This window comes from Bombina bombina, chromosome 6, assembly GCF_027579735.1.
Source record: "Bombina bombina isolate aBomBom1 chromosome 6, aBomBom1.pri, whole genome shotgun sequence".
NCBI classification, from domain to species: Eukaryota; Metazoa; Chordata; class Amphibia; order Anura; family Bombinatoridae; genus Bombina; species Bombina bombina.
The window spans coordinates 463,566,344-463,638,432 of record NC_069504.1 but is presented as its reverse complement, the minus strand read 5'-3'; the positions used below and the strand labels follow the sequence as shown (position 1 = coordinate 463,638,432).

The 72,089-nt window shown below is 39.3% G+C and overlaps 1 protein-coding gene across 2 annotated transcripts; it reads right to left on the bottom strand.

The window, feature by feature from the left end:
* Positions 1-19,932: 19,932 nt before the first annotated feature.
* On the bottom strand, positions 19,933-58,118 carry LOC128663088 (dual specificity protein kinase CLK4). Of its 2 annotated transcripts, XM_053717241.1 has the most exons (13): positions 57,974-58,118; positions 40,573-40,736; positions 33,107-33,323; positions 32,320-32,410; positions 31,982-32,048; positions 29,576-29,692; positions 25,251-25,417; positions 25,067-25,161; positions 23,405-23,534; positions 22,888-22,970; positions 22,720-22,799; positions 22,090-22,180; positions 19,933-20,289 (listed from the first exon to the last, which is right to left on the bottom strand). In XM_053717241.1, the coding sequence occupies exons 2-13, from the start codon at positions 40,734-40,736 to the stop codon at positions 20,152-20,154; spliced, it is 1,440 nt and encodes a 479-aa protein (XP_053573216.1). In that variant the 5' UTR covers positions 57,974-58,118; the 3' UTR covers positions 19,933-20,151. The 2 variants fall into 2 exon arrangements, with proteins under 2 accessions (XP_053573216.1, XP_053573217.1); XM_053717242.1 differs by lacking the exons at positions 32,320-32,410; positions 40,573-40,736; positions 57,974-58,118 and having other exon boundaries at positions 33,107-33,244.
* Between the last annotated feature and the right edge of the window lie 13,971 nt (positions 58,119-72,089).

The window sequence follows — 72,089 nt, the reverse complement described above, 5'->3', positions numbered from 1 at the left end:
TCCCCGTTCCTCTGACTGAGCATGCATAGTTGCAGCGGTCTGAAATGTAGACGTGCAAACGGTACTATGTCCCTTGCCGCTACCTATTAAGCCGATTTCATCCATGTACTGAGCCACCGAAGGGCGCGGATGGGATGAAAAACACGGCAGAAATTTAGAAACTTTGACAACCTGGACTCCATCAGGTAAATTTTCATTTCTACAGAATCTATCAGTCCCTAGGAGGGAAACCCTTGAGATTGGGGATAGAGAACTCTTTCCTTGTTCACTTTCCACCCATGTGATCTCAGAAATGCCAGTACTACGTCCGTATGAGACTTGGCAAATTGGATGTTTGACGCCTGTATCAGGATGTCGTCTAACTAAGGGGCCACTTCTATGCCCCGCGGCCTAAGGACCGCCAAAGCGACCCTAGAACCTCCATAAAGATTCTTGGGCTGTAGATATCCCAAAGGAAAGAGCTACAAACTGGTAATACCTGTCTAGAAAGGCAAACCTGAAAAACGAAGGTGATCTTTATGCATCACAATGTGAGGATAAGCATCCTTCAAATCCATTGTAGTCCTCTATTGACTCTCCTGGATCATAGTTAAGATGGTACGAATAGTTTCCATCTTAAATTACGGAATTCTGAGGAATTTGTTTAAGATCTTTAGATCCAAAATAGGTCTGAAGGTTCCCTCACCTTGGGAACCACAAACAGATTTGAGTAAAAACTGTCCCTGTTCCTCTCTTGGAACTGGATGGATCTCGTACACAATGTAAGAATGCCTCCTTCTTTATCTGGTTTGCAGATAATTGTGAAAGGCGAAATCTCCCCTTTTTCTGGGGGGGAATCTTTGAAATCCAGAAGATATCTCTGGGATATAAATTCCAATGCCTAGGGATCCTGGGCATCTCTTGCCCACTCCCGGGCGAAGAATGAAAGTCTGCCCCCTATAGGATCCGTTACCGGATAGGGGTCCGTTCCTTCATGCTGCCTTAGAGGCAGCAGCAGGCTCCTTGGCCTGCTTATCTTTGTTCCAGGTCCAATTGTCTCCAGACCGCCTTGGACTGAGCAAAAATTCCCTCTTGTTTTGCCTTAGAGGAAATGGATGCCACACCTGCCCTGAAGTTTTAAAAGGCACGAAAATTAGACCTTTTTTGGCCCTTGATTCCTATCCTGAGGAAGGGCATGACCTTTTCCTCCAGTGATATAAGCAATAATCTCCTTCAAACCAGGCCCGAATAGGGTCTGCCCCTTGACGGGAAGTTAAGTAGCTTATTTATTAAAGTCACGACAGCTGACCATGATATAAGCCATAGCGCTCTGCGCGCCAGTATAGTAAAAAACAGAATTCTTAGCCGTTAGTCTAGTCAAATGAACAAAGGCATCAGAAAACAAAGGAATTGGCTAGCATAAGCTTGTCAAATATATTCATCCAATGGAGTCGCTAACTGTAAAGCCTCATCAAGAGACTCAACCCAGAACGCCGCAGCAGCAGTGACAGAAGCAATGTATGCAAGGGGCTGCAGGATAAAACCCTGTTGAATAAACATTTTTTATCCATTGGATCTAAAAAGCACAACTGTCCTCGCCAGAGGTACGCTTAGCTAGAGTAGAAACTCTTCTCTCCACCTTAGGAACTGTCTGCCAGACGTCCCGTGTGGTGGTAACTATTAGAAAACATTCTTCTAAAAAATAGGAGGGAAAGAGAACGGCACACCTGGTCTATCCCATTCCTTATTAACCCCTTAATGACCACAGCACTTTTCCATTTTCTGTCCGTTTGGGACCAAGGCTATTTTTACATTTTTGAGGTGTTTGTGTTTAGCTGTAATTTTTCTCTTACTCATTTACTGTACCCACACATATTATATACCGTTTTTCTCGCCATTAAATGGACTTTCTAAAGATACCATTATTTTAATCATATCTTATAATTTACTATAAAAAAAATTATAAAATATGAGGAAAAAATGGAAAAAAACACACTTTTTCTAACTTTGACCCCCAAAATCTGTTACACATCTACAACCACCAAAAAACACCCATGCTAAATAGTTTCTAAATTTTGTCCTGAGTTTAGAAATACCCAATGTTTACATGTTCTTTGCTTTTTTTGTAAACTATAGGGCCATAAATACAAGTAGCACTTTGCTATTTCCAAACCATTTCTTTTCAAAATTAGCGATAGTTACATTAGCGCACTGATATCTTTCAGGAATCTCTGAATATCCATTGATATGTATATATTTTTTTTTAGTAGACAACCCAAAGTATTGATCTAGGCCCATTTTGGTATATTTCATGCCACCATTTCACCGCCAAATGCAATCAAATAGAAAAAATCGTTCACTTTTCACAAATTTTTTCACAAACTTTTGGTTTCTAACTTAAATTATTTACAAACAGCTTGTGCAATTATGGCATAAATGGTTGTAAATTCTTCTCTGGGATCCCCTTTGTTCAGAAATAGCAGACATATATGACTTTGGTGTTGCTTTTTGGTAATTAGAAGGCCGCTAAATGCCACTGCGCACCACACGTGTATTATGCCCAGCAGTGAAGGGGTTAATTAGGGAGCATGTAGGGAGCTTTTTGGGGTAGTTTTAGCTTTAGTGTAGTGTAGTAGACAACCCCAAGTATTGATCTAGGCCAATTTTGGTATATTTCATGCCACCATTTCACCGCTAAATGCGATCAAATTAAAAAAAACTTTAATTTTTTCTCAATTTTAGGTTTCTCACTGAAATTATTTACAAACAGCTTCTGCAATTATGGCACAAATGGTTGTAAATGCTTCTCTGGGATCCCCTTTGTTCAGAAATAGCAGACATATATGGCTTTGGCATTGCTTTTTGGTAATTAGAAGGCCTCTAAATGCCGCTGCGCATCACACGTGTATTATGGCTAGCAGTGAAGGGGTTAATTATGTAGCTTGTAGGGAGCTTGCAGGGTTAATTTTAGCTTTAGTGTAGAGCTCAGCCTCCCACCTGAAACATCAGACCCCCTGATCCCTCCCAAACAGCTCTCTTCCCTCCCCCACCCCACAATTGTCCCCGCCATCTTAAGTACTGGCAGAAACTCTGCCAGTACTAAAATAAAAGGTATTTGGCCCTTTTTTTTTAATAAAAAAAAAAGCATATTTACATATGCTGATGTGTAGGATCCCCCCTTAGACCCCAACCTCACTGATCCCCCACCAAACTGCTCTCTAACCCTTCCCCTCTGCAATAATGGGCGCCATCTTGGGTACTGGCAGCTGTCTGCCAGTACCCAGTTTTGTAACAAAATGTGCCTTTTTTTAAAAAAATTCCCTTTTCTGTAGAGTAGCTTTCCCCCCCCACCGAGACCAACCCCCAACCCCTTCCAGGACCCTTAGATTGCATTTTAGTGTTTCTTTTTTCAACTTTTCAACTTTTTTTTTCTGTAGTGTAGCGGTTCCCACCCGCTCCCGCCCCGTGCACGCGCCCGCCCACCAGCCCCCGTGCACGCGCGCGCTCCCGTGCGCGCCCCCGTAGCTCCCGCCCCCCTCCACTCCACATAGAGCACCGATGGCCCCCCACCCGCCTCCCACGTAAGCTCCCACCCACCAACGATACCGCCCATCGATGTCCGGTGCAGAGAGGGCCACAGAGTGGCTCTCTCTGCATCGGATGGCCAAGGGGGGTTATTGCAGGATGCCTCCATATCGAGGCATCACTGCAATAACCGGAAAGCAGCTGGAAGCGAGCAGGATCGCTTCCAGCTGCTTTCCAGACCAAGGACGTACGCCACACGTCCTCGGTCATTAACTGCATTTTTTTTTGAGGACGTGTGGCGTACGTCCTTGGTCGTTAAGGGGTTAACAAAAAAAAAATTTAGTAAACCTCTTTAGGTATTGGAAAAACATCAGTACACACCGGCACTGCATATTATTTATCCAGTCTACACAATTTCTCTGGCCCTGCGATTGTACACATTCATTCAGAGCAGCCAAAGCCTCCCTGAGCAACAAGTGGAGGTTCTCAAGCATAAATTTTAAATGTAGAAATATCAGAATCAGGTTAAATCATCTTCCCTGAGTCAAAAAAAATCACCCACAGACTAAGCATATTGTGAGGTAGTATCATACATGGTTCTTAAAGCGTCTGTATGCTCTGTATCTACCCCCAGAGCTATCTGCTTTCCTTTAATTTCAGGTAGTCTAATACTGCTGCCAGAGTATTATTCACCACCTTTGCCATGTCTTGCAAAATAAACGCTATGGACGCCCTTGATGTACTTGGCGCCATTTGAGCGTGAGTCCCTGAAGCGGGAGTCGAAGGGTCTGACACGTGGGGAGAGTTAATCGGCATAACTTTCCCCTCGACAGAATCCCCTGGTAAAATAAACGCTATGGGTGCCCTTGATGTACTTGGCGCCATTCGAGCGTGAGTCCCTAAAGCGGGAGTCAAAAGGTCTGACACGTGGGGAGAGTTAGTCGGCATAACTACCCCCACGACAGAATCCTCTGGTGATAATGTTTTTAAAGACAAAAAATTATCTTTATTGTTTAACATGAAATCAGTGCATCTGGTACACATTCTAAGATGGGGTTCCACCATGGCTTTAAAACATAATGAACACAGAGCTTCCTCTATGTCAGACATGTTAGAACAGACTAATAATGAGACTAATAAGCTTGGAAAACACTTCAAATCAAGTTAACAAGCAAATATATAAAATGTTACTGTGCCTTTAAGAGAAACAAATTTTGTCAAAATTTGAAAAACAGTGAAAAAAGGCAGTATAACAAACGAAATTTTTACAGTACATGTAATAAGGTAACAGAGCATTGCACCCACTTGCAAATGGATGATTAACCCCTTAATGCAAAAAACAGATAAAAAAAAAAAAACGAGACGTTTTTAAAAACAGACACAACAAAACTGCCACAGCAGAGCTGTGGATTACCTTCCCTATAAACGATTTTGGAAGTCTTTTTAACCCTTTAGAAATGTCCTGTAGTATTCATGGGACTGCTGAGGGAATCTGGATAATTCATTTTGTAATTTTAACTGCGCAAAAAAAGCGCTAAATTAGGCCCCTCCCACTCATATTACAACAGTGGGAAGCTTCAGTTAACTGTTTCTATGCAAAAACATAATTTATGTAAGAACTTACCTGATAAATTAATTTCTTTCATATTAGCAAGAGTCCATGAGCTAGTGACGTATGGGATATACATTCCTACCAGGAGGGGCAAAGTTTCCCAAACCTCAAAATGCCTATAAATACACCCCTCACCACACCCACAATTCAGTTTAACGAATAGCCAAGAAGTGGGGTGATAAAAAAGTGCGAAAGCATATAAAATAAGGAATTGGAATAATTGTGCTTTATACAAAATCACAACCACCACAAAAAAAGGGCGGGCCTCATGGACTCTTGCTAATATGAAAGAAATGAATTTATCAGGTAAGTTCTTACATAAATTATGTTTTCTTTCATGTAATTAGCAAGAGTCCATGAGCTAGTGACGTATGGGATAATGACTACCCAAGATGTGGATCTTTCCACACAAGAGTCACTAGAGAGGGAGGGACAAAATAAAGACAGCCAATTCCTGCTGAAAATAATCCACACCCAAAATAAAGTTTAATGAAAAACATAAGCAGAAGATTCAAACTGAAACCGCTGCCTGAAGTACTTTTCTACCAAAAACTGCTTCAGAAGAAGAAAATACATAAAAATGGTAGAATTTAGTAAAAGTATGCAAAGAGGACCAAGTTGCTGCTTTGCAAATCTGATCAACCGAAGCTTCATTCCTAAACGCCCAGGAAGTAGAAACTGACCTAGTAGAATGAGCTGTAATTTTCTGAGGTGGAGTTTTACCCGACTCAACATAGGCAAGATGAATTAAAGATTTCAACCAAGATGCCAAAGAAATGGCAGAAGCTTTCTGGCCTTTTCTAGAACCGGAAAAGATAACAAATAGACTAGAAGTCTTTCGGAAAGATTTAGTAGCTTCAACATAATATTTCAAAGCTCTAACAACATCCAAAGAATGCAACGATTTCTCCTTAGAATTCTTAGGATTAGGACATAATGAAGGAACCACAATTTCTCTACTAATGTTGTTGGAATTCACAACTTTAGGTAAAAATTCAAAAGAAGTTCGCAACACCGCCTTATCCTGATGAAAAATCAGAAAAGGAGACTCACAAGAAAGAGCAGATAATTCAGAAACTCTTCTGGCAGAAGAGATGGCCAAAAGGAACAAAACTTTCCAAGAAAGTAATTTAATGTCCAATGAATGCATAGGTTCAAATGGAGGAGCTTGAAGCGCCCCCAGAACCAAATTCAAACTCCAAGGAGGAGAAATTGACTTAATGACAGGCTTTATACGAACCAAAGCTTGTACAAAACAATGAATATCAGGAAGAATAGCAATCTTTCTGTGAAAAAGAACAGAAAGAGCAGAGATTTGTCCTTTCAAGGAACTTGCAGACAAATCCTTATCTAAACCATCCTGAAGAAACTGTAATACTCTCGGTATTCTAAAAGAATGCCAAGAAAAATGATGAGAAAGACACCAAGAAATATAAGTCTTCCAGACTCTATAATATATCTCTCTAGATACAGATTTACGAGCCTGTAACATAGTATTAATCACAGAGTCAGAGAAACCTCTGTGACCAAGAATTAAGCGTTCAATCTCCATACCTTTAAATTTAAGGATTTCAGATCCTGATGGAAAAAAGGACCTTGAGACAGAAGGTCTGGTCTTAACGGAAGAGTCCACGGTTGGCAAGAGGCCATCCGGACAAGATCCGCATACCAAAACCTGTGAGGCCACACGTTTTAAAACACAACGTTTTAAAACACATTTTTATAAGAGTATGTATCTCTATTAATAAGCCTGATACCAGTCGCTATTGCTGCATTTAAGGCTTTACTTATATTACTTCGGTATCAGCAGTATTTTCTTAGTCAATTCCATTCCTAGAAAAATATTTTACTGCACATACCTTATCTGCAGGAAAACCTGCACGCCATTCCCCCTCTGAAGTACCTCACTCCTCAGAATGTGTGAGAACAGCAACTGGATCTCAGTTACGTCTGCTAAGATCATAGAAAAACGCAGGCAGATTCTTCTTCCAAATACTGCCTGAGATAAACAGCACACTCCAGTGCCATTTAAAAATAACAAACTTTTGATTGAAGAATAAACTAAGTATAAATCACCACAGACTCTCACGACCTATGTTGAGGCTTGCAAGAGAATGACTGAATATGGCAGTTAGGGGAGGAGCTATATAGCAGCTTTGCTGTGGGTGGACTCTTGCAACTTCCTGTTGGGAAGGAGAATATATTCCATAAGTAATGGATGATCCGTGGACTGGATACACTTAACAAGAGAAATAGGCCCTCCCACCTCACTCTATGTTATGGGGCCTAAAAGAAACACAACAGAGTGTTTCTCAAACTAGCCACAATGACCCCTTTATGTCCCTCAAAAAACATATTTGCAATAAAAACAAACTTTTTTCCTATCAGTGTCACCAGTAACTAATGAGCCCTTTATGCAAGCTGGGATTCCTACTAAGTATCTGAATACAGCTTACCCTTCCCTCATGGGGATATTGCCAGCCTTTTCTAGAATTATCAGTCTGTCTAGAAAAAAATAGATTGAACATACCTCAATGCAGTTTAGCCTGCAAACCGTTCCCCCAACTGAAGTTTTCCTGTACTCTTCAGCCCTTATGAGAACAGCAGTGGATCTTAGTTACAAAGTGCTAAGATCATCATCCTTCTTGCAGAAATCTTCATCCCTTTTCTGCCAGAGAGTAAATAGTACACACCGGTACCATTTAAAATAAACTTTTGCTTGAGAAAATAAAAACTAACATTGTCACCACACTCACTTTACCCTTCCTAGTAGTTAGATTAGGAAAAGAGAATGACTGGGGGTGGAGCTAATGGAGGAGCTATATAGACAGCTCTGCTGTGGGTGCTCTTTGCCACTTCCTGTAGGGAAGGAGAATATCCCACAAGTATGGATGAATCCGTGGACTCAATACATCTTACAAGAGAAAACAAAATTTATGCTTACCTGATAAATTCCTTTCTCCTGTAGTGTGGTCAGTCCACGGGTCATCATAACTTCTGGGATATTAACTCCTCCCCAACAGGAAGTGCAAGAGGATTCACCCAGCAGAGCTGCTATATAGCTCCTCCCCTCTACGTCACCCCCAGTCATTCGACCAAGGACCAACGAGAAAGGAGAAGCCAAAGGGTGTAGTGGTGACTGGAGTATAATTCAAAAAATTTTTTTTTTTTATTTTTTTTTTTTTTACCTGCCATAAAAAACAGGGCGGGCCGTGGACTGACCACACTACAGGAGAAAGGAATTTATCAGGTAAGCATAAATTTTGTTTTCTCCTGTTAAGTGTGGTCAGTCCACGGGTCATCATTACTTCTGGGATACCAATACCAAAGCTAAAGTACACGGATGACGGGAGGGACAGGCAGGCTCTTTATACGGAAGGAACCACTGCCTGAAGAACCTTTCTCCCAAAAACAGCCTCCGAAGAAGCAAAAGTGTCAAATTTGTAAAATTTGGAAAAAGTATGAAGAGAAGACCAAGTTGCAGCCTTGCAAATCTGTTCAACAGAAGCCTCATTCTTAAAGGCCCAAGTGGAAGCCACAGCTCTAGTAGAATGTGCTGTAATTCTTTCAGGAGGCTGCTGTCCAGCAGTCTCATAGGCTAACCGTATTGCGCTACGAAGCCAAAAAGAAGGTGAGGTAGCCAAAGCTTTTTGACCTCTCCTCTGACCAGAATAAACGACAAACAGGGAAGACGTTTGTCGAAAATCCTTAGTTGCCTGTAGATAAAATTTCAGGGCACGGACTACATCTAGATTGTGTAGCAGACGTTCCTTCTTCGAAGAAGGATTAGGACACAAAGATGGAACCACAATCTCTTGATTGATATTCCTGTTAGTGACCACCTTAGGTAGGAACCCAGGTTTAGTACGCAGAACTACCTTGTCTGAATGAAAAATCAGATAAGGAGAATCACAATGTAAGGCAGATAACTCAGAGACTCTTCGAGCCGAGGAAATCGCCATTAAAAACAGAACTTTCCAAGATAACAGCTTGATATCAATGGAATGAAGGGGTTCAAACGGAACACCCTGTAAAACATTAAGAACTAAGTTCAAACTCCATGGTGGAGCAACAGTTTTAAACACAGGCTTGATCCTAGCTAAAGCCTGACAAAAAGCTTGAACGTCCGGGACTTCTGACAGACGTTTGTGTAAAAGAATGGACAGAGCTGAAATCTGTCCCTTTAAGGAACTAGCGGATAAACCCTTTTCTAAACCTTCTTGTAGAAAAGACAATATCCTCGGAATCCTAACCTTACTCCATGAGTAACTCTTGGATTCGCACCAATATAAGTATTTGCGCCATATCTTATGGTAAATCTTTCTGGTAACAGGCTTCCTAGCCTGTATTAAGGTATCAATAACTGACTCAGAAAAACCACGTTTTGATAAAATCAAGCGTTCAATTTCCAAGCAGTCAGCTTCAGAGAAATTAGATTTTGATGTTTGAAGGGACCCTGGATCAGAAGGTCCTGTTTCAGAGGTAGAGACCAAGGTGGACAGGATGACATGTCCACTAGATCTGCATACCAAGTCCTGCGTGGCCATGCAGGCGCTATTAGAATCACTGATGCTCTCTCCTGTTTGATTCTGGCAATCAATCGAGGAAGCATCGGAAAGGGTGGAAACACATAAGCCATCCCGAAGGTCCAAGGTGCTGTCAAAGCATCTATCAGAACCGCTCCGGGATCCCTGGATCTGGACCCGTAACGAGGAAGCTTGGCGTTCTGTCGAGAGGCCATGAGATCTCTCTCTGGTTTGCCCCAACGTCGAAGTATTTGGGCAAAGACCTCCGGATGAAGTTCCCACTCCCCCGGATGAAAAGTCTGACGACTTAGGAAATCCGCCTCCCAGTTCTAGTTCTCCACTCCCGGGATGTGGATTGCTGACAGGTGGCAAGAGTGAGACTCTGCCCAGCGAATTATCTTTGATACTTCCATCATTGCTAGGGAGCTTCTTGTCCCTCCCTGTTGGTTGATGTAAGCTACAGTCGTGATGTTGTCCGACTGAAACCTGATGAACCCCCGAGTTGTTAACTGGGGCCAAGCCAGAAGGGCATTGAGAACTGCTCTCAATTCCAGAATGTTTATTGGTAGGAGACTCTCCTCCTGATTCCATTGTCCCTGAGCCTTCAGAGAATTCCAGACAGCGCCCCAACCTAGTAGGCTGGCGTCTGTTACAATTGTCCAGTCCGGCCTGCTGAATGGCATCCCCCTGGACAGATGTGGCCGAGAAAGCCACCATAGAAGAGAATTTCTGGTCTCTTGATCCAGATTCAGAGTAGGGGACAAGTCTGAGTAATCCCCATTCCACTGACTTAGCATGCACAATTGCAGCGGTCTGAGATATAGGCGTGCAAAGGGTACTATGTCCATTGCCGCTACCATTAAGCCGATCACCTCCATGCATTGAGCTACTGACGGGTGTTGAATGGAATGAAGGACACGGCATGCATTTTGAAGCTTTGTTAACCTGTCTTCTGTCAGATAAATCTTCATTTCTACAGAATCTATAAGAGTCCCCAAGAAGGGAACTCTTGTGAGTGGAAAGAGAGAACTCTTCTTTTCGTTCACCTTCCATCCATGCGACCTTAGAAATGCCAGTACTAACTCTGTATGAGACTTGGCAGTTTGAAAGCTTGAAGCTTGTATCAGAATGTCGTCTAGGTATGGAGCTACCGAAATTCCTTGCGGTCTTAGTACCGCCAGAAGAGCACCCAGAACCTTTGTGAAGATTCTTGGAGCCGTAGCCAATCCGAATGGAAGAGCTACAAACTGGTAATGCCTGTCTAGAAAGGCAAACCTTAGATACCGGTAATGATCTTTGTGAATCGGTATGTGAAGGTAAGCATCCTTTAAATCCACTGTGGTCATGTACTGACCCTTTTGGATCATGGGTAAAATTGTCCGAATAGTTTCCATTTTGAACGATGGAACTCTTAGGAATTTGTTTAGGATCTTTAAATCCAAGATTGGCCTGAAAGTTCCCTCTTTTTTGGGAACCACAGATTTGAGTAAAACCCTTGTCCTTGTTCCGACCGCGGAACCGGATGGATCACTCCCATTAATAAAAGATCTTGTACGCAGCGTAGAAACGCCTCTTTCTTTATTTGGTTTGTTGACAACCTTGACAGATGAAATCTCCCTCTTGGGGGAGAGGATTTGAAGTCCAGAAGGTATCCCTGAGATATGATCTCTAACGCCCAGGGATCCTGGACATCTCTTGCCCAAGCCTGGGCGAAGAGAGAAAGTCTGCCCCCCACTAGATCCGTTCCCGGATCGGGGGCCCTCAATTCATGCTGTCTTAGGGGCAGCAGCAGGTTTCCTGGCCTGCTTGCCCTTGTTCCAGGACTGGTTAGGTCTCCAGCCTTGTCTGTAGCGAGCAACAGCTCCTTCCTGTTTTGGTGCAGAGGAAGTTGATGCTGCTCCTGCTTTGAAATTACGAAAGGAACGAAAATTAGACTGTCTAGCCTTAGGTTTGGCTCTGTCTTGAGGCAGGGCATGGCCTTTACCTCCTGTAATGTCAGCGATAATTTCTTTCAACCCGGGCCCGAATAAGGTCTGCCCTTTGAAAGGTATATTAAGCAATTTAGATTTAGAAGTAACGTCAGCTGACCAGGATTTTCGCCACAGTGCTCTGCGCGCCTGAATGGCGAATCCGGAATTCTTAGCCGTAAGTTTAGTTAAATGTACTACGGCATTCGAAATAAATGAGTTAGCTAACTTAAGGGCTTTAAGCTTGTGTGTAATCTCATCTAATGGAGCTGATTCAAGTGTCTCTTCCAGAGACTCAAACCAAAATGCTGCTGCAGCCGTGACAGGCGCAATGCATGCAAGAGGTTGCAATATAAAACCTTGTTGAACAAACATTTTCTTAAGGTAACCCTCTAATTTTTTATCCATTGGATCTGAAAAGGCACAGCTATCCTCCACCGGGATAGTGGTACGCTTAGCTAAAGTAGAAACTGCTCCCTCCACCTTAGGGACCGTTTGCCATAAGTCCCGTGTGGTGGCGTCTATTGGAAACATCTTTCTAAATATCGGAGGGGGTGAGAACGGCACACCGGGTCTATCCCACTCCTTAGTAACAATTTCAGTAAGTCTCTTAGGTATAGGAAAAACGTCAGTACTCGACGGTACCGCAAAATATTTATCCAACCTACACATTTTCTCTGGTATTGCAACTGTGTTACAATCATTCAGAGCCGCTAACACCTCCCCTAGTAATACACAGAGGTTTTCCAGCTTAAATTTAAAATTTGAAATGTCTGAATCCAGTTTGTTTGGATCAGAACCGTCACCCGCAGAATGAAGCTCTCCGTCCTCATGTTCTGCAAATTGTGACGCAGTGTCTGACATGGCCCTAATATTATCAGCGCACTCTGTTCTCACCCCAGAGTGATCACGCTTACCTCTTAGTTCTGGTAATTTAGCCAAAACTTCAGTCATAACAGTAGCCATATCCTGTAATGTGATTTGTAATGGCCGCCCAGATGTACTCGGCGCTACAATATCACGCACCTCCCGAGCGGGAGATGCAGGTACTGACACGTGAGGCGAGTTAGTCGGCATAACTCTCCCCTCGTTGTTTGGTGAAATATGTTCAATTTGTACAGATTGACTTTTATTTAAAGTAGCATCAATGCAGTTAGTACATAAATTTCTATTGGGCTCCACTTTGGCTTTAGCACATATAGCAGATATCTTCCCCTGAATCAGACATGTTTAACACACTAGCAAATAAACTAGCAACTTGGAAATACTTTTCAAGTAATTTACTATAATATGAAAACGTACTGTGCCTATAAGAAGCACAGAAAAAGTTATGACAGTTGAAAATTAATAAACTGAAAAGTTATAGCATCAAATCTTTGTAAAAACACAATTTTAGCAAAGGATTGCTCCCATTAGCAAAGGATAACTAACCCTGATAGCAGAAAAAAAATACAGAAATAAACGTTTTTTATCACAGTCAACTACAATCTCACAGCTCTGCTGTGAGTGATTACCTCCCTCAAAACAAGTTTTGAAGACCCCTGAGTTCTGTAGAGATGAACCGGATCATGCAGGGAAGACAATGAACTTCTGACTGAATTTTTTGATGCGTAGCAAAAGCGCCAAAAAAAGGCCCCTCCCCCTCACACACAACAGTGAGAGAGATCAGTAAACTGTCATAAATTAAATAAAACGACTGCCAAGTGGAAAAAAAATAGTGCCCAAAACATTTTTTCACCCAGTACCTCAGAAAATTAAACGATTTTACATGCCAGCAAAAAACATTTAACATTAAATAAATTAAGTGTTATTAAAAAGCCTGTTGCTAGTCCCTGCAAATTAGGCTAAAGTCTTATGTACAGTATAATTCCAGTGAAGTGCCATTCCCCAGAATACTGAAGTGTAAAATATACATACATGACAGCCTGATACCAGTTGCTGCTACTGCATTTAAGGCTGAGTTTACATTATATCGGTATGGCAGAATTTTCTCATCAATTCCATTGTCAGAAAATAATAAGCTGCTACATACCTCTTTGCAGATTAATCTGCCCGCTGTCCCCTGATCTGAAGTTTACCTCTCCTCAGATGGCCGAGAAACAGCAATATGATCTTAACTACGCCGGCTAAAATCATAGAAAAAACTCAGGTAGATTCTTCTTCAAATTCTACCAGAGAAGGAATAACACACTCCGGTGCTATTATAAAATAACAAACTTTTGATTGAAGGTATGAAAACTAAGTATAATCACCACAGTCCTCTCACACATCCTATCTATTCGTTGGGTGCAAGAGAATGACTGGGGGTGACGTAGAGGGGAGGAGCTATATAGCAGCTCTGCTGGGTGAATCCTCTTGCACTTCCTGTTGGGGAGGAGTTAATATCCCAGAAGTAATGATGACCCGTGGACTGACCACACTTAACAGGAGAAAAGAAAAAACTACAACATAAGCATTTGACCAGAATGCATTCATTATAAAACACAATTTATGCTTACCTGATAAATTTATTTCTCTTGTGGTGTATCCAGTCCACGGATCATCCATTACTTGTGGGATATTCTCATTCCCAACAGGAAGTTGCAAGAGGACACCCACAGCAGAGCTGCAATATAGCTCCTCCCCTAACTGCCATATCCAGTCATTCGACCGAAAACACGCAGAGAAAGGAGAAACCATAGGGTGCAGTGGTGACTGTAGTTTAAATGAAAAAATTACCTGCCTTAAAATGACAGGGCGGGCCGTGGACTGAATACACCACAAGAGAAATAAATTTATCAGGTAAGCATAAATTGTGTTCTCTTTTAAGGTGTATCCAGTCCACGGATCATCCATTACTTGTGGGATACCAATACCAAAGCTTAAGTACACAGATGAAGGGAGGGACAAGGCAGGTACTTAAACGGAAGGTACCACTGCCTGTAAAACCTCTCTCCCAAAAATAGCCTCCGAAGAAGCAAAAGTATCAAATTGTAGAATTTTGAAAAAGTATGAAGCGAAGACCAAGTAGCCGCCTTGCAAATCTGTTCAACAGAAGCCTCATTTTTAAAGGCCCAAGTGGAAGCCACAGCTCTAGTAGAATGAGCTGTAATCCTTTCAGGAGGCTGCTGGCCAGCAGTCTCATAGGCTAAGCGGATTATGCTTCTTAGCCAAAAAGAAAGGTTGCCGAAGCCTTTTGACCTCTCCTCTGTCCAGAGAAGACAACAAACAAAGCAGATGTTTGACAAAAATCTTTAGTAGCTTGTAAGTAAAACTTTAAAGCACGAACCACGTCCAGATTGTGTAATAGACATTCCGTCTTTGAAGGATTAGGACACAAGGATGGAACAACAATCTCTTGATTGATATTCTTGTTAGATACCACCTTAGGTAAAAACCCAGGTTTGGTACGCAGGACTACCTTATCCGTATGGAAGATCAGATAAGGAGAATCGCATTGTAAAGCAGATAACTCGGAGACTCTACGAGCCGAGGAAATAGTTACCAAAAACAGAACTTTCCAAGATAAAAGTTTGATATCTATGGAATGAAGAGGTTCAAACGGAACTCCTTGAAGAACCTTAAGAACCAAATTTAAGCTCCATGGGGGAGCAACAGGTTTAAACACAGGCTTGATTCTAACCAAAGACTGACAAAATGCCTGAACGTCTGGAACATCTGCCAGACGCTTGTGCAAAAGAATAGACAGAGCAGAAATCTGTCCTTTTAAGGAACTAGCTGACAATCCTTTTTCCAAACCATCTTGGAGAAAAGATAATATCCTGGGAATCCTAACCCTTGGATTCACACCAATAAAGATATGTACGCCATATTTTATGGTAAATTTTCCTGGTGACAGGCTTTCGTGCCTGTATTAAGGTATCAATGACTGACTCGGAGAAGCCACGCTTTGATAAAATCAAGCGTTCAATCTCCAGGCAGTCAGTCTCAGAGAAATTAGATTTGGATGGTTGAAAAGACCCTAAAGTAGAAGGTCCTGTCTCAGAGGCAGAGTTCATGGTGGAAAGGATGACATGTCCAACAGATCTGCATACCAGGTCCTGCGTGGCCACGCAGGCGCGATCAAAAATCACTGATGCTCTCTCCTGCTTGACCTTGGCAATCAGTCGAGGGAGCAGAGGAAACGGTGGAAACACATAAGCCAGGTTGAAAGACCAGGGCGCTGCTAGAGCATCTATTAGCGTCGCCTTGGGATCCCTGGACCTGGATCCGTAACAAGGAAGCTTGGCGTTCTAGCGAGATGACATGAGATCCAGTTCTGGTTTGCCCCAACGATGAATCAATTGTGCAAACACCTCCGGATGGAGTTCCCACTCTCCCGGATTAAAAGTCTGACGACTTAAAAAATCCGCCTCCCAGTTCTCTACACCTGGGATATGGATAGCTGATAGGTGGCAAGAGTGAGTCTCTGCCCAGCGAATTATCTTTGAGACTTCTAACATCGCTAGGGAACTTCTTGTTCCCCCTTGATGGTTGATGTAAGCCACAGTCGTGATGTTGTCCGACTGAAATCTGATGTACCTCAGAGTTGCTGAGGCCAAGCCTGAAGAGCATTGAATATCACTCGTCCAGAATATTTATTGGAAGGAGTGTCTCCTCCTGAGTCCACCCCAACCTAGAAGGCTGGCATCTGTTACAATTGTCCAATCTGGCCTGCGAAAGGTCATACCTTTGGTCAGATGGACCCGAGATAGCCACCAGAGAAGAGAATCCCTGGTCTCTTGATCCAGATTTAGTAGAAGGGACAAATCTGTGTAATCCCCGTTCCACTGACTGAGCATGCATAGTTGCAGCGGTCTGAGATGTAGGCGTGCAAACGGCACTATGTCCATTGCCGCTACCATTAAGCCGATTACTTCCATGCACTGAGCCACCGAAGGGCGCGGAATAGAATGAAGAACACGGCAGGAATTTAGAAGCTTTGATAACCTGGACTCCGTCTGATAGATTCTGTAGAAATGAAAGTTTACCTGAGTGCCTAGGAAGGAAACTCTTGTGAGTGGGGATAGAGAACTCTTTTCCTCGTTCACTTTCCACCCATGCGATCTCAGAAATGCCAGTACTACGTCCGTATGAGACTTGGCAATTTGGAAGTTTGACGCCTGTATCAGGATGTCGTCTAAATAAGGGGCCACTGCTATGCCCCGCAAACAGATTTGAGTAAAAACCCTGTCCCTGCTTTGGAACTGGATCACTCCCATAACTAGGAGGTCTCGTACACAGTGTAAGAATGCCTCTCTCTTTATCTGGTTTGCAGATAATTGTGAAAGGTGAAATCTCCCTTTTGGGGGGGAAGCTTTGAAGTCCAGAAGATATCCCTGGGATATAATTTCCAACACCCAGGGATCCTGGACATATCTTGCCCACGCCTGGGCGAAGAGCGAAAGTCTGCCCCCTACTAGATCCGTTACCAGATAGGGGGCCGTTCCTTCATGCTGTCTTAGAGGCAGCAGCAGGCTTTTTGGCCTGCTTACCTTTGTCCCAGGTCTGGTTTGGTCTCCAGACCGTCTTGGACTGAGCAAAAGTTCCCTCTTGTTTGCATTAGAGGAAGTTGATGCCGCACTTGCCTTGAAGTTTCGAAAGGCATGAAAATTAGACTGTTTGGCCCTTGATTTGGACCTGTCCTGAGGAAGGGCATGACCTTTTCCTCCAGTGATATCAGCAATAATCTCCTTCAAACCAGGCCCGAATAGGGTCTGCCCCTTGAAGGGAATGTTAAGCAGCTTAGATTTTGAAGTCACGTCAGCTGACCATGATTTAAGCCATAGCGCCCTGCGTGCCTGTATAGCAAAACCAGAATTCTTAGCCGTTAGTTTAGTCAAATGATCAATGGCATCAGAAAACAAAGGAATTGGCTAGCTTAAGTGCTCTAAGCTTGCCAAGTATGTCATCCAATGGAGTCGCTACCTGTAAATCCTCTTCCAGAGACTCAAACCAGAACGCCGCAGCAGCAGTGACAGGAGCAATGCATGCAAGGGGCTGTAGGATAAAACCTTATTGAATAAAACATTTTCTTAAGGTAACCTAATTTTTTATCCATTGGATCTAAAAAAGCACAACTGTCCTCGACAGGGATAGTAGTACGCTTTGCTAAAGTAGAAACTGCTCCGTCCACCTTAGGAACTGTCTGTCCTAAGTCCCGTGTGGTGGCGTCTATTGGAAACATGTTTCTAAAAATAGGAGGGGAAGAGAACGTCAAACCTGGTCTATCCCATTCCTTATTAATAATTTCTGTAAACCTTTTAGGTATTGGAAAAACATCAGTACACACCGGCACTGCATAGTATTTATCCAGTCTACACAATTTCTCTGGCACTCCAATTGTATCAGTCATTCAGAGCAGCTAAAACCTCCCTGAGAAACACGCGGAGGTGTTCAAGCTTAAATTTAAATGTAGAAATATCAGAATCAGGTTGCATCATCCTTTCCTGAGTCAGAAACATCACCCACAGACTGAAGCTCTCCTTCCTCAGCTTCTGCATATTGTGAGGCAGTATCAGACATGGTTCTTAAAGCGTCAGTATGCTCTGCATTTCGTCTAACCCCAGAGCTATCTCGCTTACCTCTAAATTCAGGTAGTCTGGCTAATACCGCTGACAATGTATTATCCATGACTGCCGCTATGTCTTGTAAAGTAATCGCTATGGGCGCCCTAGATGTACTTGGCGCCATTTGAGCGTGAGTCAAAGGATCTGACACGTGGGGAGAGTTAGTTGGCATAACTTCCCCCTCGTCAGATTCCTCTGGTGATAAATTTTTTTCAAGACAGAATATGATCTTTATTGCTTAAAGTGAAATCAGTACATTTGGTACACATTCTAAGAGGGGTTCCACCATGGCTTTTAAACATAATGAACAAGGAGTTTCCTCTATGTCAGACATGTTTGTACAGACTAGCAATGAGACTAGCAAGCTTGGAAATCAAGTTAACAAGCAAATATAAAAAACGGTACTGTGCCTTTAAGAGAAACAAATGTTGTCAAAATTTGAAAAACAGTGAAAAAAGGCAGTAAATCAAACGAAATTTTTACAGTATGTAATAAGTTAACAGAGCATTGCACCCACTTGCAAATGGATGATTAACCCCTTATGGAAAGCCTCAGGAAACTGTTTCTAGGCAAAATCTAAGCCAGCCATGTGGAAAAAACTAGGCCCCAATAAAGTTTTATCACCAAAGCATATATAAAAATGATTAAACATGCCAGCAAACGTTTTATATTGCAATTTTATAAGGGTATTACCCCTGAGAGTAAGCATGATACCAGTCGCTATTAAATCACTGTATTCAGGCTTAACTTACATTAATCAGGTATCAGCAGCATTTTCTATTTCTAGAAAAAATTGTAACTGCACATACCTCATAGCAGAGTAACCTGCACGCCATTCTCCCGCTGAAGTTACCTCTCTCCTCAGACATATGTGAGAACATCAATGGATCTTAGAAAACTCAGGCAGATTCTTCTTCTATTTACTGCCTGGGATAAAATAGTACAACTCCGGTACCATTTAAAATAAACTTTTGATTGAAGATAAAAAAAACTAACTATATTTCACCACTCTCTCTTACTACCTCCATGCGTGTTGAGTTGCAAGAGAATGACTGGATATGGCAGTTAGGGGAGGAGCTATATAACAGCTCTGCTGTGGGTGTCCTCTTGCAACTTCCTGTTGGGAATGAGAATATCCCACAAGTAATGGATGATCCGTAGACTGGATACACCTTATAAGAGAAAGAATAATTTTCTAGCCACACCAACTCACAGTAAACAAAAATCTTGAGATGCCTGATCAACATATATACTTCGCAATTAAAACATTGGGTTGTCAATCATGTAACTGGTTTAAAGTGAAAGTAAATCCTAGAGTTTTAGAAACGCTAGGATTTCCTATTGAAACAAAGGGCACTTTCATTCATGAAGATACTCCATGTAGAAAGCTCCTTTATTTGATTAAATCGATCGCCGCTGTTAGCTCCTACAGCTAAAAAAATTTTTGGTTAAGAGTTGACGTTTTCACCTTTAACTCAATAGCCGTGCGGTAAATCCGGCTTGGCGCCCATAGGAGCCGGATTTACCGCACGAATATTGGCTAAGAGGCGAAAACGTCACCTCCTAGCCAATTTTTTTTTAGCTGTGCGCTCCTGTAGGAGCTAAGAGCGGCAATCTGTTAAATCAAATAAAGGAGCTTTCTACATGAAGTATCTTATACTTCATGAATGAAAGTGCCCTTTGTTTCAATAGTAAATCCTAGCGTTTTAAAGCGAAAGTAAATCCTAGCATTTTACAGAGGGATTATAAAAAGCAATACAAAAACAGGGACAGCATACTTTCAATTTTTGTTTTTTATTTTAAGAGCAACAAAATACAGTTCAATGTAAGTTTTATTCAAGGCAGTGATACAAAAAAGGGTTTGAAATAATTTACAAATATATATATATATATATATATATATATATATATGACTGTACATAAAGTGAACCAAAATGTACAAAATGGTTATTTCATTGACAGACACAGTCTGTATATAAAGTCCTCAAAATGAGTTATTTGATCAATTTGTCAAAAAACGGGTGTTTTAGGGCTTCATCAAGTGTTATTCTTTTGGATGGGTCATACGCTAACATTTTCCGGATTAGATCAAAGAGCTGCTGATGGTCCTCATTATCCGAAATCATAAGATCCTATTGGGGGAAAAAATAAAATTACTATTTATTTAGGGAAATAGATCCTAAACAGTCTCAAAACTAACAGAGCAACAAGAGACTGACACATAGGTAACTTAAAGGGTCATAGTCGAAAAATGACATGCTCTAATCCAGTGTTTATCAACCAGTGTGCCATAAGAGATCCTCAGGTGTGCCACGGCAGACTGACAACAGTGCGGGGGTGTCCCTCTTTCAAATTTTGAAATATTGGGAGGTATTGACAGGCATCATTTACAACCATGACATTGACATTCATTCACAGACAATCATGATTGTTTGTGAATGAATGTCAATATGTCATGTATAGTTTGTAGGAGGCATGTGTGTGTGTGTGTGTGTGTATGTGTATATATATATATATATATATGTATATATATATATATATATATATATATATATATATATATATATATATATATATATATATATATATTATTTATCTCCTGTATTAGGCTACAATGTGTGATTTTGTAAAATTTTGGGATGGTGGTGTGCCACAGGATTTTTTTTTTTAATGTAAAAAAAAAAAAAAAAAAAAAGGTTGCAAATCACTGCTCTAATCCATTAAAGCTTATAAATTTTAAGAGGAGCGACACTGCAGTAATATTTGTTTATCACCCGCAAAGGGGTTAAACACTGCACCGGAATGCCTTTTTTTTTTTTTACTTTTATGGCCCTTTAAAAGCATTGTCAAAAATGTACACTTCGCAGTGTTTAAAAAAATGCCTATAAGCTTGGCAGAATTCAACCCCGTTACTAACCACAAAAGGCATACACTTTGTATAGCACCGCAAAATTCCGTACCGCTGGGTACAGAGATAGGGGTATACAAGACAAGGATTTGTGATAACAAAAACAAGACAAAACAAATCTAGTACAGGAGAAATAAGGTTTGGGGTAGTATGTCACGAGGATTGTAGTTGCAGCAGTGAGTCAAGGCAGTTCAAGAATTATTTTGGGTAGGATGAAAAACAGGCAGAGATGGTAAGCCTCAACTTTTAGATGGAAAACTTAAGTCAAAATTAAACTTAGGTTTCAGACCAGCAGTTTTAAAAGACTTTCCAATTTACTTCCATTATCAAATAGTGCACAATCTTTTTACGCACATTTTGAGGCACCAGCTCATGCTGAGCATGTGCAAAAGTTTAGTGTATACATAGTCTGATTTTCACTTTATTATGTAATTCAACTGTATTTAAAAGGGATAGTCTAGTCAAAAATTAAACTTCCATGATTCAGACAGAGCATGCAATTTTAAGAAACTTTCTTATTTACTCCTATTAAATATTTATTTGTTCACTTGCTATCTTTATTTGAAAAAGCAATATAATCTTAGGAGACTGCCCATTTTTGGTTCAGAACATTGGTAGTGCTTGCTGATTGGTGGCTACATTTAGACACCAATAAGCAAGCGCTACCCAGGTGCTGAATCATGAAAAGTTTAATTTTGACTAGACGATTCCTTTAATGGTCCTTGAACATGAGGGCCTCTTCTTGTATGGCTTATACTCTTAAACCAATGTTAAACCCACAACCCGTTTTTTTTTTTTTTTTATTATAAACATATTAAAAATGGGCACAGGTAGAAAAGGGGCACCACCTTAAATTTTAACATCAATAAATTACCTTAGGTGAATGTTAAAAAGTTCCTATAACTAATGTATAACACCTTCATCATTGAACAGCTAACTATAGTTAAGACAAACAAACTGGTGTGCACAATACAGCTGAAAGTACTGAACAATGCTTCTAAAAAGTAGAACACCTATAACTTACTTTTAAAGGTTTGCAACGCTTCCTAACATATCGACCCGCAGAACTGTGCTCATCCCAATCCAAACGATCATGATAAAAATACTTGTGTTTTCTGTAAAAATAATGCAAGGCTTAAATAATTAAACTTCAAGATTGTAATATAAAAATATTTAATGCATAGCAAAACAACTTTGTAATACACTATATTGCCCCCTTCCTAACTTAACTATGAAAAATGACATGTCCCCCCCCCCCCCTCCTGTAAATTACAAGTTTTCCAATTCAGAGATTTAGAAGTACATATGGAAAGCTTCAAAAGCCTTACCCTAACACATAACTGTCCCCCAATTGGAATCAGCAGAAATCAGGTAACGAACTTTAAAACAAAATGGCAGTGACTAGCAGTGTCTATTCTATATAAGTAATGTGCTCAGTGGAGTTTGACTTGATAAAGATTTTAATATTTTCTTGTTCAAATATTGACTAGTACAGCAATATCAGTTGTGTACATCTCAACACTCACTGGCTGATGCATACAAGAACACCGGACAAAGCTGTATTAGATTAAGTTAAAAACCTGAATAGCTATTCAGGTTTTCTTTTTCCAGGTGAAAAAAAAAATCCTTCCATAAAGGATAAATGTATTCTCACCTAGTCTTTTGAATCATATGAAGTGGTATTGGACCTAAAATTCTTTCCATCATTGCAAGATGCTCTTTGCTATCATGTGTCTAAGAAAAAAAGAAGAAAAAAAAGTTAAAATATCAAATAGCGAAATATTAGAAAAATGCACACATATGCAAAATAATTTTCACATACTTGAAAAACCGTCAATCCAAGATAATATTCAATCATTATGCAACCAATGCTCCAAACATCACAAGGTTGGGACCATCCTAATTCTAGAAAAAAAAATAGAGGTTAGAGTGTGAAACCTTTCTGAACACTGACACCTTAGTTTAGTGCCATTCCCTCCAATGGCCAAAATCCCTCACCATAATTAGATTATATATTTTCTTACTACACACAATTAAACATTTTATATTGCAATCAGAAAAGAAAATAAATGTTCCATGCCCTTGAGATTGCAATGTTAAAAATTGTGTTGCAGTAAAACTTCTTATCGGAATACATTATATATTAAATTTGCTCAATATTCATGTAATTTAACCCTGCTATAATGTAATTTATACCCAATTGGATAAAGCAAAATTGATAAAATTTACCAAAGGGAATTTTGCTAATCAAATTACCTTGGTTAGCTGTCTACTCTAGAGACAAATCTGGATTGACTTCTCTAAATATATTTTAAATTTGTTTCTTTTTAAATACCAACCCAGAATAACTTCAGGAGCTCTGTAATGCCTCGTAGAAACCAATGCACTATGGTGCTCATCATCATATGTAGCACTTCCAAAATCCACAATCTTTATATCACTGTTCTTTAAAAAGCGTTCATCCCGTTTCTGGTAGGAGGGGAAAAATAAAATTAGTGATCTTTACACATTAAAAACAGTAATTGTGCACATGTATATAAAAGAGAAAAAGAGAAAGAGAAAGAAAGAGCGCTCTAGATCTCTATTAGCAATTTAGATATTTACATGCCTATTATGCGTCATTGGATCCCAAAGGGGTCACATGTGTGACTATCATGTTCCACTTTTCTTTCATAGCCAAATGGCCCATAAGTGGCTAACTAAAAAGCTATTACAATTGTAAAATGGAGGTTTTAGAAGTCCATATTTTGTCATTCATTTCACTTCTTACGTATATCATTGTTTATTGTTCAACTGAAATTGAGTCAATGTTACATGGCATGTGTTGTATATATCTTTTTTATTGAAAAACCTAAATAGAAATTTGTGGGGGGGTTTTAAAGGAGGGACATGATTCAGAGAGCATACAATTTTAAACAACTTTCCAATTTACTTCTATTTGCTTCCTTTATCTTTTTCTAAAAAAAAAAGTCAATCAACCCCTTCACAACAGTCACGTTACCCTGTAATAGGATTCCTTGACTGTTGCAGCGTGGGTCTGTGGCTTGCAAAAATAGTCTTGCTTTTGACAAGACCCCCCACTACCAAAGCACTTGAAGCACCGGGCAATGTCTGATGTACAAGGCATAGTGCCAATCCTAAAGCAACTAAGCACTGTATTGAGTTGGAGAGACATTTAGTAAACAGTATTTGATTTGCAAGGTTTTACAAATCAAGAGTAGTCCAAATGGGGGGGGGGGGGGGGAATACATCCAATGAAAAGCAGGAGTAAATTAGGTTTCCATTTTTACAGCGTTCAACTCAGGACAGTTAATGTGCAGTGACCTAAATAACTGTAGAATTTTGAGCATTCTACCTTGAAGAAATGGCTGACTTTACAAGACAGAAAGACAATACAGAATGCTTCTTGATATTTTTTCTACCACTTGAAGGTTAACATCTTAATATCCAAAGTAAACTACTAGTTAAACAGAGAAAAAAAAAATACAATACTTTTTCAATAGTTATAGGACATATGGAACACATCTCTAGTACATACTGAATACAGAAAAAAAACAAAAAAAAAACAAAAAAAAAAAACACACCATTAAAAAGGGACACTGAACTCAAATTTTTCTTGTGTGATTCAGATAGAGCATGACATTTTAAGCAACTTTCTAATTTACTCCTATTATCAAATGTTCTGTATTCTCTTGGTATCTTTATTTGAAATGCAAGAATGCAATTTTTGGTGAACAACCTAGGTTGTCCTTGCTGATTGGTGGATAAATTCATCCACCAATCAAAAACTGCTGTCCATAATTCTGAACCAAGAAAAAAAAGCTTAGATGCCTTCTTTTTCATATAAAGATAGCAAAAGAACAAAGAAAAATTAATAGGAGCAAATTAGAAAATTGTTTAAAATTGCATGCTCTATCTGAATCACAAAAAAATATTTTGGGTTCAGTGTCCCTTTAACATTAAACACAAATTTTCCATAGCTCAAAAAAAAAAAACCATACCTTTTTAGAGTTGTATGAAACAACATAATCAGACTGCACAAATAGAATATTTTCAGGTTTCAGATCTGTATGCGTAAGTTTCTGCTTATGTAAAACTAAAAAATAAAATATATATTATATTAAGTATTTTTATTCAAAACCAGAAAACACTTAATGTGTGTGTGGGGGGGTTATTAGTACTTACAATTGACTGAATTACAGATCTGATAGGCCATGTTCCTTATGTGGTCTATGGGAAACGGCAAAAAGCTGTTTTCTTTAATAAAGTCGTATGTACTTAGGCCAAGCAGTTCAAACACTATGCAAACATGGCCATGATGGTCAAACCATTCCAACATTTGGACACAGCGACTAAGGGAGGAAAAGAATAAATTAAAAAAAAGTGAAATAAAATATAAAAAGTCTATACTGTGAATACAATTGAAAAAAAAAAAAAAAAGGTTTCTCAAATTTTACACCCGACCTCCAATTTCAGACTCCACTGAAGTAAACATTACTGTTTCAAGTATCATCCTCTCTCTGCACTTCTTTACGCATTTCTGACTTATAATTTAAAGGAACCTAAAGGCTATGTGAAGTGAGATGGCAAAGTTTAAACCTTTACAAGAAAAGATTTTTATTTTTTTAAATAAAGTTGTTGAAATTCACATAAGCAATGCTGTAAATGCCTCCAACATGTTTGAAGCCTACAGTTAAACACTAAAACAGGGCTTAAATCCAAATGACTTAAAAGGGACACTAAACACCAAAATTTCTCTTTTATGAGTCAGGTAGAAAATACGATTTTTAACATTCCAATTTACTTCTATCATCTAATTTGCTTCATTCTTTAGATATCCATTGTTTAAGAAATAGCAATGCACATGGGTGAGCCAATCACACAAGGCATCTATGTGCAGCTCCCAATCAGCAACTACTGAGCCTATCTAGATATGCTTTTCAGCAAATGATAGCAAAGAATGAAGCAAATTAGATAATAGAAGTAAATTAGAAAGTTGTTTAAAATGTCATGCTCTAAATCGTAAAAGAAATAAAATTGGGTTTCATGACCCTTTAAAGTATGGGCCTCACATCTGAAGTGCAATGCATAATATAAACCAAAATACTCTTATCCCCAAAGTGCACTTATAACAAAGCCGTCTGCATCACAAGTTAACTGTCACCCCCCCCCCCACCAATTTCTCACAGTATGGTGGGAATTATAGTTCCAAGGCAAAGTGTGGTGGCAACAACTGTCGGCTGGAGAGTAAGAGGGAGAACATAAAGGAGTGTGACTAACGAAAAATTAGATAAGCCAAGTGCTCTCCTCCCATTTTTAAAGTTCAGCGGTGGTGTGTAAGGGGTGAGAGAAGTTAAAGGGACACTCAAGTCAAAATTAAACTTTCATGATTCAGAGAGCGCACACAATTTTAAACAACTTTTCAATTTACTTCTATTAACATGTGCACAGTCATTTCCTAATGAGCATGTACAGGAATTCACAGAATATACATATATGCATTTGTGAATGGCTGTCACATGATATAGGGGGAGCAGAAATAGACATGTTTATATAAAATAAATCTACTTATTTGAACTTTAGACTAAGTGCTATTGCATCGTCTTTATCATGCATTTGTTGATTATATAAATGTACTGTATATAATCAAAGTTCTGTGTGTTCACAAAAAAAAAAAAGAGTTGATGCAGCAGTCTTCAAAGTTAAGAGTTAATTTGAACTCTGCAATATTACTGGCTTATTGGTGCCTACTATAGACTGGGTAGGCCTTTATCTTTCTGGTGTAGCAGAATGTCAGTAAATATGTGTACCACATAAAAATTAAAAAAGGGACACTCAAGTCAAACGAAATGTATGCTTACCTGACAAATTTATTTATTTCTTGACACAGTGAGTCCACGGATCATCTAATTACTATTGGGAATATCACTCCTGCCCAGCAGGAGGAAGGGAAAGAGCACCACAGCAAAGCCGTTAAATATCACCTCCCTTCCCTCCAACCCCGGTCATTCGACCGACGTAAAAGGAGATAAAGGAAGCAACAAAGGTTCAGAGGTGCCTGAAGTTTATAATACGACAAAAACCCGTCTTAAAAAACAGTGCGGGCCGTGGACTCACTGTGTCAATAAATAAATAGGGTAAGCACAAATTTCGTTTTCTTTCTAAGGACACACGAAAAAACATTTCATCTATGAACACCAGGGCAGTGTAAAAAGTTTCTCATGGATGGTGATAAAATTAAGTCTAAACCTAGGGGAGGTGATAAGATACAAGAGCTAGGAAAAAATCATTTTCGATATTTACGCTCAGAACACGCAGGCCTCTAGGCATGAATATTGAGGGCAATATAAATGACTGGCAGTAATTATAGAAACACCACGCCCGGTCAGTTTCCATTGAGACACATTGAACAAAATGATATACTTTGTTCCATTATTCTTCTAGTCTCAAGTATAGCCAGTACGGGGTAGTTAAATATTGTACTTTACTATATGGTACGTTAACAAGGGATTAAGTGATTATGTTTGCCTGATTGATATTTCAATGCCTCTTTTTGTTTTACATTAAATGCCCCAATGTATGAATCTTGTGTTTTGAATATATTTGCAGCATCTATTGCGCTACCAACCTGTTGTCTCCACAAGTTTTGTAACCAAAGTGTGATATAAAAATGTGCATAGATCACTTCGCTTCCAGCACTGATGCAAAGCATGGACATTTGCTGAACCAATATGGAAGAGGGTGTGTATTTAAATTTTGCACAGCTAAGAATGGCATTAAGTCTATGATTAAAGCTGTAAGGGCCAAAACGCCTAAGACGTGCCTGGCATGTCCATGCTTTGTTTTTTTATAGTTTGTATTCCATGTGAGCCTTATCTTTTTAAGTATTTTTTAGCAGCTCCAATCCTCTATGTACACAATTTAAGAACCTTTCCAATTTACTTCCATTATCAAATTTTGCAAGCTCTTTATATGCACACTTTTTAAAGGCACCAGCTCATTGGGTATACGTATACTAGTCTGATTGGCTGATGTCTGCAACGATAGAGAGGGCTGGCAAATGAAGAAAATCTACTGCATTTGTGAAATTCAGAGTGTTATTGCATTGTCTTTATTATGCACTTCTACTGTATTTAGTGGTCCTTTACTCTAGTGGTTTTTATGACTGCAGTAGAATTATTAATGGTATCCAGCATAAGTAAATAAACTTAACATTGCTTTAACAGGTGAGGGGGACAAACTAAATGAATGCCCTTATGTATGGTTAATCTCCCCATAGAGACTGAATGTCTTTATGAGCTTCAATTACACTGAGATAAAACAACCTACTCAATAGAAATGGATGTTTAAATATTAGTTTGTCCTTTTAAACTGTAATAAAGTATTTATTATATGATCTGTGTGGCGATTTTCACATTTATATTTTCTCAACGGTTACTTAAAGTGAAAGTCAATCCTAGCGTTTTACAGATTGACTATTTAGACAAATAAAGGGGACTTTCATTCATGAAGTATAAGATACTTAATGTAGAAAGCTCCTTTGTTTAAATCGATCGCTGTTCTTAGCTGCTACAGCAGCCCACTGCTAAAACTTTTTTTTTGCCAAGTGGTGACGTTTTCACTTTTAGGCCAATAGCCTGCGGTAAATCCGGCTTGGCGCTTACGGGAGCCGGATTTACCACACGGCTATTGGCTAAGAGGTGAAAACACCTCTTAGCAAAAAAAAAAAAAAAAATTGAGTCGCGGGCTGCTGTAGCAGCTAAGAACGGCGATCGATTGAAACAAATAAAGGAGCTTTCTACATGAAGTATCTTATACTTCAGGAATAAAAGTCCCCTTTCAATAGTCAATCCATTGACTTTCACAGCTGTATTGTTAGTATACTCCACTTTAGAGACTAGGTGGCATAAGCTACAGTGTGAATATTTTATATATTTATATATGTGCCTGCCCCTAAAAACAAAAGCTTAAGTCTTGCAATACGGATGTTTCAAAGGACATTCCAGTCAAAATAGAAATGCACATAGGATCACCTTGTGGCATAGAAACATTTACAATATAACATATTATGCAAAAATGCTTCTATTAAAACTCATTACTGATTTAGTGAAGCATAGCTAGATAATGTCAGTTAACAAGCATTTTTAAAATACAGCAGCTGCACAGAGCACAAGTGGGGTCTTATTTTAAATTGGCAATTCAAACGTTTAATCATTACAAGATGATAAAAGCACCTTAAGCTCTCTGAGCAAGTGGTTTAAAATGCTGATGCAAGGCACATACTAAAATACTCTTGAAACAGCTATAGCTTTTACTAGGAGCATGTTAGCTAATACATGTATATTGCCAAAATTCTTCTATTCAAAAGTGAAATGCACCCATATCCATTCTAATTTTATCTGGAATGTTCGTTTTGGTTATTTGCCCAATGACCAATCCTTATCTATGGAAAAGGGAGCAAGGTGGGTGGGGGGAGGAAAAAAAAAAAAAAAAAAAAAAAACACACTTACAATGTATTTTTTGGATCCTGGTTGGTCAAGTGCTCCAGTATTTGTACCTCAGATTGGGCAGCTTCACGATATCGAGCAACATTTTTTATTATTTTCACAGCTACTCGTACACCACCCCTTGAGGAGTAAAAACATATTACAAAATTCACACAAAAATATAGTATACATTTAACATAATGCTCAACTAGGCTGCAGTGTGTCTAAGTACAATGGGAAATGTAGTTGTTGCTGTCTCTTGTTCAGAGAACTTCATTTACCTTCATATTAGAAGGAATGTATAATCCAATTTTAATTTGTCAGAAAAGCATGTTGTTTTAAGTCCCCCCCCCTTCACAGATTTTCCTGTCCCCATGAACTGCTTGCACATGTGCAATTAAAGTGACAGTCTACAATATAATTGTTATTGTTTTAAAAGATAGATAATCCCTTTATTACCCATTCCCCAATTTTGCATAACCAACAGTTATATTAATATATGTTTTACCTCTGATTATCTTGTATCTAAGCATCTTCTAACAGCCACCTGATCACATGACTTATCTACTGACTTGCATTTAGTACTGTGTTGTGCTAAATCTTAAAGTAGAAAGTAAATTTAGATGATAAAGTGCCCGATTTTTAATCTTGACATTCACTGCATCGCTTTCCCCGCCCGTCCCAAAGCCTCTTCCCGGGTCTAAAATAAGGAATCCGGTTTCCTCCAATCACGGCGTTGAATAAAACACCGATTTCCCCCCTGGGGGGGGGGGGGGGGGAAGAGGCATTATTGGTGGTTGACCGATCTGTCATTTCTGACATAAGAAGGGGGGAAGCTGGAGCGGCTGTGAAGATTAAAAATTTAAGTATTTTCACAACACAAGTGAAATGTAAATTTTGATGAATTAAAGTGTCCATTTTTAATCGGATTTTTGAAAACTGGGCACTTTGTCTAAATTTACCTTCACTTTAATTAACTCCTCGGGCGTGAACGCAATGTTATCTATATGGCCCACATGAACTAGCAGTCTCCTGTTGTGAAAAGGAAATTTAAAAAGCATGGGATAAGAGGCTGTCTATAGTGGTTTAGAAAGAGGCAGATATTTTGAGGTTTAAATATTATAAAATATGTTCATAAATCAATGTTGGTTCTGCAAAGCTGGGGAATTGGCAGTAAAGGCGTAATCTATCTTAAAACAATTTTAGTGTAGACTATCACTTTAAGGAGAGAGACTGGGGTAGCCAATCCCTTAAAGGATCAGTCTACACCTTAGCAGCCATTTCAAACTGGCCAGAAACAATATTCATTTCAAAATAACTGTTTTACCGTTCCTGCTGCATGATATAGAAAGGGGGTGCAAGGAGGCTATTTGCAGCTTAATCTAAGGTAAGACTTTAAGATGACTAAGGTGTAGACTGTCCCTCCACAGATTCAGCCAGGCATACATTCCTTCCTACTCTCTATATAATAGCTTATTAAATAACAAACAGCTGACCCACTGCTTCCACAGCAAAAAAAATAAAATAATATGTTATGGTTTCTCAGTTTGCATGAGCCATTATAGATCTCCTTTCACACATTACTTTGTGTCTTGTATATTTGTTAACTTAAGTGTTAAGACCGGAAATGTCAAACTTTCAGCCCCACACTCCTATTTTGTAATGCACAGCGTTGCATCCCACGCTACACTAATTTTCCTGAGGAAGTAGGATGTTTGGTCACAATATGGAGGTAATTTAACCCTTTCCCTGCTTGGACTCTTTTGCATGAACAATCGCGTGATTTCAACTTTTACTCATTTGTTAGCAATCGCATGATTTCAATGATGGGATTGGGCCGGGGTGCCTATAATACTAGACAGCCCCCCCCCCCCAATCCCATATAAGAAGCAGCTAAGGTTTTAGGGCAGCCAAATGGTCAGGATGTTCCATGCCGTCCTAACAGCGATAAAGCCCAGCGTAGTTAGGACGGAATTGAATGTCCTAACCGCAGGAAAAGGTTAAGATCTACTTCACTTTGTGTTTCGGGGATCATAACACCTCCTTTATCAGGATAATAAACTTAGTTGTCACTGTTGGTAAATCATGCGAGTGCTTTCAACATATTTTCAGCCTTATTACGTTAGCAGCCAGGTAGTAATATATCCATACATAAACTACCTAGTATGCCCACTGATAAGGCAAATGAATGTTGATGCAAAATGTATAATCCACATTAGAGTAAGTGATTAAATACAAAATGAGGGAGGAGGGAATGTGATCAGAAAATTATATAATAGTATCAAGTCTCCCTGGGAGAAAGTGAAACAAGCACAATTTCAACATGTATTTACAGAAAAAGGTAGGAAAATAATGAAGTCCTAAACACTTGCTAATGACAAAACAGGAGAAAAATAAATAAAGACCAATAGTTTAAAATAACTTGCTTACCCAGTAAGATCAATGCACTCTACAACTTTTCCAAAAGCCCCCTCTCCCAATGTGTGAACAATTTCATCTAGGAGGAGAAAATATAAAGTTAGTGACTAGAACTTTATATTTTAACTTTCATAAAAGCATAGATTTTTAGTCTAATCTGTTTCTATATTACATAAAACTAGACTTTCCACAGTTTGAGATTAGACTGTCATTATAGAAAACTGAGCTAAACTGACTAATTTGACTTTTTAAAAGCAAATAGTTCTTGTTTTAAAAGAAAGCCCTGCCAAGACCAGATTATATTCTAAGCTATCTTTAAGGTAAAAAAAGTTTTGAAAAATATTCTATACATCTTCCTCTTAGAACGTCTCCACTTTCACAGATCAGGTGACCCTCCTCATCATCCTCTACACTCCTGGATCTTTTCCTGCGGTGACTCTTCTGGAAACAGGAAGTGGGTGGCACCAAGATCATCCAGGCAATCAATAAACCCGACCAAGTGAATTCAGAGCAGAACACGCAATTCATTCAGCAGGGGATATTCAGGTATTCAGTTACGCAACCAGGCCACGAACAGATGGCAGGAGCAATTTCATTCAATTTCAGTCCCCAGAAATTCCAGGGCACACAGTATTTGTTACAGAAGAAAAACATGGCAAGGAACAAATTTTCAGATAAGGTTTTTTTCAATGTGATATACAGAAATTATACAAACAATTGTTACTTGCAACTAATGTGCAGTGTAGAAAACATGGAACTGCACTGCTTAAATTTAGCCATCAAAATTAAAAGCTCAAACAGCACAGTAAAGTAAAATAACTTCTACTGCTGAATGATAAACGTACAACATTATGTATGAATGTATACACCATTCTTGAAAATTTGGGAACCGATTCTGCTTATTGTGCAAATTTTAAAAAAAACAAACAGGCAAAGCTGTTTAAAATGTTGATTTTAGACGTTCCGTAAAAATGTACTTAACTTACCCATAAGGGGATTCAGAATATTCAGTAACTAAATAATTTACACAATCTCATGTCCTATTAACATATATTACATGGGTAAGAGGAATAAAAAAACAGAAACCCCTTAAATACAAGAACAATGAAAAAAGAAAGAATAATGAACTGCACATACCGAATGTGAATCAGGTCTGGATTTGCTGTATTTTCTTTGTCTCTTTCTGCGACTGCTCCTGCCACTTCGCCCAGATGACTTGCTGCAATGAGTGTGATAACTTTCATGGTCTCTGTGGTGATGCCTACTCTCATGATCTCTGTGGTTTCTTCGGTATTCTACATATCTTCTATCATGTCGATCTCTCTCGTCTAAAGACTTGTCATCCCGGTGGTGGCTGAATGAGTGAATCAAGATTATCAAAATTTCTTACCATTGAACTTTATGTAAACATCCTTTATGTCCTCCGGCCTATTCACACACACACACAGTCAAGATGTGACAAGCACACCATGGGTAATATAATTAATTAGAGCTGCAACTAATCGTCATAATCGATTATGAAAATAGTTGTCAACGAATCTCATAATCGATTAGTTGGTTTGCAATTAGTTGGTTTGTGCACAACACCAGCTGCTTCACTCCAATGAACTCCTGCACATGGTATTGTGTTTTATGGTTATGCCCTTAGCCTAAAGGACGTCTACTTTTCATTTTTTCAGGAGAGTATACGTTTACAACTAACCCTGGCTTATGTGCAACCCAGATATAATAGTCATCATTTGGATTGTTTATATTAAATCTGGTGATTTGGAACTATGCTTTTCATGATATAGTGCCAAGCTTGTTGTTTACACCTTGCCCCTAGATTGATGGGAGTTATTTAAATTGATGTGCACTATTATCTGTTTGCACAATTATTAGCGTATTGCTTGCTATTGCTGATTATATGTACTGTATAAATAAATGTGTATGGCTTTGTCCTGTTATTGATATACAGTCCTTAGCGCTTTTGATTTTGTGTTTTATTGTTTTTTTTATATTTTTAATTAATTGTGCTAATATGTACCAGATTCAACCTTTATAAGTATATATTTGTTATTTTTAGAACGGACTAGATATTTCCCCTAACATTATAGCTGGTTATTTACCATTGCATATAGATATTCAAGATATTTTTATGTTAGAATTAAGTCAAGGGTTACTTTATTGAGTGGCCCCTTGCCAAGGTAGAACACACTTAGCATTGGTGAAGAGGTAACAAAGATAAATATCCCACTTTGGTGAAATTGGCAAAACCCTACTTATACACGTCACCTCAGCCTTTTCTCTGCTGCAGGAAATATAGCTGCAAACAGAGAACCAGCCTTAGCCAGAAGCATGTGGACATGTTGAGATTTTTGCATTTTAATGCAAAGTTTCTGAAAGAGTGAACAACTCTTTCTAGTTCTACCTCATCCATTACTTATGGAATATATCTCTTCCTAACAGGAAGCTGCAAGAGGATCACCCAAGCAGAGCTGCTATATAGCTCCTCCCCTCACATGTCATATTCAGTCATTCGACCAAAACCAGACGAGAAAGGAGAAACCATAGGGTGCAGTGGTGACTGGAGTTTAATTAAAATTTAGATCTGCCTTAAAGACAGGGCGGGCCGTGGACTGACTACACTACAAGAGAAATAAATTTATCAGGTAAGCATAAATTATGTTTTCTCTTGTTAAGTGTAGTCAGTCCATGGGTCATCCATTACTTATGGAATACCAATACCAAAGCTAAAGTACACGGATGAAGGGAGGGACAAGGCAGGAACCTTAAACAGAAGGAACCACTGCCTGAAGCACCTTTCTCCCAAAAATAGCCTCCGAAGAAGCAAAAGTGTCAAATTTGTAAAATTTTGAAAAAGTGTGAAGTGAAGACCAAGTTGCAGCCTTGCAAATCTGTTCAACAGAGGCCTCATTTTTAAAGGCCCAGGTGGAAGCCACAGCTCTAGTAGAATGAGCTGTAATCCTTTCAGGAGGCTGCTGTCCAGCAGTCTCATAGGCTAAACGTATTATGCTACGAAGCCAAAAAGAGAGAGGTAGCCAAAGCCTTTTGACCTCTTCTCTGTCCAGAGTAAACGACAAACAGGGAAGAAGTTTGACGAAAATCTTTAGCTGCCTGCAAATAGAACTTCAGGGCACGGACTACGTCCAGATTATGCAAAAGTCGTTCCTTCTTTGAAGAAGGGTTAGGACACAGTGATGGAACAACAATTTCTTGATTGATATTCCTGTTAGTAACTACCTTAGGTAAGAACCCAGGTTTAGTACGCAGAACTACCTTGTCTGAATGAAAAATCAGATAAGGAGAATCACAATGTAAGGCAGATAACTCAGAGACTCTTCGAGCCGAGGAAATAGCCATCAAAAACAGAACCTTCCAGGATAACAGCTTGATATCAATGGAATGAAGGGGTTCAAATGGAACGCCTTGAAGAACGTTAAGAACTAAGTTTAAGCTCCACGGCGGAGCAACAGTCTTAATCCTAGCTAAAGCCTGAACGTCTGGAACTTCTGCCAGACGTTTGTGTAGAAGAATAGACAGAGCAGAAATCTGTCCCTTTAACAAACTAGCAGATAAGCCCTTTTCTAAACCCTCTTGTAGAAAAGACAATATCCTAGGAATCCTAACCTTACTCCATGAGTAACTCTTGGATTCGCACCAATATAAATATTTACGCCATATCTTATGGTAAATTCTTCTGGTAACAGGCTTCCTAGCCTGTATTAAGGTATCAATAACCGACTCCGAGAAGCCACGCTTTGATAGAATCAAGCGTTCAATCTCCATGCAGTCAGCCTCAGAGAAATTAGATTTGGATGTTTGAAAGGACCCTGAATTAGAAGGTCCTGTCTCAGAGGCAGAGACCACGGTGGGCAGGACGACATGTCCACTAGGTCTGCATACCAGGTCCTGCGTGGCCACGCAGGCGCTATCAGAATCACCGAAGCTCTCTCCTGTTTGATCTTGGCAATCAAACGAGGAAGCATCGGAAATGGTGGAAACACATAAGCCATGTTGAAGACCCAAGGGGCTGTCAGAGCATCTATCAGCACCGCTCCCGGGTCCCTGGACCTGGATCCGTAACAAGGAAGCTTGGCATTCTGGCGAGACGCCATGAGATCCAGATCTGGTTTGCCCCAACGATGAATCAGTTGAGCAAAGACCTCCGGATGAAGTTCCCACTCCCCCGGATGAAAAGTCTGGCGACTTAGAAAATCCACCTCCCAGTTCTCCACGCCTGGGATGTAAATCGCTGATAGGTGGCAAGAGTGAGACTCTGCCCAGCGAATTATCTTTGAGACTTCCAACATCGCTAGGGAACTTCTGGTTCCCCCTTGATGGTTGGTGTAAGCCACAGTCGTGATGTTGTCCGACTGAAATCTGATGAACCTCAGAGTTGCTAACTGAGGCCAAGCTAGGAGAGCATTGAATATTGCTCTTAATTCCAGAATATTTATTGGGAGGAGTTTCTCCTCCTGAGTCCATAGTCCCTGAGCCTTCAGGGAGTTCCAGACTGCGCCCCAGCCTAGAAGGCTGGCGTCTGTTACAATCGTCCAATCTGGCCTGCGAAAGGTCATCCCCTTGGACAGATGTGGCCGAGAAAGCCACCATAGAAGAGAATCTCTGGTCTCTTGATCCAGATTTAGCAGGGGGGACAAATCTGAGTAATCCCCATTCCACTGACTTAGCATGCACAATTGCAGCGGTCTGAGATGCAGGCGCGCAAATGGTACTATGTCCATTGCCGCTACCATTAAGCCGATTACTTCCATGCACTGAGCTACTGACGGGTGTGGAATGGAATGAAGGACACGGCAAGCATTTAGAAGTTTTGATAACCTGGCCTCCGTCAGGTAAGTTCATCTCTACAGAATCTATAAGAGTCCCTAGAAAGGGAACCCTTGTAAGTGGTAACAGAGAACTCTTTTCCACGTTCACCTTCCACCCATGCGACCTCAGAAATGCCAGAACTATCTCTGTATGAGACTTGGCAGTTCGAAAACTTGATGCTTGTATCAGAATGTCGTCTAGGTACGGAGTCACCGCTATGCCTCGCGGTCTTAGTACCGCCAGAAGTGAGCCCAGAACTTTTGTAAAGATTCTTGGAGCCGTAGCTAATCTGAAGGGAAGAGCTACAAACTGGTAATGCCTGTCTAGGAAAGCAAATCTTAGGTACCGATAATGATCCTTGTGAATCGGTATGTGAAGGTAGGCATCCTTTAAGTCCACTGTGGTCATGTACTGACCCTCTTGGATCATGGGAAGGATGGTTCGAATAGTTTCCATTTTGAATGATGGAACTCTTAGAAATTTGTTTAGGATTTTTAAGTCCAAGATTGGTCTGAAGGTTCCCTCTTTCTTGGGAACCACAAATAGATTTGAATAGAATCCTTGCCCGTGTTCCGTCCGCGGAACTGGGTGGATCACCCCCATTAGTAAGAGGTCTTGTACACAGCGTAGAAAACGCCTCTTTCTTTATTTGGTTTGCTGATAACCTTGAAAGATGAAATCTCCCTCGTGGAGGAGAAGTTTTGAAGTCCAGGAGATATCCCTGAGATATGATCTCCAACGCCCAGGGATCCTGGACATCTCTTGCCCAAGCCTGGGCGAAGAGAGAAAGTCTGCCCCCCACTAGATCCGTTTCCGGATAGGGGGCCCTCTCTTCATGCCGTCTTAGGGGCAGCAGCAGGTTTCTTGGCCTGCTTGCCCTTGTTCCAGGACTGGTTAACTTTCCAGCCCTGCCTGTAACGAGCAACAGCTCCTTCCTGTTTTGGAGCGGAGGAAGTTGATGCTGCTCCTGCCTTGAAGTTACGAAAGGCATGAAAATTAGACTGTTTGGCCTTTGATTTGGCCCTGTCCTGAGGTAGAGCATGGCCCTTACCTCCCGTAATGTCAGCTATAATTTCTTTCAAGCCGAGCCCAAATAAGGTCTGCCCTTTGAAAGGAATATTAAGCAATTTAGATTTAGAAGTCACGTCAGCTGACCAGGATTTAAGCCATAGCGCTCTGCGCGCTTGGATGGCGAATCCGGAGTTCTTAGCCGTAAGTTTGGTTAAATGTACGACGGCATCAGAAACAAATGCGTTAGGTAGCTTAAGTGCTTTAAGCTTGTTCATAATTTCATCCAATGGAGCTGTGCGAATGGCCTCTTCCAGAGACTCAAACCAGAATGCCGCCGCAGCAGTGACAGGCGCAATGCATGCAAGGGGCTGTAAGATAAAACCATGTTGAACAAACATTTTCTTAAGGTAACCCTCTAATTTCTTATCCATTGGATCTGAAAAGGCACAACTATCCTCCACCGGGATAGTGGTACGCTTAGCTAAAGTAGAAACTGCTCCCTCCACCTTAGGGACCGTCTGCCATAAGTCTCGTGGGGTGGCGTCTATAGGAAACATTTGCCTAAATATGGGAGGAGGGGAAAAAAAGGCACACCAGGTCTATCCCACTCCTTGCTAATAATCTCTGTAAGCCTTTTAGGTATAGGAAACACGTCAGTACACACCAGTACCGCATAGTATCTATCCAACCTACATAATTTTTCTGGAATTGCAACCGTGTTACAATCATTCAGAGCCGCTAATACCTCCCCTAGCAATAAGCGGAGGTTCTCAAGCTTAAAATTTAAAATTAGAAATCTCTGAATCCAGTCTCCCTGGATCAGATCCGTCACCCACAGAATGAAGCTCTCAGTCTTCATGTTCTGCAAACTGTGACTCAGTATCTGACATGGCTCTCACCTCATCCGCGCGCTCTATCCTTAACCCAGAGCTATCGCGCTTGCCTCTTAATTCTGGCAATTTAGATAATACTTCTGTCATAACAGTAGCCATGTCTTGCAAAGTGATTTGCAAGGGCCTCCCTGATGTACTTGGCGCCACAAAATCACGCACCTCCTGAGCGGGAGGCGAAGGTACTGACACGTGAGGAAAGTTAGTCGGCATAACTTCCCCCTCGTTGCCTGGTGATAATTTCTTTACATGTAAAGATTGACTTTTATTTAAAGTAACATCAATGCAATTAGTACACAAATTTCTATTGGGCTCCACATTGGCCTTTAAACATAGTGAACAAAGAGATTCATCTGAGTCAGACATGTTTAAACAGACTAGCAATGAGACTAGCAAGCTTGGAAATACTTTTCTAAATAAATTTACAAGCAATATAAAAAAACGCTACTGTGCCTTTAAGAAGCACAAAAAGCTGTCACAGTTGAAATAACAATGAACCAAAATAGTTATAGCAACCAATTTTTCACAGTAAATGTATTAAGTTAGCAAAGGATTGCACCCACCAGCAAATGGATGATTAACCCCTTAATACCCAAAAATGGATAACAATTTAATAATTAACGTTTTTAACACAGTCAAAACACACTGTCACAGGTCTGCTGTGACTGATTACCTCCCTCAAAATGAATTTTGAAGACCCCTGAGCTCTCCAGAGACAATCTGGATCATGGAGGATGAAGTAGACAGATTGTGACTGAATTTTTACTGCGCAAAAAAGCGCTAAAATAGGCCCCCCCCATTCATATTACAACAGTGGGGAAGCTCAGATAACTGTTTCTATGCAGAAAACAAAGATGGCCATGTGGTAAAAATCATGCCCCAATAAGTTTTATCACCAAGTACCTCACAAAAAATGATTAACATGCCATTAAACGTTTTGAACATACATTTTAAAAGTTATGAAGTGTTATTAATAAGCCTGCTACCAGTTGCTTTTACTGCAGTTAAGGCTCATACATTATTTCAGTATTAACAGTATTTTCAGAGTCAATTCCATTCCTTAGAAAAATACATTCAGTGTACACACACTCATCAGCCTAATACCAGTCGCTATCACTGCATTTAAGGCTGAACTTACGTTACATTGGTATCAGCAGTATTTTCTCAGTCAATTCCATTCCTCAGAAAAATAATTTACTGCACATACCTCGTTTGCAGGGGGGCCCTGCATGGTATTCCCCTTTTCTGAAGTTACCTCACTCCTCAGATGAGAACAGCCAGTGGATCTTAGTTACGTCTGCTAAGATCATAGAAAACGCAGGCAGATTCTTCTTCTAATGCTGCCTGAGAACAAACAGCACACTCCGGTGCCATTTAAAATAACAAACTTTTGATTGAAGAAATAAACTAAGTTAAAAAACACCACAGACCTCTCACAGCGACCTATCTTTAGTTAGGCTGCAAGAGAATGACTGAATGACATGTGAGGGGAGGAGCTATATAGCAGCTCTGCTTGGGTGATCCTCCTGCAGCTTCCTGTTAGGAAGAGATATATTCCATAAGTAATGGATGACCCGTGGACTGACTACACTTAACAAGAAAAAAAATAATCGGCCGATTAATCGATTATGAAAATAATTGTTAGTTGTAGCCCTATAATTAATCTAACCTGTTTTTGTGCAATAGAATCTTAAATACTGGCCTTCCGTGGGACTTGTGGACTTATGTTAGGAATTAATATTTTAAGTCAGCTGTATTGGCAGCATTTCAAATCTTAATACTACTAAGCTTAAACCACTCATCTTCATTTTTTACCCCACTACCCCAATAAAGAACACAATACACAATGTTTGAAACTTGGGAGTGTACCTTTCAGATGATTTGGAGCAATCATAGCTGTATCTGCTACAATGTTTCTCTTTGTCACTGCTATGTGATCTTCTCTTACGTTTGTAACTTCTGCTGTATTTTTTATAGTCCAAGCTATCATCATCACCCCAATCAGGATATCGAGTCCGGCTGGAGTGTCTCATCTGTCAATCAAGAAAAAAACAAAAACTTAATGGTGGTCCTGAGGATGCATGCTTTAATTTACAATTAAGCTACCCACAGTTTTAATGCCTTTAATAGAGTTGGGATATAGATGTATATAGATATATGAGATCTGGATATCACATTCTTAAAGTAATAGTAAGTTGCGCCTCTGATGGTTCCTGTAGGTGTCCTATCCAATAATCAAAATCAGAAATATTTTTTTTCAAATTGTTTTCAAAACGCCCCCCCCCCCTTAAATTTTTATAATTGAATGCGCCTCGCTCCGCCCTCCATAGACTTCCTGGTCAATGCCCTTATCTAATATAGAGAGAGCTCCCACCCGGTCTCCACGTAAGCACCCAGACTCACTCTCGTTACAGTAAGTTAGTTAAGCATGCACTGTAGATAGAGAGGGAGAGAGAGAGAGAGAGAGGGAGGGGGGGGGGGGGGTTGCTATTTGTGGTCACCCAACGGCCAGGATTTCAACTGGATGCCAATGAATAAGTCTTCAAAAAAAAAACTGAATACGGAGCTGGGCGGATTACGACACACATTTAAAGTGAGGTTTTTCTGTTTTTGGTTTTTTAATATAAAGGATTTTAGACTCATGTTTATTTAAAAAGATGTGACAAATGCTGCTTTGAATATGGCACAACTTTACCATCACTTTAAAGCTTACCATTTTAGTTTATTACTCAAGCATAACAAAATGGCATAAATGTGAGTTTTACTTTTAAAAAGGGATATAAAACAGTGGTCCTTTAGTAAAAGCAGATAGGACAGTAAACAACTTGAGATTTGCACCCTGCTGACTTCTCAAGGCGAAGGCTTACAGCTAGCCATGTCTGCTAAAGCCCAGTTCGGCTTCTTCAACCAAGGCAAACGGTGGATGGAGTTTAACAATTGAAAAATTATTTTAGTTAAAAAATAAAAAAAAGGGGACAGTTTACTCAAATGTTCTCCCCTTTAAAAAGGGACACCAAGGTTTTATTACATTTTCATGATTCAGATACAGCATGCAAGTTTAAACAACTTTCCAATTTACTTCCATTAAAAAAAAAAAAAATGGAAGTCTTTTATATTTACACTTTTGAGTCACCAGCTCCTACTGAGCATGTGCAAGACCTCAGACTATATGCATTTGTGATTGGCTGATTGCTATCACATGGTACAGGGGGAGTGGAAATATACATAACTTTGAAACTTGTTAGAACAAAATTTACTACTCATATGAATTTCAGAGTAAATGCTATTGTATTGTCTTGTTATCTTGCATTTGTTGATTATGCAAATCTGCTGTGTTTACTGGTCCTTTAATTTGTTCCCAATGATCCACTTTACCTGCTCGAGCGTATTAAATTTTTTACAAGTATTTCCATTACCCTAGCCCATACTAAAATACAAAAGTAAAAATCCTTTTTTTTTTTTTTTTAAATGTTATTGTCTCTTTAAGAAATTAAATTATATGAGAAACATATGGCCAAAGCTAATCAAATTAGCAAAAAATTTGATGAAAGAAAAAAACCTGGCAAAAACGATACTGTAAAGCAGAAAAAAAAAAAAATGTTCCCCAACAGTTAAATAAAACCTGACACCTATACACCTCAGCAACTCTGCTGAGGTGCCTACCTGCCACCAGAACACTTGAAATCTCTTTATAGATGAGGAAAACGATCCGGACACTCAGGAGCCCACAAACGAAACTGCACAGTAAACTTACAGTAGCGCGCGAAAATGAGGCCCCGCCCATTGTGGGCGTAACTCCCCCAAACACATTACCCGATAACAGAGCGAAAATAAATGAGGAACCGTAACCACCATTTACAATAAAAGAGAGCCAAAACATCCTTTTCATACTGCCTTTCACAGAAAAATCTTGTAAGAGACTACAAGCTTTCTCCCAGCCCCAGTACGCTTAGCTGTCCAAACTGAACCCTCCATACAAGAGGGATTAATGTCCCCACATAAGCCCAGAATGAGTCTTAAGCACACTTCAAATAAAGTTTAAAATTAAGTTTAAGTGCCCACTTTGTTCATTCTGGGGAGCAGACTCAGAGTAAAGTTAGCACTTACCTTAAAGGGACACTGTACCCAAATTTTTTCTTTTGTGATTCAGATTGAGCATGACATTTTAAGCATCTTTCTAATTTACTCCTTTTATCACTTTTTCTTCATTCTCTTGGTATCTTTATTTGAAATGCAAGAATGTAAGTTTAGATGCCGGCCCATTTTTGTTGAACAACCTGGGTTGTCCTTGCTGATTGGTGGATAAATTCATTCACCAATAAAAAAGTTGCTGTCCACAGTACTGAACCCAAAACAAGCTTAGATGCCTTCTTTTTCAAATAAAGATAGCAAGAGAACGAAGAATAGAAGTTAGAAAGTTGCTTGCTCTTTCTGAATTACAACAGAAAAATTTTGGGTACAGTGTCCCTTTAAATGCTGTCTGACAGCAGGACAGTCCAGCATGTTTAAGAGGTCCTCTCCCTCCCATAGCCCTGTGGAATAAGATAAGCCTGAGTTAAATGTGCTTAGGATACCTGAATTAGGGCAGCATAAATGTATAGGAGGCGCAGTGAGAATTATGTCCCACCAGTTCCTATTGCTCTAAAGCCATCAAAAGCTCTACTGAAGAGACTGATATGGACTACAGCTACACCCTAGAACAAAGCAGCACACTCTGGCACTACTTTAAAAATAATAAACTCTTGATTGAAGAATCTATTCTAACACCTCACTTAGCACTAACGTAGGCCAAGAGAATGACTGGAGTGGGAGGGAAGGGAGTGAATATATATATATATATATATATATATATATATATATATATATATATATATATATATATATATATATATATATATATATATATATATATATATATATATATATATATATATATATATATATATATATATATATTTTTTTTTTTTTTTTTTTTTTTTTTTTTCAGCTGTGGTGCTCTTTGCCTCCTCCTGCTGACCAGGAGGTGTAATCCCACAAGGATGAGAATCTGTGGACTCGTGTCTTTAAAAAGAAACAGATAAGGCCGAGATTTGACCCTTTAGGGAGCTCGTCGATAAACCTGTCTCCAAACCCTCTTGGAGAAAAGACAAGTCTAGGAATCCTAACTACTCCATGAGTAGCCTTTGGATTCATGCCAATAGAGATATTTACGCCAACTTTTATGGTAAATCCTTCTAGTAACAGGCTTACGAGCCTGAATCATGGTCTCTATGACAGAGTCAGAAAAAGGGGACCTTGAAGTAGTCGGATGATGTAAGCCATTGAGGTTATATTGCCCTACTGTAACCTGATGACTCAGGCCGAAGCTGAGGCCATGCTAGGAGGGGAAGAAAATTGCTCTCAATTCCAGAAAGTTTATGGGTAGAACAGACTCTGACCGGGTCCATGTTCCCTGCTCTTAGAGAGCCCCAAACTACTCCCCAGCCCAACAGGTTGGCATCTGTTGACCAAAGTAGAGAATCCCTTGTCTCCTGCTCTGCCAGAAACCGCGGAGACAGCTCCGCGTAATCTCCGTCCCCCTACCTGCTGCAGACTGGGGTGGAAGCGAGAGAACGGGATGATGTCCATTACCGCTACCATCAGCCCAATTACCTCCATACACTGAGCCCCTGATGGCCGAGGAGAGGACTGAAGTGCTAGGCAAGAATCGTCAAGAATCGAAAATCCTTGATTTCCTGGCTACTGTCCGACTTCATAGACGAGGAGACTACTATAATTTTGAAATAAGGAACTCTTTTCCAAATTCACCTGCCATCCATGAGACCACAGGAAAAATAATCACATTTCCTTGCGTGATATTGTTTGATGAAAGGAAGGCGCCTGAACCAGAATTTTGTCCAGAGAAGGTGCCACAGCAATGCCCCACAATCGGAGCACCCCTGCAGGGATCCCAGAACCATTGAGAAAATTCTCGGAGCTGTGGCAAGGTCGAAGAACGAGCCACAAACTGGAAGAGTTTGTCTAGAAAGGCAAACTTTGTAAATTCCTAGTGGATGGGAAAAAAAAAAAAATGGAATGGTAGATTCCATTGTAAAGGACGTCACTCTGAGAAAGTTGCTTAGACTCTTGATAGCTAAAATTGTACTGAAGGTTCCCTCCTACTTGGGAACCCCGAACAGATTGGACTAGAATCCCAGATCTCGTTCCTGCCTTGGACCAGGAACTATCACTCCCAGGTCCGAGAGGCTCTGTAGACAGTGTAAGAACACCTCTCCTTTTCTCTAGTCTGCAGAGAATCTTGAAGGCAGAAACCAATCACTGAGAGGAAAAAGTACTGAATTATAGTTTGTATCCCTCAGACACAATGACTACTGCCCAGGGATCTTGCACCTCTCGAACCCAAGCCTGAACAAAGAAGAAAGCCTGCCCCTCCAAGATCCTTCCGGATCGGGTGCAGGCCCTTCATGCTGTCTTCGATTTAACTGCGGGCTTTTTTGATTGCTTTTCCTATTCCAAGACTGAATGGGTCTCCCGGAAGGCTTAGACCACTCCTGCTTGTAAGAGGGAATGCAAGGATTTCCTTTTAAATTTTGAAAGGAACAAAAATTATTCTGATTTCCCTTTGTTCTCAATAATCTAGACTTAGAGACATCCGCAGACCCAGATATTAATCATAACGCTCTGCGGACAATATGACAAAGCCCGAAATCTTAGCTCCCAGCTTAATAATCCTAAGGGAATGAAGGAGTTGGCTACCTTCAGAGCCTTTACCCTAACATGGATTTCTGCAAGAGCGGTGTCTGTCCGAATAGAATCAGACAACGCATTCAAACCAGTACGCCGTCGCACTGGTGACAGTAACTATGCAACCACAGGCATTGTAAACCCTCTAACTCTTCCAAGACTCCTTGATAGAAAAGGAGAAAAAGATAGCTGATCCTCAAACTTCATAAAACGAAAATCTTTAATCTTTGATGGTTAAGACCGGAGACATCATGCAGTAAAACAAAAAACACAAACACGCAGCCAAGCAGAAACGTCTGACCGGTTTCGGTCACACAGGACCGTAATCAGACATAATAGAGCACACATGTAACCACCCTTAAAAGGGGTAAAAACAACAGTGATTGGTTAGTAACAATTGCCACGTAATGAACACCCTTATATACATAAATGCAATACAGTAATATGAGATGAGAACCTATACTTAATTTAAACTTCTATATAGACCCTAGAGATATGTGCAAATTAAATCAAAGTATAAGGAGTATCCCATGAACAGTTGGTAATGCACTGAACAGTACTGATTTGATAAGCATAAGTAAAAGAAACAACATACAGCAATACATATTCCCAAAATGGAAAAACATAATAGGTTATATTTTCAATCAATAATTTACCTATCCTGTATCAAGGCCACAAATTCTAAAAGGTGACACTAGATGCAGGCTCTTAAATACAATGGCTTTACTAAATCAAACATAATAATGGGTAATAAAGTAATACTTAAACAATAGAAGTGGTAATTAGGTTATAACCAAACTCCCTATTACTTAGTGAGAATCCCTAATGGCCACTAAGAGCGGTGTCTGTCCGAATAGAATCAGACAACGCATTCAAACCAGTACGCCGCCGCACTGGTGACAGTAACTATACAACCACAGGTATTGTAAACCCTCTAACTCTTCCAAGACTCCTTGATAGAGTCTGCTACAGGAAAAATCTTTTATTATAAATAGGAGATGGAGAAAGGAGGACCCCGGTTTCTCCCATTCCTTAACAAACCTCTATTACCTTATCTGGTACAGAAAATAGGTTCAAAATATTAGCATATTTTCCTGGACCTTATAGAATTGACTACGCCTGTAGTGTCGGAGCCGTAACAAACGGAGGTGTGCAAGCTTTAGTATCAGATAAGGTATTACACTGATACCACCATCTTCCTCTTCAGGCAAGAAACATTCTGAATAACCACTACCGTATCAGCAACCTTATTCACCGATTAAATTTCCTCTTGCGCTTTCCCTATAGTATGGGAAAAGCAGACAATGTATCAGATAATGCCCAATGACATTAGTGAAGCGATGTCTTGCAAGTTAACTCCAGGTGGAGTTTGAAAGGAAGCGCAGGGCACTGCATGTGTGGGAAAAAAATTTTGTGGGACACTTTTTTTGCGTCCTATATTGAACATTGCCAATAGATTTCTGAACAGCATCCGCCTCAGGAGTTGGTTCAGAAAAAAGGTCTAATCAAATAAAATTCTATTTTATTTTTTTTTAATAAAAATTAAAACTGAAAATATCTTGAAAGTAAGGGAGAGCTGGATGTGTTTTTGGACCACCAGGCGGTCACACGACTCCTTAGAACCCAGGCTAAGTATTACAGAGAGGGAGACAGATCTGGTAGACTATTAGCCTCCCTGGTAAATAAGAAGACTGCTCGTAAGCCTATTGCGGCGATTACTTACCGCAACAAGACACATAAAACCCTAGAGTCTATAGTGGCGGCTTTGGCGGATTATTATGCCACCCTTTATTCCAGCCAAAAGAAGCCACCTCACGAGGTCATAGCATCCTTCTGGAATGAGCTTGATCTTCCGCAACCCAGAGAGGAACAGGTGGCGGCTCTCAACTCACCCATAGCCCCTGAGGAGATCCTAAAATCCATCTCATCTATGTCCAACGGGAAAGCGGCGGGCCCTGACGGCCTCCCGGCCGAGTTCTTCAAATTATTGAAGACCCAGATCACACCGACTCTAACGAAATTATACAACCTGTATTACAAGGAGTTGATACCTCCCTCTCAAACATTTACAATGGCACATGTGTCATTGATTCCGAAGCCGGGGAGGGACCCTGGTCTCCCTGAATCCTATCGTCCCATCTCCCTACTTAATTCGGACTACAAGATCTTGATGAAGATCCTGGCCGACAGACTAAAAGTGATCCTAACTGACATTATTCACCCGGACCAAACAGGATTTATGAGCCGCAGAACGTCTGACTAATGTGAGAAGGGTATTACATACCATAGCACACTATGAGAGGGGACCGGAACTTCCGGAGGCGGCAGATCAACCGGAGGCCTTCCTGCTGTCCTTGGATTCAGAGAAGGCCTTCGAAAGGGTGGAGTGGAGCCACCTACTGCGACGCTTTGGCTTCTCGGTATCATTTCTCCAATATATTAGCAATATTTACAGGGCCCCATTGATCGCCATCATGGCTAACGGGTTATCCTCGCCGCGTATCACACTACAAAGAGGCACCCGTCAAGGGTGTCCTTTATCCCCCCCCTTCTTTTCAACCTAGCCTTAGAGCCACTGGCTGTTAAGCTGCGTAAGGTCTACCCGGGTATGAGGATGGGAGAGAAGAGTAGAGGATGCATCTGGCACTATATGCGGATGACATGCTCCTATTTGTGGAACACCCAACAAAACATATCCCAAAAAATTCTGGCGACCATTGAGGCCTTCGGGTCCTTCTCAGGCTATAAGATAAACAAAACAAAATCGGAAATCTTATGGCTTCAGAGGCATAAGGCACAGTCATGCTCTTATCCGTTTCAGGAGGCCGGGGACACCCTGACCTATCTGGGCATTCAATTGTCCACTAATAGGCAAACCTTGTAGCGTAATAATATCACGCGAGTGTGTTGTGATCTGGTTCAAACCTTAGAGGGGTGGAGAAACTTACCGGTTTCCCTCACAGGGCGAATCAACTTGGTAAAAATGGTCATCCTACCACGGATCCTGTATCCTCTCTTGATGCTACCTTTTCTGATTACCAGAAAAGACCTGGCGATCTATTCAAAGGCCCTATCTAAGTTCTTATGGAAGGGGGGCAGATCTAGAATAGCTCTCAGGAAATTGTATGCACGACCCTTCTCGGGTGGCCTGGGTCTCCCCGACCTGAAGCTTTACAACTGGGCAACACTCAGCCGTCTCATGCTGGATTGGCAATTAAAAACGGAGCACTTTTACACATTTGAACTGGAGAGAAATGCACTGAGGGGATTTGATCCCTCACTCCTGCCCTACACCCCACTTAATAGCCTTCCAGCGGTGGTCAAGGATAGCTTTCTTTATAAGGACGTGCTGCGGGCATGGCGGCAGGCCCTTGGATACTTGGGCCGGCGTCACGTATCCCCCAGATTAATCCCACTGCGAAACAATATCTGTTTCCCCCCTGGGATTGATACTTCCCCGTTTACCAACTGGGAAACCAAGGGCTTATGTTCGGTGGGAGATGCTTTAGACATCTCTAGGAAATGCGTCAAGTCCTTTGGGGAGTTACAAACTCAATTTGGACTACCGCGGGCCCACTTCTATGCCTATCTCCAGATGAGGCATTACGTGGACCAGCTGATTAGAGAGGACCCACAATTCTGGGAGCCGCACGTATTTAGTGTATCAGTGTCTGCTTTTAAGCTTGGAAGTTTTTCTATCTTGGAGATTTACAAAACACTGCTGAGCCATGTTGAATCTAAACATTTAACCCTACTAGAAAATAGATGGAGAGGCCACTTAGAGAGGGAAGATCTCTGAGCTAATCCAGCGCAGTATAGAAAATGTTAAGAGCAACGCTGTCTATGACGCTGAGTGTCTAGGCAAGTGCTGTTAAAGGGACAGTTTACTCAAATTTTCTCCCCTTTAATTTGTTCCCAATGATCCACTTTACCTGCTGGAGTGTATTAAATTGTTTACAAGTAGCTCCTTTACCCTTATATTGGCATTTGAAATTGTTAATTTAGCATGTGGTATCCACACCTATTCTGAAAGTTTGTGGCCGTGCGTACCAGCTATAGATAAGCTTTGTAAACACAGCCAGCAGAAGAAATTACACTCCCAATGTGATAAAGCAGAGATAAGGTAATAAAATGTTGATTTTCCATTGTTCTCTCAAAGTATTGGTGATTGTTTTAAGGACAGATATAAGATAAAGAAGCAGGTATATGTGCACAATGTGATACAGTAATGAGATCTGATTATATCTACAAGCTCAACCTATTTTATTAGGCTGTGGCTTCAAAACACAAAATCAGAGCTTTAATATACAGAAATAAACCTTAAAAAGCTAATTTTCATACATTTTTTACTCTGCAGTTGGTAAAAAAAGCAATTGTAAACACATTAAGGGAAAAACTATTTTACAGTATACTGTCCCTTTAAGTCCCCTCCTTTAATCTATAGGAGGCTATTGTCCCAATAATAATGTGCTCCACTTCCTCTGAGTTCCTCTTTTCCAAGAAAAGAAGTCAGCACTTACCTTTAAAATCTGCCCGACAGCAGGGCAGCTCAGCAGGTTTGCGGGGTCCTCTCCCTCACATAGCTCTGTGGATAAAGCCTGAGTAATCTTGCTTAGGCTATCAGGGTTAGGGCAGCATGACTGTATGGGAGGCGCAGTGAGAATTATGTCCCACAAGTTCCCATTGCTCTAAAGCCACCAAAGCTCTACTGAAGAGACTGATATGGACTACGGCTACACCCTAGAACAAAGCAGCACAATCTTGCACTACTTTAAAAATTATAAACTCTTGATTGAAGAATCTATACTAACACCTCACTTTACCACTTCCTATCACTAACGTAGGCAAAGAGAATGACTGGAGTGGGAGGGAAGGGAGGAGCTATTTAACAGCTCTGCTATAGTGCTCTTTGCCTCCTCCTGCTGACCAGGAGGTGAATATCCCATTAGTAATTAAGATGATCCGTGGACTCATTGTCTTAAAAAAGAAAGAAAGTTATTTTAGCCTGTGCTATCCCCACCTACCCTGAAAGTTTTTGGCCTTAATGCCAAGCTGTGTAAACACAGCCAGTAGAAGAAATTATCTCCAAGTATTGGTGATTAGTTTATGGACAGATATAAGAAAGAAGCAGGTATATGTACACAATGTGATAAAGTAATGAGATCAAATTATACCTACAAGCTGAACCCATTTTATTAGGTTGAGGCTTCAAAACACAAAATCAGCTAATTCATATACACAAATAAGCCTTAAAAAAAAATCAAATATCATACTCTGCAACTGGAAAAGTAGTTGGAAACACGTTTTTAAAACAAAATTACCACCCTTTAAACTGTTTTTTCTTAAAGACCTGGCTGATGTTATCCTATAGCAGCACAACAGAAATGCCTTGTAGTCAAACAGCAAACAACTTGTTTTCTTCTTAAAGGGACACTCAATCAAAATTAAACTCATTATTCAGATAGAGCATGCCATTTTAAACAACCTTCCAATTTACTTCCATTAACAAAATGTGCAGAGTTTTTTTTAATATTTACTCTTTGAGTCACCAGCTCCTACTGAGCATGTGCAAGAATAAGTGTGTATGCATTTGTGAATGGCTGATGGCTGTCACATGGTACGTGTATGCATTTGTGATTGGCTGATGGCTGTCACATGGTACAGGGGGAGTGGAAAAAGACATAACTTAAAATTGTCTGAAAAGAATCTACTACTCATTTGAAGTTCAGACTAAGTGCTATTGCATTGTCTTGTTATCTTGCATTTGTTGATTATGCAAATCTACTGTGTTGACTGGTCCTTTAAAAAGGGACAGGAAATCCCTAAATTTTCTTTCATGATTTCAAACATACAATTAAAAAAAAAAAAAAAAAGAAACCATCCAATTTACTTTTATTATCAAAGTTGCTTCTCTCTCATTCTTTGCTGAAGGAACAACATTGCACTACTGGCAGTTAGTTGAACACAACTAATTAACCAATCACAAGAGACAAATGTGTGCAGGCTTAATTAGAACTTAATGAAGCCTCCACTATTTCCTTCTCTAATTAAGAACTGCAAAATAATACATTTTATACTGACATTATGACCGTGGTCAGCCATGCAGGCTGAAGCCCCGATTGGCTCCTTCAAAGAAAGTAAAACATTAAGTGTAGTTTGGCTATTGCAAAACCAATTGTGGTAAAAATGATGTTAATTTGTTTTTTGACTGATATGCTATTCTATTGTAACGGGGGGGGGGGGGAGAAGAGGTGCGGAGCATAGTCTCCTCTCTCCAACACAGCGAGAACTTTATGCACAACTGCAGTCAAGTGCTCCTTGTCTTCTCCCATAGAAATACATTCATGTTTTAGCTTAATTAGCTTCTTTCAACTAAATGGCAGCCATGGGTTAAATGTACTCTACATGCCAACAGCTTTAGCAGTGTTTCAGAGCAGAAGGTCATGTGGGAGGGGCTACTCTATTGGGACTGCCATGTGCGAGCTGCCACCTCTACAAACTGCAGAAAGACACCTCATGCAAATTGTCTTCAAGTGTCACTTGTAAACCATTAAAGGACCACTCAATGCAGTAGAATTGCACCATTAACAAGTGCATAATAAAAAGACAATGATTTAACAACTACTCAGAATTTCATAAAAGCAGATATTTTTTCTGACAAATGTATTTTCTGCCATTTTCCACCCCCCTGTATTATGTGATTCACAAACTAGTAAACGTATACCCTGTGAGCTTGTGCACATGCTCAGTAGGGTCTTTGTTTTTAGAAAAATTTGTATATAAAGACTATGCAAAATGTAATAATTTAAAGTATATTGGAAGGTGTCTTAAAACTGCATGCTCTATCTGAATCAAAGTTTATTTTGACTTAAGTGTCCCTTTAAAGGGACAGTATAAATCAATTTTATTTAAAGGGACAGTCAACATCAGAATTTTTTTTTTTAAAACTGATAGATAATCCCTTTATTACCCATTCCCCAGTTTTGCATAACCAACATATTAATATACTTTTAACCTCTATGATTAACTTGCATCTGAGCATCTTCTGACAGCCCCCTGATCACATGACATTATCTATTGACTTGCATTTTAGCAAATAAGTGCAGTGTCTGCACAGACGGCATCACAATGTTATCTATATAGTTTACATGAACAAGCTCTACCCTGTTGTGAAAAGCAAATTTAAAAAAAAAATAAAGGGTTTGCACTTGACTGTCCCTTTAACTGCATGTAATTGACACTTCTATAAAGAATATGCACAGATACTGATAATCCGGTGTAAAACCTTTTTAACACTTATTTAGAAGCCCCCAATTTAGCGCTGTTGATGAGGTTAGGCTGGGACACCCACTGAAATGAACTGAGAGCAGACCCTCCCCTGCATACGAAAAGACCCATTATACAAACAGAAGCAATGACATCAGTATACATCTAAAACTTTGGGGCTTGTTTAGATCAGCACAATGTTATTTAATAAACAAAACTATTTTTTTTACAAAAATGCCCCCAAATGGAACAGCCCCAGCCATAAAACATACCAGCCAAGTTCAAACATTTGTAAAACAATTTTACATAATTTTTATTACAAATTTTATTCAATAGCCAAACCCCACCAACCATTTGCCTTTCTGGAGGAACCAATCTTGACTTTAGTCCACAGACAACAAGGCTAGTCAGACATAGTAGAGAGTGCATTGTTTTGCAGTGGTTAGCCAAAAATTAAAAATTGCTGGCAAGTATTTTAAAATATTTTTCAAAAATAAATAAAATTAGTTACATAGCCATGCTGTCTAGAGTAGTCTGATCCACCCCCCTTATCAGTGTTTAGCATCAGAAACACAGGCACTGTAACAACCCGAGTTCACAGCTGCTTATTTGCTTCTAGGCATGCTCCAGCAGATAATGAGTGTTAAAGTCTGCATTCTACCAAATCAAAGGTGGGATATAGATGCAGCCATAGAAGGAATCGTGTGTGTGTGTGGGGGGGGGGGGGGGGGAATAGAGCTGTACAATTCGGAAATTTAAGGGTTAATGGAGAGGCATTGCAATATAAATTTGGTGGTAAAGTTATTAAAGTACATTTTATATTATTTGTCTCTTTCCCCAACTTGTTCTATGTCCCTTTAAATGATGCAATTGAATTGTGCCTTGGATAGCAAAGTAATACAATGCCCCCCCCCCCCCCCCCCCGGCTACTTCATAATGCCTCCCTGCTGGCAATTTTCTTTGGAGTACACAGATGTAGCAGGGCTATCCTTGAGAAGTTAATACATTTCAAGTTCTAAACATTAGAAAATTCAGTTTTCGGAGCTAAATTACACGGCGAGGGAAAAATATATAACTAAAGTATATTCCAGTTCGTTACACGCAACTAAAAATGTTATATACAAATCTCAAGGTGTTTGCTGCTCCTTAAAAAGGGACAGTCAACCCAAAAATAGTTTTAACTTACATCTATAAAGTTGCCATAGATCAGGGCTCGACAAACCCAGGAGCCTGGGAGCCACTGGCTCCTAGAATTTTACCCCTGGCTCCTAACTTTATGGCTTATTATCCATATATAAATCCAACTGTCTGGCTCCTAAAAATATTCCTGGCTCCTAATATTTGAACATATTCGTCAACCACTGCGCATAGATCGTTTTTTACAAATATAGCAGTTTACAGATATTCCGTTTGCAAGTAAAATCACTTTTGCCGCTGCTGCCGTTTAATAATGTCCATCTGGATCCGCCCCTTTTTCGTCATCCGTGACATGATCTTTTGATACCTGTAATTTTTTTAACTTACTCGTAACCGGCATTAGCGCATTCGCAATGCGCCTATTCTACTGTTCTGCAGAGGACCCTGGAGTACGTTGGCATAATGTACATGAGCAAGCTGCCTACCATAACTATATAGTCACTTTAACCCATACTTCATTAACACACAGAGAAGAAACACTCACCGCTCTAGCAGGATGTCTTCCCGCGCAGACAACCTTAGGGTGGGAAGTAGCAACTGACAAGGAAGAGACATGAAGATAAGGGGAGGTCTTTGAATGCATTTAACAGAAAGAACCTCCCCTTTCTACCCTCCTTTCCCGTGTGTGCGCATATTTGAAAGGCAAATTGACATTTTTTATTATTGCTTCTTATATCCCCCTTACAATGTCAGGTCGCCGCTCGGGCTGGTAACTTAAAAATTTTACTTGCCCGCAAGAAATTTAGGTCGCCATTGGCGACCGGACCGGTCTATTCATATTCCCTGATAGAGTGATAAACCATTATGCCTAGCAGTATCTTGCCAAACTGGTAGTCAAGCTAATTACCCGTTGGGCAACCTTTAACCCTGGGGTGTTGATAAAGCACTGTATGAGGGTCAAAGATAATGATCTGAGATTGTTACAAAAGAATGCGGCGGCTGAACAACACACTGGACATCTCAAAGAAAATGCCAAGAGAAGCAAAATGACAGACCAGAATTACCCGACAACACACTCCAAACAATCAACACATACCCCATCAGTATTGACAGCACAAGTCAAGGACCACTGCTTACAAAATCAGTGACACTACCTCTAGGACCACTGCTTACAAAATCAGTGACACTGTACATCTAGGACCACTGCTTTTTGTTTGGGTGTAAAAAAGTTACCCCAACAGTAGAATAGGCGCATTGCGCATGCACTAATGCCAGTTACAAGTAAGTTAGAAAAATTACAGGGATCAGAAGAAGATCATGTTGTCAAGGATGACAAAAAAGGGGCAGAGCCAAACAGACATTTTCAAATGGCAGCAGCGGCAAAGTTATTTTACTTGCAACAGAACATCTGTAAAAACTGTGCTATATATGTATATATATATATATATATATATATATATATATATATATATATATATATATATATATATATATATATATATATATATATATATATATATAAACTTTATAGATATAAGTTAAAACTATTTTTGGGTTGACTGTCCCTTTAAGACTGAGATTCTTAAAGGACCAGTCAACACTGTAGATTTGCATAATCAACAAATGCATGATAAGAAGACAATGCAATAGCACTTAGTCTGAACTTCAAATGAGTAGTAGATTTTTGTTAAATAAATTGCAGTTATGTCTATTTCTACTCCCCCTGTATCATGTGACAGCCATCAGCCAAGCCAATCATAAATGCATATACGTATATCCTGTGAATTCTTGCACATGCTGAGTAGGAGTTGGTGACTCAAAAAGTGTAAATATAAAAAGACTGTGCACATTTTGTTAATGGAAGTAAATTGGAAAGTTGTTTAAAATTGCATGCTTTATCTGAATAATGAAGTTTAATTTTGACTTGAGTGTCCCTTTAAATGCGAAACTGGTTTATTGTGACTGCACTCAGTGGATTAATAAAATATTACTTATAAAGGGACTTTGTAGTCAATATTAAAATCATGATTCTGGCAAGCAATTTTAAACAACTTTCCAATTTACTTTTATTAAATTAATTTGCTTCATTCTCTTGGTAGAGAAATGTACTACAGAGATCTAGCTGCTTGATTGGTGTTTGCACATACAGCAGGGTTCTCCACAGACAATTTTGATAGCTGGGTGGCATTACGGTAATAGTTTGTGACACCAATACATTTTCTGCTATGTATAAATATTGCATGACTCAGATGTGCAACTAGCGCTGTTGGCGGAACAGCGGTAGGTTCCGCTCAGGACCAGCAATTCTGTGTGACCCCTTTGGGTAAAAAAAAATAGAAAAAAAAGAAAGAAAAAAAGAAGAAAAAAAGAAAGAAAAGAAAAAAAAAAAAAAAAAAAAAAAAAAAGGAGGACAGAGCAAGGACGAGAGTAGAGCACATAATATTTCAACCATTAAGGCCCTATAACGGTGGTGACAAACAAAATATTAAATAAAAAAATAAAATATTAATTTGTTAAACTAAAAATCATTTAGTAGTTTTAAATATTTTACATAAATGCAAACAGCCTTAAAAAAAAGTTAGATTTTCAAAATTACTATATTGCAGCCTTAAAAAAGTTAGAAAAAAAATATTAATCTAATAAGATATACCTACCGTACTTTGAGTAGAAAACAAAACTTCTAAATGGTGAAAAATGTTGTTTAAATTGATCATAAAGTGGTAACGACCGCCCATAAAAGTAGGCAGCGCATTTGTACAATGATTTACCTTCTACCAGCTAGGGTTGCCACCTCGGACACTTATGAGTTACACATGCTACAGGGTAAGGAGAGGGCAACATGTACTGCACACCTGGGTAGCACATGAATAGTGACCCTGGACAGCGCTATTTATGTTCCTCCCTGCATGTGAAACTCATAAGTGTTTCAATAAAAATTAAAAAAAAATGGCCAAAGTGGCAACCCTAGCACCAGCCAATCGAACTAGCATAGCCCACTAATTTTGCTTATTCAAATTTCTTGATCTAGTGAAATACTACACACTAAATTGTTAGAAACTGGGGTAAAATCTTAGTTTAGCGTTCTAAATTATTTTATCATATCTCATTATTTTCCTACAAAAATTGGCGTGGGGGTTCAGATGAGGGCTACTAACAATGCTGCAATGTTTGTGTCTCCAGGAACAAAAAGGGGAGCCATATTTTGGGGTGGCCCTCATCTGAACCCCCACACCAATTTTTGTAGGAAAATAATGAGATATGGCTGCGTAAATAATTTAGAACGCTACACTAAGATTTTACCGAAACTGGAATCGCATGCACACTAGGCAGTCATCTTTGGGATTCCTTCCTAATGATCGTATGAGCAAATAACCTAGATACTCATCTGGCGATGGGGTGATGACACAGACAAACGCCGTAGAGATCTGCGCATGTGTGTGTAACTGCAAATGTGGGCTCCCATGGATTGTTCTACACAAGTAGAACAACCTTTTACGTTGTGCAAAGGGTTTAGCAGCTATAAGAATTTTAGTAAAATACAGGTGAATCACGTGTAATTTACATACAAGTTTTTTATACAATGCTTTTAAAAGGTGGGGATATTTTTGTGGGGTTTCCTAACTCAAACGTATTTTTTTCGAGGCTATTCTAAATACATTTGTTTCTTTGCATAGTTGCCTCGCAAAACTAGAGCTCATTTTACTACCTGAGGATGACAAATCTCGTAAACGTATATTCAGAGAATACGTTAGAAGGAATCCGATAAATATTAATTTGTATTAGTAGGTGTAAGCAAAACAGATTCTTAATGCTGTATGAATCATTTTAATATAGTTTGAATTCATATATAAATTTTAGACTCATGAGTAAACGACACCCACTTATTATAAATGCGGATCACCGAAATAAAAAGAACACTAAACTAACAAATTAAAAAATAACTAAATCGCTATTCACGATAAATATATGCAAACAAAAACCGCCATTACATGTTCTAACCATCAAGGGAACAAGATGGCGGCTGCTACAAAAAATATAATTTAAAAACATTTCAAATTATAAGATTGTACTTACAGTAAAACAAGCTATGCTAAAATTATACAATATCAAATATTAGTATTACCTTGTAGTGTTGTTCGAGAACAGAAACTGCTGCAACACCTCAAATACCAGATGTCCTTCTCAAGACTTAACTACAAATAATGGCGATCACAAAACTGCGTTCTAGAAAACACTGCAGTTCTGTGGCGTCAGGACGTAGCAATAGACACGCCCCTTCGTTGCTTTGCTACAAGGCAGCCTACTTGCTTTGGTTACCAGGGTCAACGCGTGACACCACCGTGACCACACGGAAACTACTTAGCAAAAGGATGTCTTTTTCTGCTCGCAACAATATAATAAACAAGAAGGTGTGGCTAATTGTGCAGAATGCAAGAAGACTACGTAGAAAATTAGAAATGATGTGTGCAGACAAAAGTTAATCCAATTTGATTCATATAAACTGAAAAACATTTTAAAATAACTTGCAAATAAAGTTGTTTCAAAACAAACATACAAGCAATTGATCAACCCTTCAAAAAGAAGGGGTAATTGTACAATTATTCACAGTTATTTTTATTTTAACTGGCATTTCTGAATTTGCTATGTACTTCAAAATATTATAAACTACTAGTTTACAAGGGCACATTTACAGAGGTATGACAACAGGGATCTCAATATAGAGACCAAGACTGCACCACTAGGGGCCCACCTGGCCTTGCACGCAGTATTGATTTTCCTTAAAAGGGCAGTAAACCTACAAAATAATGTTATATAATTCTGCACATAGTGCATAATAATATAACATTATCTTAGTGTCAACTTTATACAACAAAACAGGGATAGGCAAGGTGTCCGTACACGGACACTGGTGTCCGTGACTAGCCCTTGCAGTGTCCACCACAACCTTAGCATAGCTTTTCTTTCTGATTAAATAATAGGAATAAAAAAATATGTAGTGTGAATAAAGTTAGTGTCTTGTCAAGAGACTGCTAGCGATATTGGGTGATAAGTTATGGAATAAATAAAGCCTGAGTGAAATACTGGATGTGTATCTGCATTTGTATAATAACACCCAGCTGTATACAAAGACACAGTAGTGACACTGGCGCATACGTATAGCCAGACAAGGGCTGGTTATAGTGTCAGTGGTATCTGCATCAGTAAAATAACACCCAGTGTTCTACAATTACACTGGCACATGGGTATAGCCAGAGGAGGGCTGGTTATAGAATCAGTGGTATCTGCATCAGTATAATAACACCCAGCACTATATAATGGCACAGTAGTGACACTGGCACATGGGTATAGCCAGAGGAGGGCTGGTTATAGAATCAGTGGTATCTGCATCAGTATAATAACACCCAGCGCTATATAATGGCACAGTAGAGACACTGGCACATGGGTATAGCCAGAGGAGGGCTGGTTATAGAATCAGTGGTATCTGCATCAGTATAATAACACCCAGCACTATATAATGGCACAGTAGTGACACTGGCACATGGGTATAGCCAGAGGAGGGCTGGTTATATGATCAGTGGTATCTGCATCAGTATAATAACATCCAGCACTATACAAAGACACAGTAGCGACACTGGCTTATGGGTATAGCCAGAGGAGGGCTGGTTATAGGATCAGTGGTATATACATTAGTTTAATAACACCAAGCACTATACAAAGACTCAGAAGTGACACTAGCTCATGAGTATAGCTAGAGGAGGGCTGGTTATAGGATCAGTGGTATCTGCATCAGTATAATAACACCCAGCACTATATAATGACATAGTAGTGACACTGGCACATGGGTATAGCCAGAGGAGGGCTGGTTATAGGATCAGTGGTATCTGCATCAGTATAATAACACCAAACACTATAAAATAATGTTTTTAATTTAAAATGTACCTTGGTGTCCTTCACTAAGGTCTGTACTTTGGAAAATGTCCGCCACAGCCTTTGTCTGTGCCTATCCCTGCAACAAAATATTGCAGAGATTTTTCATTACGAAGATGAATTTTGCAGAACGCCGATCCTAGCTCTACTGAGCAGGTTTGTTTTTTCCTAAGTGCATCAAGGGCACGCTGTCTAGTCACAGCGCGCCCGATCGCACCATTTAACTGAAAGTAGCTCACTCCTGCTACCAGACCAGAGCAGGAGCGAACTACATTCAGTTTAATGGCACGATCAGGCACACTGTAACTAGACAGCATGCCTGCGATTCGCTTAGAAAAAACAGACCCCCTCAGTAGAGCCAGGAGCGACGTTCTGCAAAATTAATCTTTGCAATAAAATATCTCTGCAATATTTTGTTGTATAAAGTTGGCGCTAAGCTAATGTTATATATACCAGGGGGCCTGGTGGGGACTATGCTCTACCTCTGTTTGTCCCACCTCTTGCAAACAAGTGTTCACAGTGTAGGGAAATATGGTGGCAGGGTTTCCAAGATGGGTTGGCACAGTGCAGCCGTATAGAAAAACTTGCCACCGTATTTGTACAGGAAGGTTGAGCAAGTGCAGATCTTTTGTTGCGACTAACCAAGGGTGAAGGACGATTTACAGAGAAGCATCTCCTATGAGGCTGCTGACTCAGTTTCTGGACTCAGTTTCTGTTGATTTCATACAGCCAGAAAGGATGTCATGGGGCCAGTGAAGTTTAGTTATGTCCCTGCAAATATATGTATATATACAGTCATGTGAAAAAGAAAGTACACCCTCTTTGAATAATACGATTTTAATTATCAGGCCATAATAACAATCATCTGGTTCTTAGCATTTCTGAAAATTAAGTAAATACAACCTCAAATGAACAACAACACATGACGTATTATACCATGTTAAGATTTATTTAACAAAAATAAAGCCAAAATGGAGAAGCCATGTGTAAAAACTAAGTACACCTTATGATTTAATAGCTTGTAGAACCACCTTTAGGAGCAAACACTTGAAGTAGTCATTTTCTGTATGACTTTATCAGTCTCTCACATCGTTGTGGGGGAATTTTGGCCCACTCTTCTTTACAACGTTGCTTCAGTTCATTGAGATTTGCGGGCATTCATTTATGCACAGCTCTCTTAAGGTCCCGCCTGTCAGTATATGGCCGGGTTATAATATAATATATTTAATAATTATCCTTTAAACTAAACCCCCAATAAAATGCATATACCAAACAATAGAATTAATGTAAATTCCTACGTTCTTTATATTAGTTAAAATTTATAAACACATTGAAATATATTTGAAGAAAACCAGATATGAATCAAAACTATACACATTTAAACTGTTATAATAAGCTATGCAAAGATCATAAAATTTACCTTATTCACAATTGAATTTCATTAAAATACCACTAACATTCAGACAGTACAATCAGTATATAGCCACAATTTATCCTATATAATTCCAATTTAAAACATCAGAAATTGTATATATTATTTGTGCAAATAACAAACTCCTATGCCAATTTATCTAAGCTGAAATAAATTCTTAATTACCTACAATTAAGACCAATTCTAAGATATATTTGTATATTTGCAAAGATAAATTACTTAGCATACAAAAGACAAGCTTAACACTATACAGGACTGTGAATATGAGTCTAAAATATAAAGTACCTTTTTAAAATTGCTGAACTACAATTTTAAATGGTTACTAAATACCTTTAATTTAAATATCAAAGAGGAAAAAAAAAATAGAACAATAATACATCACCAGTTTGAGCCAATTTGTAGTTCAATCTTTTCCAAATATTTTCAGATCACCTCATTTGAAGAAAATTTATTGCACAGATCAAGATAAGTTTCAGCTTCTTGCTTAAGTGATTGTGTTCCCAAGTATGGCCGCCAGTTATCAATCACTAGTTTCAGCAGACAAAAGCCCAAAAGACTGTCTATCTCTCTTGCATTCAGCTTTTCTTATATCTAATCATTGGTAATCTTTTTCGGTTACGACCACGGATGCTCGTCCCTTCTCATTGGTTCATTTTAGGGGATGCCCCCCTCACTGGCTCTGTATGTGACCTAATCAAAAATTAATTTGGCTGTCATACCATTCCAATCCCCTAGGGGGCAGCAGACAACCAGCAATGCAGACCCACCATCAAACATTGCTAACAATCTGATACATCCTTATAAAATGACAATTTTAACCACCATAACTCCTTGCATTAACAAATCTCTCCTGTCAGCATCCATATCTCATCTAGCATAACAGAAAACCTACAACCTGATACCAAACACCAACATTTCATCAATTTCTATGATAAAATAGAAGATATCCACATATCTCTGTGTTTATGACTAATATACATAGGACATTTTGTCTGAAAATAAAGAGACAGATATTATTTTGAAATTAGACTAACACTTAAACATTTATTATACAGATACTTATTTAGAAATCTCATCTCCACATCAGTTCTTCCTGTCATTTTTCATTAGCTTCCTGGGACACAGAGAAATTGTATTTATTTTGGAATAACTTAAACATTTTATGTATACTAATGCAGTTATTCATTTAATTTATTGCAATCTGAATTGCATTATAGACATGTAATACAGTCTAAGGTATATATTAAATATTCTGCTGTCAAATGTACACAGGTTAAGGTATATTGAAATCTTAAATCATGGCTTCTATGTTTTCAAGAGACACAGGGTTGGGCCAGATGCGTATGGAGCTCAACAGGGGATCATTTAAATATAGGTGACATTTTAGTCATTTCTTCAGCTAACGAATCTCATTAAGTCTAATAAGAAATCCAGCCATTTCTCAGACATTGTGTCTGTATATCACTGTATGGGGTCATCTATCTGATAATCTTGTTCTCAGATGTTCTGTTAATCAAGAAAGGGAATCTTCATGTTTGATCCAAGATTTACAATATACAAAATATAGATGGCCATCTCTTTTGAAGTAAATTGCCTTTCTTTGAAATGACTGTCTGATCTAAGATCTGGAATATACGGATTACTATCTTTTTGAAACAATCTGTCTTTCTATACAACAGTCTAAGCCTTTATTCTTTCTGAAATAACTATGCAAGCAATTTCTTTGATGAATGAGAGAAGGGGGGTTTGTCCACACAGTGATCTTTTGGAGTTTTACAAATAAAATGAATTATTTGGCGTATACAACCATCTATATATATTATATGTATATACAGTATATATTATTTAATAACATTCACAGATCTTCTGACACACCACAGCATTTCAATCAGGTTGAGATCTGGACTTTGACTGGGCCATTGCAACACTTTGATTCTTTTCTTTGAAAAGCCATTCTGTTGTAGATTTGCTGGTGTGCTTGAGATCATTGTCCTGTTGCATGACCCAATTTTGGCCAAGCTTTAACTGTCGACAGATGGCAACACATTTGACTCTAGAATACTTTCGTATACAGAAGAGTTCATGATTGACTCAATGACTGCAAAACAAGCCCAAATCATCACCCTTCCACCACCGTGCTTGACAGTTGGTATGAGGTGTTTGTGCTGATATGCTGTGTTTAGTTTTTGCCAAATGTGGTGCTGTGCATTATGGCCAAACATCTCCACTTTGGTCTCGTTTGTCCAAAGGACATTGTTCCAGAAGTCGTGTGGTTTGTTCAGATGCAACTTTGCAAACCTAAGCCATGCTGCCGTGTTCTTTTTAGAGAGAAGAGGCTTTCTCCTGGCAACCCTTCCATACAAACCATACTTGTTCAGTCTTTTTCTAATTGTACTGTCATGAACTTTAACATCTAACGAGCTAACTGAGGCCTGTAGAGAGTCTGAGATTTAACGCTTGTTTCTTCTTTGCTGGGGTACATTTGCTGGGATGTCCACTCCTGGGAAGATTGCAAACAATTTAACATTCATCATTCTACAGTGAGAAAGATTATTTACAAGTGGAAAACATTCAAGACAGTTGCCAAATGGCCTTATAACCCTTCTCAAATTGATGGGCAGCAGCAATTGCTTCTCTAAGATCATTGCTGATGTATTTCTTCTTTGGCAAACACACCTGAATGTTTCAGACCAGCAAACCGCTAAAACTTCGGCTTTTATAGAGGTGGTGTCAGGGTGCCAGGAATCAGACTGAGACGAGAAGTGCAAAAATAATCACACCTTTATTAATAGCAAAAAATAATAAAAAGTCCACAAGACAAATAACAAGCCAGAAATCAAAACCAGAGCTGGTAGTTAGACAAGCCGAGTCAGGAGTAGTGATGTCCCGAACTGTTCGCCCGCGAACGGTTCACAGCGAACATAGCTTGTTCACGTTCACTGCTGCGGGCGAACACATGGCGATGTTTGATCCGCCCCCTATGTGTCATCATTGAGGAAACTTTGACCCTGTATGTCACAGCCGTCTGACACATTAGAGCTAATCAACATCAGACACTCCCTCACTGACCCTCCCAGCTACCTGGAAGCCGCCATTTTAGACTCATAACGACCTTGCTTTCTTAGTGAGAGGACGTGTTGTGTTTGTGCTCCTGACATTATAGGGAAATACATAGCTAGGCTAGTGTATTTAGTGTCCACTACAGTCCAGAAGGACTCCACTCATCTCTGCTGCAAGGACAGCACCCCAAAAAGCCCTTTTTAGGGCTATATTTCGTGCCGTTTTTTTTCCCCCCGTATTTTTATTAGCATTTGCCTGGCTTTTAGCCTGTGTGTTTAAGGCTCACAGCATATGCTGAGATTACTGCCACCACTGATATCTCCCTAACAACATTAGTTTAAATTTAACTAACCAAAAATTTTAATTATTTTGCTAGTGTAATTTTTTTTCATTTTCTATCCTGCCTGTGTCACACAGCATATACTCTGGTTCATTGCTCTGTGCCAGCCACCAGTGTTAATATCCGTTTATAACATTATTTTAAATTTAAATTTTTTTATTTAAATCATTTTTCTAGTGTAATCTAATTACATTTTCTATCAGGCCTGTGTCTGTCAGGCTCACTCAGCATTAATATACCTAATTTTTTTCAGTCTTTTGGTTAATTGGTCTGTGCCAGGCAGCCACCACTCATATCTTCTTCACCTTAATTTAAATATAAAAAAAAAAAGTTTAAATTTGTTTGATAGTGTAATCTAATATAATTTTCTATCAGGCCTGTGTGTTTTGCTGACATACAGAGCCTACTGTGTTTACTTGCTGCCCTCCCTAGTCTATGAGCCACGACTCATATGTGTTTAACCTTTTTTTAATTCCCCCCCCCAAAAAAATAATTTAAATCATTTTTCTAGTGTAATCTAATAGTATTTTCTATCAGGCGTGTGTGTATCTGACTTACAGAGCCTACTGTTTTTAATAGCTGCCATTCCAAGGCTATCAGCCACGACTCATATGTATGTGCTTAACCTTTTTCTTTAAATTCCCCCAAAAAAGTCTTTAAATCATTATGCTAGTGTAATCTAATTTTATTTTCTATCAGGCCTGTGTCTAACTGTCTATCTGACTTACACAGCATACTGTTGTTAATTGCTGCCCTACGTAGCAGCCAGCCAGTGCGACCACTCATATGTGCATTGCACTTCTTAACATAATTTTAATATTAAAATCTAAAATTTTAAAATATTTTGCTAGTGTAATCTAACTTAATTTTCTATCAGGCCTGTGGTTTTGTCACTTACACAGCATACTGTGTTAAATTGCTGCCCTACCTACCATCCACGACTCATATCTGCCAGCCTGTGTGCCAGGCCCAACTAGCCAATTAGTGGCACCAATCATAATTCTTGTAACAGTATCAAAAAAAATAAAATTCATAATTTTCTATATCTATCAAATCTACCGTATCTATCAAATGTATATTGCATCTATTCAATGTAATTCGTATCTATCAAATGTATATTGCATCTATTGAGCTATGTACAGTGTATCGATCATATGTATATTGCATCGATTGAGCTATGTAATCTATGTATCTATCTATCAAATCTACCTATCTCGTGGTTCTGCAAGTGGACTGTTTGCGGTTGATTGCAGTGCGCTACACTTGGAGTTTGCTCTGTCACTGTGATGCGTCCATAACCCTTACACTAACTGATAGATACAACATCATTACTGATGTTTTAAAGCACGTTATTGCAAACAATTTGGGAATGTTAGGTGATTTAGGCCCTTTATGGGTTAAAAGCAGACTCTGCATAAACTATGTAATTTTACATGGGAGTTTTGCCAGGGATCCCCCTCCAGCATGCCACAGTCCAGGTGTTAGTAACCTTGAAACAACTTTTCCATCACTATTGTGGCCAGAAAGAGTCCTTATAGGTTTTAAAGTTCGCCTGCCTATTTTTGCGGTTTGCGGGTTCGCGAACAATACCGGAAGTTCGAGTCCGCCGTTCGCGAACCGAAAATTTTAAGTTTGCGACATCACTAGTCAGGAGCGAAAGCGAGTAGTTAGACGAGCCGGAATCAGGAACAAGGAGAACAGCAGAGTCAGGAACAAGCCAGGGATCAGGAACTAGGAGGTATGTCAGACAGCCAGGTAATACACAGGATCTTTCACAAACAGGTCTGAGACAACGCAAGGGCAAAGCATACTGAACAGAGGCCCTTTAAATAATAAGTGATGACATCACAATTCTGAGACTGCATCCTGTCTCACACGGATGATGTACACCAGTCTGGCCATAAAAGGAAGTGCAGGAAATGAGCAGCATCACACAGTATGCACCAGAGTCAGCAAGAGAGGTGAGTAAAATGGCTGCCAGCAGCACATGGCAAACAAAACAGGGAAAAAACCCTGACAGGTGGTCACACTTGCTGAAGATCAATTAATCATATTTATATTATATATATAATTTTTTTTTTATATATATATATATAACATTTTAATCATATACAGGTATACCCCACTCATACAGCGGGTTAGGGACCGGAGCCCCGCTGTAAAGTGAAAACCGCCTTAAAGTGAAACAAGGCAGTTTTAGCTTTCCTTTCAGTGTTTAAAATCTTAAAAACATGTTTGAACTAACATATATTAGAAGTGCAATAGTGCTACGTTTAGTTTAACACTAGCACAGCAAGTATTCAATTAGTATTCAATAAATACTGTACCTGTAAAATAGTGACAATTACTGTAGAAAAATTTGCCAGACTATAGCACTGGGACACAGATTGCACTGCAATGAAGTTAACAGAGTGAACTAAGCATAGCAAAATGGTGCCAGTCACTTTTCTCGCAATCTTACAATGATTTCCAGCACTGTTTCAAAATCCTTGGAGGTTGAACTTCTGCTCCACAAAGCGCTGTATTAGCGAATCGCTGTAAAGTGAAGCGCTGTAAAGTGAGGTATACCTGTATATACAATTAATATTATCCTAGATTGTCAAGGAATAATCTATATTTTATTAGAGACACAGAGATGCAATGTAATGTTTTTAAAGTTACAGAATTAACAGATAATGGGGGAAAAAAGTTAAAACAGATACGAAAAACAATTACCTCTAATTAAGTAGCCAGTGATAAGGCTTGTGAAACGCTAGGATTTACCAGTGGACAAATAAAAGGGACTTTCAGTCATGAAGTTTTGCAGTTATACAGTCAGTTAAACTTTGAGTTAAAAGATGCATGGAAAGTTAAATTTTGCTGTCTGGGCAGCTGCTGTGCTGCTTTTGCTGTGTGGGTGCCAAAAAAAAAAAAGTAGAATTAATTGTTAACCCTTTGTGTGCAGAAAAACAATTATGTCTAATAATTTTTAAGTCAATTAAAGTTTGAGTTAAAGAAATATGAAATTGAAATCTTTCATAATTAGAGAGAGCATGCAATTTTAGGCAACTTTTCCAATTTACTTCAATTATCTAAATTGTTTTGTTCTCTTGTTATCCTTTGTTAAAAAGCATATCAAGGTAGGCTGAGAAGTTGCTTATTGGTGGTTGTACATATATGACTCATGTTATTAGCTCACTCATGTGCATTGCTGTTTCTTCAACAAAGGATACCAAGAGACTGAAGCAAATTAGATAATAGAAGTAAAATGAAAAATGGTTTAAAATTCTATGCTTGATTTCATGTCCCTTTAATTTTACTGTATGGGCAGCCACTGGCCTGCTTGCTTTTTTTGGGGGTGCCAAAAAATGTAGAATTAAACATGAACCCTTTGTGAGCAGAAAAACACTTCTATATAGTATCTGTTAACAGCACGTTTAGTTTATTAATAATTATATTGCTTTGGTGCCATAGCCTTTGATTGATAGGTAGGCCTGCTGGCTTTTTGGGGGTTGTAAAAAAAAAAGTTTTTTTTTTTGTGTGCAGATAAACAATTCGATCTAATAAACTAACTTTTTAGCTGTGAATGACAACATGAAGTTGTCATCTGAACAATGCAGATACTACGGATGACGACCATCATCATCCAATGCAGTGTCGCTTTCAGAGTAGATTGTGGACCCCCCATGCCTATTTTAGCATGTACGAGATGGTGTGCTAGGCTTTAGTGCAGTCCGGGTAAGTACGTGACATTGCCACTTGAAGGAGTGGTGACGTCACAAACACAGAAACACAGAAGTGTTAGCAGCATAGCAAGAGGAGAAGGGAGCTGGATAAGGGGTTAATATACAAACCCCTTAATCTCAGCTTTCTTAACTCCTACAAGCCCGCAAGACCCACCGTTTGAAACGGAATCACCTTTATTTCTCTAAAATATAGAGAACCCCAACATATTTTGTATGATCAAACAGGCATAGAGACCCCCAAGACAACCTTATTTTTAAAAGCAGAACCCTATCTTTGAAATATAAGCACTTTCCAGGGGTTAATAGTCCCTTGGTCACTGTAAAAATAGTAACTACCTGACTAAAATAATATAAGCATATTATAGGAAGGGTGGTATCTAACTGCCTGCAACAGGTGATAAAACAGGCATACAGACCCTCCAAGACCCCTTAAAGGGACAGCCTACTCCAGAATTGTTATTGTTTAAAAAGATAGATAATCCCTTTATTACCCATTCTGCAGTTTTGCATAACCAACACGATTATATTAATATACTTTTTACCTCTGTGATAACCTTGTATCTAAGCCCTTATTTCAGTTCTTTTGACAGACATGCATTTTACCCAATCAGTGCTGACTCCTAGGTAACTCCATGGGAGTGAGCACAATGTTATCTGTATGGCACACATGATCTAACGGCCTCTAGCTGGGTAACATTGTCAAAATGCATTGAAATAAGAGGCGGTTTCAAGGGCTTAGAAATTAGCATATGAGCCTACCTAGGTTTAGCTTTCAACTAAGAATACCAAGAGAACAAAGCTAATTTCATAATAAAAGTAAATTGGAAAGTTGTTTAAAATTACATGCCTTATCTGAATCATAAAAGTTTAATTTTGACTAGACTGTCTCTTTAATTTTAAGGGCAGAATGCCCTCTATGAAATGTATGCACTTCTTAGGGGTTAATAGTCACGTGATCACTGTAAAAATAGTCACTACCTGACTTTATTAATATGTGCATGTTGTAGGAAGCGGGTCTCTAACTGACTTCAACAGAAGATCAAACAGGCAAAGGGACCCCCAGAACCCCTTATTTTTAAGAGCAGAACCGCCTCTTTGAAATAAATACATTATTCAGGGGTTAATAGCCAGGTGATCATTATGGTAATAGTGATCACCTATTGTTAATAAATGTCCATTTATTTGCATAGAGACTCATGGGAGCTATGTACAGATACATGTTACCAAACTATAACGAAAGGCCCATATTTATATGAGGATAACCTCTTTTTCCTTTTGACTATAGAGTTTAGAAAAACACACACACTATTGTTTGCAACCTTATTTATTCAAAATTTAATAAAAATATTCATTTTTCACACATTTTGTTCCACAGTTCTTAGATGCCATGATATATTTATAAAAAAACATTATAGTTTGAATCTGTTGGGTCTGTTGAAAAAAACGATACAGGCGTACCTCAGAGATATTGAGGGTTCGGTTCCAGACCACCGCAATAAGTGAGTCACACTAGATTTTTTGTTTCCCAATAGCATTGTGTCTAAGAAACAATACCTTAATTAAAAAAAATACTTTATTGTTAAAAAATGCTAACCATCATCTGAGCCTTCAGTGAGTCATAATCTTTTTGCTTGTGGTGTGTCTATGTATATATGTTGGACAATTGGTGCCGATAGAATTGCTCTACCCAGGGTTGCCACAAACCTTCAATTTGTAAAAAGCGCAATAAAGCGAAGCGAAATAAAACAAGGTATGTCTGTATATAATATTTGTGGGGATTTTCACTTAAAAATTACCTACAGTGGGGACTAAATGTGACCAGCATGTAAAAACTTCAAAACAGCTCGGCTCAGAGGTAGAAATGGCTCAGCAGTTAAAGGGACAGTCAAGTCCAAAAAAAACTTTCATGTTTCAAATAGGGCATGTCATTTTAAACAACTTTCCAATTTACTTTTATCACCAATTTTACTTTGTTCTCTTGGTATTCTAAGTTGAAATGAAAGCTAAACCTAGGAGGTTCATATGCTAATTTCTTAGACCTTGAAGGCCGCCTCTAATCTAAATGCATTTTCATAGTTTTCACCACTAGAGGGCATTAGTTCACATGTTTCATATAGATAACATTGAGCTCATGCATGTGAATTTACCATGGAGACAGCTCTGATTGGCTAAACTGTAAGTCTGTCAAAAGAACTGAAATAAGGGGGCAGTCTGCTGAGGCTTAGATACAAGGTAATTACAGAGGTAAAATGTGTATAATTATAACTGTGTTGCTTATGCAAAACTGGGGAATTGGTAATTAAGGGATTATCTATCTTTTAAAACAACAAAAAATCTGGTGTTGACTGTCCCTTTAAGGGATTATAGTTTGAGTTAAATGTTGCATGTATATTTAACTTTGCTGTGTGTGTTTTTTCACGCATTGATTATTGCAATCTACTCCTAAATGGCCTTCTAAAACACAGCTTCTCCTGCCTCCAATCTATTATGAATGCTTCTGCTAGACTCATCCACCTAAGTCGCCGATCTACATCAGAAGCTGTGCTCTGCCAGTCTCTACACTGGCTCCCCATACACTCCAGAATACAATTTAAAGTATAAACCCTAACTTACAAAGCACTCAACAGTCTAACTCCCAACTATATTTCCCTCTCTCATCGTGAAATATTCCCCATCCCGTCCTCTTCGATCAACCTCTGACCTACGTCTCTCCACTGCTGTTATCTCTACGTCCCACTCCCGCCTTCAAGACTTCGCACATGCTGCTCCTGTCCTCTGGAACTCTCTACCCCGCTCCATAAGACTGCCTCCAACCTTGTATAGCTTTAGACGCTCCTTGAAAACCCACCTATTCAGAGAGGCGTACCATCTCTCCTCCATCCCTCAAACGAACCAAACTAATACATGGACTGCCTGACTCACTGCTGCAACTACAACCGTTGTAACAAGCTACCCCAAACTTATGTCTCTGCACCCTATACCTGTAGACTGTGAGCTCTAAGGAGCAGGGCCTCTTCCTCCTGTATTAGATGTGTTTAGTTTTGTTATATTTTGTATTTTATCACAAATCCTTGTCATTGTATACCCCTATCATTGTAGAAAAAGGAAGTCGATACCAATATCCATATAGTATATATAAAAACAGCCTTTATTTCTCAAATTAAAATAACAAACATGATACATGCACAGAAGGTATCAGGTTTTACGCGTTTCGGTGGGTGCCGTACTCATAAACCTGATAAGGCACAGGTGAGTGCCTTCTTAAAAAAGTTACAAAAGAAATGGCTATTGGTTGGTGCTCATCACACCCCGATTAACCATTAAGGTACTGAGTGCACACAATCAATTACTTGTTTTCACACATTAGAAAAAATGGGAAAATGGAAATTTACATAGATAGAGGAGAATATATACATATGTCAAGTTTGGTGTCAGTTGGCAAAGACAATTCACAAAAGGCCAGTATATACAATGCTGGTTCCGAAATCCTGCCATAAATACAAATATGAATATTAGCAACAAACATAGTGTTGCATAGTTACGGAAGGAGATGAGAAGAAGCATGTCAAACAACAAATAATGAAATAACATTAGAAAGGATGAGAAAACAAAAACAATAAATACAATAATACCTTCTAGATGTAAATGCATAAAAAACACATATTTAAAGAGGATAATTATCACATATTTAAAGAAAATAAGTGTATGCTAATCCAACATTATTTAAACATAGACATATGTGTAAAATGCGCAA

Coding starts and splice junctions, on each gene's coding strand:
- LOC128663088 (XM_053717241.1), bottom strand. CDS start 40,736: ATGAGACACTCCAGCCGGACTCGATATCCTGATTGGGGTGATGATGAT. Junction 23,535..25,066: donor TTTCATACAACTCTAAAAAG/GTATGGTTTTTT, acceptor CCCTCCTACCAG/AAACGGGATGAACGCTTTTT. Junction 22,971..23,404: donor AGCTCCTGAAGTTATTCTGG/GTTGGTATTTAA, acceptor TTTTTTTTCTAG/AATTAGGATGGTCCCAACCT.